Below are 72,089 nucleotides of genomic sequence, written 5' to 3' on the forward strand. Positions count from 1 at the left end.
GCTTCGCTCCAACCTGCATGTGGTGAACAACAATGAGAGGCCTTCTGAAAACACTGATGTGTTCTACAAGGTCAGACCACTCTATGATTCCATAAGGAAACGCTGTCTAGAGCTGCAAATGGAAGAAGAACTCGCAATTGATGAGCAGATTGTGCCTTTCAGGGGGAAACTTTCTGTGCTTCAGTATATCAAAGGGAAGCCAGAACCATGGGGAGTCAAGATATATTTCCTCTGCGGCAAAAGTGGCCTTGCTTATGACTTCCTCATCTATCAAGGTGCCACAACAGAGCTCTCTGAGCAGAGCAAGAAGGTTTTAGGACATGGAGCAGGTGTGGTTGCCCACCTGTGCCAGAGAATCCAGAATCCTAACCACAAGCTCTTTTTTGACAACTTCTTCACTACCTACAATGTCCTTGAAGTGCTGGCTGAAAAGAAAATCCATGCGGCTGGCACAGCTAGGGTTGTCCGCTTTGCAAAGCCTCCACTGAAGAGTGACAAGGAAATGTCAAAAAAGAGCGAGGGAACCATGATGTAGTGAGGAGTAGGGATGGAAAGGTGGTTCTAGTGAAGTGGTTTGATAACCGCTCTGTTGTGCTGGCCTCCAACTTTGTTGGTGTAGGAGATGAAGATGAAGTTGCTAGGTGGCAGAAGAAAGATGGGCAGTTTGTTACGGTCAAGCGTCCAGAGGTGGTGAAGAAATACAATAAGGCCATGGGAGGGGTGGACAAGCTTGATCAACTCATCAGCCTTTACAGGATTACCATCCGGTCCCGCAAATGGTCACTGCGCATGATTACTCATGCCTTTGATGTTGCTGTAGTGAATAGCTGGCTTGAGTATCGCAGAGACAAAGAACGTCAGGGCACTCAGCCACCGCTAGTCATGGATCTCCTTGACTTCAAATTGAATGTGGCAGAAGCTCTTGTGCGTTTGGGGAAGCCCCACGCATTGAGAAAACGAGGGAGGCCGAGTAGTTCCAACACACCCAGTCCATGTATGAGTCCACCTCACCATGATGAGCCCCCAAAAAAGAGGGGAGCCATGGAAAAACGGCCCCTTCAAGAGGTGCAGACCGACATGCTGGACCACATGCCAAATTATGATGCAAAAAAAGAAGCAACAAGGTGCAAATTGCCAGGCTGTTCAGGAAAAACGCATGTCTACTGTGACAAGTGTCAGGTACACTTCTGTTTTGTGTCACAGAGAAATTGCTTCAAATATGCCCACAGAAAATGAGACTAAAATGACAGAAATGTGAGACCCTCAAGTTATTTTTGTTGGTAAATTGTAACCAAAAAAGAAAAAAAAAAGCTATGATGTTATATTTTAAAACTGTTTGGACCTTACAAAAAAACATCATTTGAAATGTTCAAGTTCATGTTCCATGTAATGTCAATGTTATATAAGACAAAAAATAGGTATGATGTTGTCATATGATGTTGATATTTTAACAACTGTTTGGACCCGATGTCCATTGAAATGGACCAAAAAAATAACAATTAAAGAGTTATGATAAAAAAAAGAAAAAAAATTGATTCTCATTTCTGGTTGCATTAAGGATGGGAAAAAGTCATTATTATATTTTTCACAACCTTGGAACATAATTGGGGTCTGAGAGGACACAGAAACTCCCGCTCTGTAAAACCCAACCTTCTGATTACTGTGGAGAAACTGTGTTTGTTTCCACTGTTCTTCAAAATAGTCACTTACCGGCTACTTCCCCTGAACGTTCCTCTGATCCAACTGTCGCTCTGAGTGAGTGAGTGGTGGCAGGGCCACGGGGACGGTGTGTGCGCGTGTATGTTACATTACATTACAGTCATTTAGCAGACGCTTTTATCCAAAGCGACTTACAGTCAGTAGTATATTACATATCATTCACCCATTCACACACTGATGACAGGCTACCATGCAAGGTGCCACCATCAGACTCTAACTAACATTCATGCAACATCCAGTCCACACCGATGGCAAGCCTTCGGGAGCAACTTGGGGTTAAGTGTCTTGCCCAAGGACACATCGACTGCCGAAGCCGGGTATGTGGTATGTGGATGTATGTGGAGGGGACGCGCATTTTCGCCCGCTCCTGGTTCACGTGATGGCTAAAAAAACCCTCGCTTGTGTGTGCGCGCCGCTTACGTTAACGTTCATCATTTGCAAACGGATTCTTTCAGTTTAGCGTTCACAAAAATAGGAACGCTTTTAGTGCACAGCACTGCTCATATCACACAACCCAGTGAGACCTGACCGAAATGAACATGGGCTCTGCAAAACACACATGCCTCAACACACATCTCTACTCAGTTAGTAGATTTACTGATATAATCTGAGATGACGATTCTAAAACACTTTGCTGCTTTTATATTGACTATATGTGTGTTTTGAGAGCTTTAGCAGCACAATTTATAACTAAAAACAACAAAATTGTAGAGAGCACAATACTTACATTAAGTAGACTTCATGGCCACGTTCCTTCTGCGGCAAGTGAGAAAATGGATGAGCACCACGTGGAGGTACGGCATCAAAAAGTGACAATCTTCATTAAACAAACTATCTAATGCGTTTTATTCAAGAATGTTGTGTTGGCCCAATGAAAAGCTGTTGAGTAAACCTGCCAAAACACATTATTTCGTTCAAAAACCACAACTAACTCAATTAAATTTAGAAACACACACTAGTTAAGTAAATCTGATGAAAGAGGATTATTTTAACTCAACAATAGCAAGATTTCATTTTTTTGAGTGAAGGAAGAGACAAGCTTCCAAGTGACATGCTGAGGGCAGTCAGAGCATTCCAAAACAAAATAACTGCTCTGTGGATACCTGACAGAGAACTCATCCACTTCCCTAAACTCAGAGCAACAACCACAAGTGACCCATCTCTGCAGCAGCATTTCAGCTACAGCAGATTTGTTGAAGTTTTGGAGGAGCTGAAGGGTGAGTTTGAATCCAGATTCAGTGATGTGACTGAATATAAGGAGATTTTCAATTTTATTGAAAACCCTTCCATGTGGATGTGTCCTCCCTCACGTCAAACATCACACAGCTCTGCCCTGGTGATCGTGCTGCTCTGGAGAGTGAAATAATTGAGCTGCAAACAAACAACATTCTCCAAGTTGAACTCAGAGCAGGTGTTGGCCACTTCTGGAGTTTGGTTTCTGAAGCAGACTTTCCCACTTTGAAACCACTTGCACAGAAAGTGATGTCTTTCTTCATGAGCACATACACCTGTGAGTCAACATTTTCGACCATGAACACTATCAAGAGAAAACAGAGAAACCGACTGACCCATGGTCATCTTGAATGCCTCACTGTGATTGCAACAACCAAATACAAATACAACATGAAGAAAGTCAAGGACATGCATGCCAGCTTCCGCTCATCACAGTATTAAGTTAAATCTGGTCTTAAATGAAAATCCATTGTTATTACTTTTTTGTTGTTTTGTTGTTACGGCCTGTGGGCCGATGCCTGCAGTTCGGTTGGTTCAGTGTGTCACTTCCTTGCAGTGGTAAGGGTGAGCTGTGTGTTTTAAGCCTTGATGTCTCCCTTTCAGTGGAAAGGTGACTGTGGCCAGGGAATCTTTTAACATTGTTCTGTTGGTTTCCTGGTTCTTTTTTGGAGACCGGTATTTTGTGTTAACCGATTGCATGACTGACTATCCTGGTACCTTTTTGCAGGCCAGCGTTTTGAGTTCAACCTGACGGTGTTGTTGTTTATTTTTGTTAAATAAAATAAACTCCTGTTTTTTAACAAGGCACATGTCTCTTTGTCCTCTCTTTCGCTGACCAGTCCTGGGAATAACATAATTGTATTACTCCCCTCATCCCCTTAAGTCTGGGACGTAACACCAATTTATATGAAGAAATGCACATTTGCAAAGGTGACTTAGCATGTTGTCATAAAAGTGGCTCTCCTTTTGATTTTGCAATGCCAATGTGGCTCTTGTCAAAAAAATAGTGAGGATCACTGATGTAGATGATGCTCTTGGTAGCCTTCGTGCAACAATCTGGTCATTAATGGCTGTGTGTTTGGGTGACCGGGTAAAAAAAACAGGTAATGCCACCCAAATTGGAAAAGAAAACTCTCACTGCTGGGAAGTGAGAAGTGGCCTGCTGCATAATGAAATTCAGCTGGTGTACGTAAAAATGCAGATCACGGGCATTTACACACCTTTTGCTGCATGCCAGCCCTCTCACCATTCATCACACATGCCTTGTGGTATACTTGCACGAGGAGTTTACCTTCTTCAACTTCAGTTAAAAGACTGATCAGTCCAGACAAAAACTGGCAATTGTTTGATTAATCCAAGATAGGGACAAACCCAAAAAAACATTCTTGCACATGGTTCCAGTCAATGTGTCTGTGTAGAAACAACCATGGACCCATCTGCTTGGATAGCTATAAATCTAGCTGACTTAACCTTCTCCATGATACGTCCCTTGACGCAATCCAGCAGCTCATTTTGCACATTCTTTGACGGCCCTTTAAGACTGTGGCTGTTTTCATGTGCTCCTCAAACATCTCCTTCGGCAAAGCCACTAGATTTTCAACATTTACGGCTTATAAACCTCCATGTATCCATTCAATGCCTCTTAGCAACCTTTATAATTTCACCCTTTTATATAAACACAAGATAATCAACAATATTTACACTGATCCCTTAGATTTGTATTATGGCCGGGATAAATGCTTTTTTTTTTTTAAGCCTTTATTAGTCCGACAATGGGGAAATTACAATTCTCTGCATTTAACCCATCCCGGAGGAGCAGTGGGCTGCTAAGAAGCGCCCGGGGAGCAACTGGGGGTTAGGTGTCTCGCTTAAGGACACCTCGGCATGTTGACTGTAGAGGGGTTCGAACCACCAACCTTGAGGTTACGGGACGAGCGCTCTACCTTGTGTGCCACAGCCGCCCCTGAGCATACTTGTATACATGCAGTCAGTTTTAACTGGTGAACAAACTCTCACTGTTTTTAAACTACCCCAAACTTAGTATGGCATTTCTGTACTGCGACTTGTTGGTTTGTACTTATAGGCATACAGGAACACGGATGTCAATATATCTGCAATAACATTATCAGCAGATATATCAATCTTTACCGTTCATCATTAGTTGCATATCTTTTATGTTCCCTTTGTAGATTGTTTCAACTGAATATTCCTTATAAGGTAAAGGCTTCCAGTATATCACAAGAAAAGAGCAAAGATTTGAGGGAAGTCAGAAACATAACATCATTTTAGTAGTAGAAATGTTTTCCCCTTCTTTTATTATTTCTTCTTTTCCATCACCTCACAACTTCTGAGGTCTCTCCTTAATTCTTGAGCTCTAGTTTGGGAACCATTGCCTAATCTTTTAGGTGGCAGATCAGAAAATGCTCAATATGCTTTGTGTTCTAAGTGGTCACATGGCCCATTTTTTAAGGTAAGACCAACTGAAACCTATTTTAATGTCTATTTATGTTGACTTGCTTTTTCTGCATGTCGTAACTGTCTTGCAATGGATATGGGCAATACCTTAGCAGGCATTTTTTAAATTCAATTCATTTTTATTTGTATAGCCCAATATCAAACATCACAAATTTACATCCCCCTTCTTTGGACTCACATAAAACCCTTTAATGTGGAAAAAAGGAAGAAACCTTAGGGAGTAGTGGATAATGAGGGTAGTAGTAGCAGTAATAGCACTACTAATAGAAACAATAATAGAAAAATGATTGCTACTAATAGTAGAAGTGGATATAATAATGATAATAAAAGCAGTAATAGTAGCAGCAGTCTTTATATGTAGTCTTTCCTTACCTGAATCAAGCGTCTTTGAATAGAGGGATTGCTGTACAGATTGTAGATTCCCTTGAGGCATATTTGTGTGCAGTGTATATGCTTAATGAAATGCATGGTTTGTGTATAAAATGTAAAAGCAGCTTGTTTTGCATGAGTCATAATGTACACTAAACTTGCCTTTAAGTTATTTAGCTCAAGGCCAGACAAATAAATGAACTTAAGGGAGAGGTTTGAATAATGACAAAAATGCAAAGACCTGTACAGCAATGATTAATGTCAGGGACAGCTACACCAAAGTGGCATTGATTTATAATTTTCTTTTTGCCACAGCCTAGGAACACATCTGACTGTGATCAGTTTATAGTTGTTGGTACCTTGTAACAGCGACCATGTTGGCAAACTGTGTCGAAGTGTTCATCATCACACATTAACACACCATCAAAGCTTACATTCATAGGGGGTGATGTTACTGTCCACCTATTGAATGTAAGTCCTGTATTCACTTGCCTAACTCAAACAAACAAACAAATAATAAGTTTAAAAAGCCACATAGATGACTTATGGAAAGTAGGAGAGGTGTATGGGTCAAACCAACACAGGACTTTCAGCCAGTCTGATGTTTTAGACTGGTGTTAGTTTCCTAAAGTGTTGAGTTATTAAGTGATGTTTGTGACATTTTACTTAGTTTATGTACTTATTTTAAGCCCGAACCACAATGTTTTTCCTTGACTTTTTTTTGCGGCCATTTCATCATAACAACGTTGCATAAAATGTCATGCAAAAAGTCTAAAATGCATTATCATGACATAGTGAATGTCCATAAAATGTAATGCTAGTTATATGACTTCCCATTAGGTCAGGTTGGCTAGTCAGTCACAACAGCCCATCAAGCTTCCTTTTCTCTGTACTATCCCATTTACTTCCCCAAGCTTATTGGCTCACAGAAACTGTAAGTTAACACAGCAAATTCTCATTGCATTAAATCTACAGTTGGTAACTTGAAAGTTTGATCTAAATGCACAAGCTTCATGCGATTGACAGCTGCATTCTAGGATTCTAGGATTGGCTCTGAGGCGGTGGAATCTTTCCAAATTAAATTACCTTTATTTTTTGCCACAGAAGTTGTATATATTCCTGTATGTCCAAATAAATAAGATAATAAAATAAATAGCCGAGACCAGAAGTGTATAAATCCTTGGTGATACCTCTCTCTTTTTCCCCATTACATTCATTACCTCTATTAGTCTCCTTACAGGTTTGGTCGTGATGTTTTCATGTCAGCTCAACAGGCCTCACCAATCTGTAGATGGGTGAAGCTTCTTGCGGGAAGCTCTCCCACCAACCAAACTGCCTGAAGCAGGTCCAAAATGAATGACATATGTGTTCAATCAAACGGCAGGAGCGTCATTTGGCCAGTAACTTGTTGTTTATATCTCAGTGACACTAAGCAAAGTGACTAGGTCTGTGTGTTACTGCTGATTAGCATGCCTCCTTTCCTGGCCTTCCTCATTAAAGAAATGCATGAAGACACAAACAAATGCAAACTCAACAACATCCCTGTAGTAATGCGCCATCCGAGTCTTTCCCCCGCGGCTCAGAACGTCTCGGATTTCTTTGAAGTCAAATATTTACCCTAAGTGCTCTTTTTGCTTTATAGTCCCTCTGCTTGCTCTCAGTGACAAACCCATCTTAAAACATTGCCTCTTGTCACAAAATGTTAGCGTGCAACGCCCAACACTCGCAAGCAGCGTCGTCCAGCTCCACTGTTTGTTTCTGGAAGTGACAGAGAGCGTCTTGTTGTTTTATTAGTGTGGTGCAGAGGGAATCTGTGTCAGACCCCTGGCTCAGGTGACAATGAGATACATAAAGCATGCACCTGCCTGCCTGGGGCCCCTCTGAGCACAGGCTAAATGAGAGAGGCAGGAAAGCAACAAATAGTGTTTTATCCCAGCCGCCGCAGTGTCCCACCGTTGGCACTTATATTTATGTGTTTTGCCATTTACCCGTTGCATTTTATTTAGCAGAAAGGCTTGCGGGACTGGAAAAGGTGACAGTAATCGAGCTTGTCTGATGGAGTCTGACAGCTGCCAACAGAGTGGCGATTTGTGGATCAATGGCTCACAAAGGGTTTAACTTCAGAGCTCTGATTTGTGAGGTCTGTGAAACGTCAGTCGTTAAAAGGGGTAAAAAGGATCATAAAGAAACAAACCATTTCTAAAGCTGTGGGACAGCATGTCAAGGACTTTCCCTTACTCAACTGAAGCTCTCTATTTACCAGTCAACAAACATTCTAACTCTATGAAAAGCTATTGTTGTGAGCACTGGGTAGTGACTGAAAGGATGAGTTCATGGTTAAACGGCAAACAACTTGAGTTTACTCACCTATGGGAACAGGTTGAGAGCTAGGACATCCAGAACAGGGTCAGGGGGGAACACTGTTCCTACGCAATGTCAGGAACCAGTTAGATTGTTTTGATAATCTGACCAAAATGCCTCCTGGAAGCCTACCTCTAGAGGGCGAACTGCAAGGAGAACTCGCAGTAGGCTTTTAGGCCCGTCTGTCCACTTGTACGTCCATCCATCCATCACTTAGCATATCAACACATATAAATAAATATATTTATAAATACAAGATGTAAAAAGAGTGCACTATTTGCAAACAATTTGCAAATAATTTCAATTATTAATGAAAATTCAAAGTCATTAAGATCCCGAAAACATGATATCAAATCCTCAGATTTTGATTTACAACCAACCAACAGATTCTGTTTCAAATATCGTCTGATTTGGTTCAATGATGTGTTTCTGATAGCAAATTATAATATCCAAAAGAGACAAAGAAATCACAAAACCATCAAATATCCCCCAAAAAAGTTTGGCAGAAAAAAGTGTGTTCAAGGAAGATCCCATCACCCATATGTGCACGTCAACCATTCCTCAGATAGTTGAGCATTATATGAAAGAGTATTTTACTTTTGTTATAGTCCAGCTCGAAGACCACAGCAAAAAAGAAAAGCAGGATGGGGCACAAGCTCCATCGAACCAGGAACACTGGGGCCGTCACCCTTTTATGTCTGCCTGATATGGTCGCTGGGTAGAGCATGGAAGTAAATATCTAAAACTTCAGTATCTTGACAGGCAGTTGGATCCACAGACAAAAGTGAAATGACTGTCAATCAAAGCTCAGCTTTGGAAAGGGAAGAGATATGTGAAAAAATTCGGCAACTGAAATTTTTTCATTTTGAGAAAGTGGTGGCGATTAGAGAAGAAGAGCTGGGACTGCACACTGATACCAGGATAGTATAAGCATTATGCTGTTCAACAAAAACAAAAACTTTCAAACTCAAAAAATTCAAACTGTTTTAGCACTGAATTATACAGTGGAACCTATAGGCTGAATTTAACAACACAAAAACTAACATAATTATAATGTAATAACAGTAAGTATAATTGTATAAATATGTTTATAAGAATATGCATTTTGCTTCAATTCATGTGCTGTTTGAGATATATTTCTATAATTCAAATCCAAAATTATACAAACTCACAAACAAAGATGAAATGAAGAAGGTGTATCATTCATTCATTCATTTTCCGTAACCTGCTTATCCAGTTAAGGGTCGCAGGGGTGCTGGAGCCGATCTCAGCTGTCAATGGGCGAAGGCAGGGTACACCCTGGACAGGTCGCCAGTCTGTCGCAGGGCTGACATAATGACAGACAACCATTCACATTCACACCTACAGGCAATTTAGAGTCTTCAATGAACCTTAGTTGCATGTCTTTGGACTGTGGGAGGAAGCCGGAGAACCCAGAGAGAACCCACGCTGACACGGAGAGAACATGCAAACACACAGAAGGTTGTCTGTCTGAATTGAACCCAGGCCCGTCTTGCTGTGAGGCGACAGTGCTAACCACTACACCACCGTGCAGCCCAGGTGTATCATTTTTTGGTTTTATTTTTTATTTTTAGTACACAGGGACTGGCAGTGAATACAGAGGGTGAGAGAGAACATTTGTGTGAGTTTGCTTTTACTAGATCACTGTAATAAACATTGTCAACTTTCATTTTCAGTTGTTTTGTGATTGTTTTAGCCTCTTCTGTATTTTCCGTTTGTGGTGTGGATTATTCAGCATTCTGTGAACTGTATTTTAACCAAAAACTTCCATTTCTGGAACATTACAAAACAGCTTTTTATTTAATGTCACAATTTAGCATAGTTAACGTTTTCAGATTTTGTTGACCAAATTTGGGATGGACATGCTGAATCCTCTAGGAGGATTTTAAAAAAGTTCTCACCTGTGAAGCGCCTTAAATGGCATTTCACTAACAAAGACCATGCTAAAAATGATATGAGATTCAAATGGTATATGCATGTTAGAGTGAGAGGTTAGGACTTCAGAAGAGAAAGGTGGTTGAGGTAGGAAGGGATGAGGGTTGTGGGATGAAGGGATGTGGGGTAGGGGATGAAGGGATGAGGGTCATGGGATAAAGGGATTTAGGGTTGGGGGTGAGCGTCGTGGGATGAAGGCATCTAAGTAGGGGATGAGGGTTGTGGGATGAAGAGATGAGGGTCGTGGGATGAAGGGATGAAGGGTAAGGCATCAAGGGATGATGGTAGGGGATGAAAGGATGGGGTCGTGGGATGAAGGGATGAAGGGGTAAGGGTAGGGGATGAAAGGATGTGGTCGTGAGATGAAGGGATGAGGGTTGATGGAAAGAGGGATGTAGGGTAAGGGAGAAAGGGTGTAGGGTAAAGAAGGTCCTGGAATGAATCGATGGAGGAGAGCGATGGACCGCTGATGTCCGATGGCTGGCGGTAACCGGGGAGTGGAGAGTCTTGAGTGGGTGCTGTCTCTTCTGAAGCTCTGGTTATGCAGAGTCCCCCGTGGTTCCTGTAATCAAGAGAGAGAGAGAGAGAAAGATAGAGGGAGAGAGAGAGAGAGAAAAAAGGTAGAAAGAAAAGGGGGTGGGGGGAGGGATGTTGAAGCTGAGACAAAGAGTAAGTTGATGGGTTAGTCGTGCTGTCTCTTCCGAAGCTCTGGTTATGCCCAAAAGTCCCCAAAAGATAGCGTCGTGAAGACGGGTGCGAGTGAACGTTACCGATATTGTTCAGGTTGGAACAGGTTTATGTGAGGTGGGCTGGGGAAAACCAGCGGCTGAGAACCTTATTGATATGCTCGGGGTCGGTTGAAGATCCATCCATCCATCCATCTTCCGTAACCGCTTATCCAGTTAAGGGTCGCGGGGGTGCTGGAGCCAATCCCAGCTGTCAATGGGCGAAGGCAGGGTACACCCTGGACAGGTCGCCAGCCTATCACAGGGCAGACATATATAGACAAACAACCATTCACGCTCACATTCACACCTACGGGCAATTTCAGAGTCATCAATTAACCTAACCTGTCTTTGGACTGTGGGAGGAAGCCGGAGAACCCGGAGAGAACCCACGCTGACACGGAGAGAACATGCAAACACACAGAAGGTTGTCTGTCTGAATTGAACCCGGGCCCCTCTTGCTGTGAGGCGACGGTGCTAACCACTACACCACCGTGCAGCCCTCGGTTGAAGATGGTGGCTGAAAATGGTGGGACAGGAGTCCACAGAGGGTCGGAGGATGGTGTTTTGTTACCTGGGATGTGGGAGGCTTGGATGTTGAATTGGTGCTGAGACAGCCTTGTCATGAACTGTATTATATCGAGACGATGAGACAGTGTTTGTTCAGTCTTTTTGGACCATATACCCCAAAGAATGGCTGCTATGACAACGGGATACATTTCGTTGATCGTGGAAGAAGGGGTGAGGGATGAGAATTCGGGCGGCCTTAGGCTGAGAACCACCTGACGCCGCTGAAGCTGATGGAGGGGGCTGCGTCTGTTAATAGCTGTCTGTCTTCTTGCTTTTAGAAGACAGACAGTTATTAACAGACGCAGTTTTAGCTCCATTTGCATGCCCTGTCGAATGTGACGTTGTCATGGATATGTGGAATGGAGGCTTGAACTGTAAGGAGGTGTGACGAAAAGGATCGACCTTCCCGGATAATGCGGATGGCGTAATTTAGGTGGGCTAGCAGCGAAACGGTTTGATGTTTGCTGCATTTGAGTGCCAGTAGGAAATTTGAGATGATTAATGAGATCCGATCGATTTTCTCGGTAGGTAGAGATGCTTTGAGCGAGACGAAGTCGGGGGTGATGCAAAGGAATTTCCAAGGAAGTGCTAGGACCTGGGTTTTTATTATTTATTTATTTATTTTAATGGAGGAACGAGAACCGAGTTCCTGTAATGCAGAAGTCTGAGTGTGTAGGCCGTGTGCCGGGGTTGAGGAAGGTAGCATGACGGTGAGTAAGTCGTCCGAGACGGGATGAGGATGTGCAGGAGTTTATGACATTTGTCAGGATCCTGCATAGTGTTTTGGATAAGCACTCTGACCTTGTTTGGGCTCCTCTTGCACCCGAACGACATATGGCAGAGTGATGTACACCTTTCCGGGGGACACCGAAAAGGTACCGGTGGTCAGGATGCATGGGAAGGAGTTTGAAGGCGCAATGATGTCCACCTTAGGTGACCCGGCTTCGTTCTGAACAGCAATAGCAGCTCCTAAGGAGGTTAGTGTAAATGCTTTGGCGTTAGTTTTACCAGAACAATATTTATTCATTGAAAGACGAGCAAAAAAACGCACTGAAAGCTTTTAGAGGAAAAATAAGTTTTCAGGACTTCCGGTTTCCGCTCGATGGAGTAAGTACGAGAGAGGAGAAGCTTCTAGAAATAAACTTCTAACAGACATTTGAACCTTCAGTAACCGATAGAAAAGGGAACAAACGTTTTACGTTCATCATGAGGAAAAGCTCACGCAAGGAAGGAGCAAAACAAACTCAGAAAACTATAACTCCCTATACGGTCGGCAGCCCAAAGATGGTGGACAACGCAACGGAGACCACACCGGAGACCATACTTTCTCTGCAGGTGTTAAGAGAGGAATTACAGACATCCAGAGAAACGGTGCTGGGGCAGATAAAAGCTGAGATTGCAACATCATTTAAAGAAATCAAAACAGACATATCTTCTTTACGTGAAGAAACAAAAGCCGATATACGTGCTATACGCAAGAGTTAGCCCAGGCAGAAGCAACCAGCAACTACAAAGAGTTGGGAAACACATTCAGCGAAACGATGGACAAAGTAACAGCGATTGAACTTACATTCCATCACCAAGGAATGTAAGAAACTTCAAGACAAATGCATGGATCTAGAGAACAGAAGTAAGAGGCAAAACCTCCGGCTGGTGGGCATTAAAGAAGGAGCTGAAGGAGGTAACATGGTCAAGTTCCTAGCTGATTTTTTCCCCTCTGTGCTTGGAGCTGATAGCTTCGATTCCCCTGTAATGATAGATAGAGCGCATCGCACACTAGCCCAGACACCGGCCAGAGAGCAGAGGCCCCATGCCATACTCGTCCGCCTGCATTACTTTGTGGACAAACAGAAGATACTTGACCTAGGCAAAGCGAAAGGCCGACTCACATACAAGGGAACCCAGGTACACATCTTTCCAGACATGAGCCCGGAGGTCAGCAGACTGCGCGCCGCCCTCAACCTGGTGAAAAGAAGACTCTGAGATTACAACATTACTTACAGCCTGTTCTATCCAGCCAGACCTACCATCACAACGGACAGGTTAAGACACATTTATTTAAATCCTAGACAATTTGGGCTATACAACTTCTCTCTGGGTGCTGCAGATGACCCCAAAATCCTAGTTTGTATAATGACACGCATTGTATGATTTATATTTTCTTGATTGATTTCAAATATTTATTGATCCATATCTTTTATTTTTGTCTTTTCTTATTTTTTTTATTTATTTGACTCTCCCCCTCCCACTTAATTTAATTTATCAATTTATTACATATTTAGGTTTTAAATTATTATGGTTGTTATTCCTTGTTTTATTGCTGTACAAAGATGTGTGTATGTATGTGCGCAGGGGTTTTAAAGTTTTTTAAAATGACAATAAACACAGTTAAAAAAAACATTTAAAGAAGTTTTCGTTCTTCTCCCGACTGTCATCTGCAAGAGTTTGATTGACAGATGATCCATCCAATCATCTACCAAGTATTTCTTTGAATGTGCCCAACCTTTTCCGAACAGTTTCCAATGATGGCTTCTTGTATGGTTCTGTGTAACAAACCATCTGGCAGGTCAGGTTTCTAAAAACCTTTCAAGACCTGTGAACACCCTTGGATGTGTAAAATCGCCGGAGTTCCCCTTTAATTAAACCAGGAGTAATATGAATGCTGAATTTGAGAAGTCTAAGCACTTATAAAAGCAGCAGGAGTCACCTCTGTCCTGAAGTCTGCAGCACTGTACTGCAGAGTTCTCAAATCAACACAACAGACTTAACTATGTGGCTTTACATGTTTTCCCCTGATAGTTTCTACATTATTCAATTTTAATTCAGAACAGCATTTAAACTAGCAGACACATTAAGAACCCTCTTGCTTAGAAGAAAACCAGGACAAGCCTGCATGACCATGAAAAGGACATTTTCATTGTCAGCACTTCTCAGTAGAACACTCTAAGGATTGGTCCACAACAAGCAAGACAGGAGACTGATATTAAAATGTTTAATAGGATTAACTTCTAAAAGCTTGCATAGACACAAAGCTGACGGTGTGATGTGGACTCAAGATATAACAATGAATCACACATGATTACCTTCAGACTGCGATGCTTTAAGCACACTTAACATACGGCTTGTGTCCCGGAGCCGCCAAGTCCAGGCAGCTTAACGGAGTGCTGAGCTGTGACTTAATTAATGGGATACTCAATAAACCGTCCGCTACAAGATATGCATGCACAGCTGTGTGGCTGAATTCGAAACTGCTTACTATACTAGCAGTACATACTGTTTTGCCCAAAATGTTGCATGTTATGAGCAGCATGCAAACAAAAGCAAAATTTACAGTTTACCAAAAATACCCACCTGGCATACTGATTTGGAAAATTTTACTATAGAGAAGCAGGCAGCTCAGGGGAAGAGGCAAGGGAAGGAGCCTCTGACAGTGGAGAAATACTTGTTGACACAATATGAGCCTTTTTAACATTAGTTTTCAAACTGATGGAAACTAATACACACATTTAATCTTTGTAGAGATATTATTCCATTGTTTTGTTGCTGTAACTAAAAAATACATGTGGTACATCAAGATGAACTGTAAGAATAAATAGTTTAAGAGGTAAAGAGCTGAATGATAATAAAATAAAATAAACAAACATTGGTCATAAACAATAAAAAAAAGTTTTATTTCTCCATAATATAATATTGCATTTACAGTGTTACGAGTTCTTTTTTTGTCCAGTACTTTCGAAGCTAAATATAAGGCAGTATGCAGTATTTACTGTATACTGAACACTTCCTTCGCCAGTAGTATGGATGTTTAATATTCAGCCTGTGCGTCTCACACACACAAATGCATACTGGGCTGAAACACATGCCGGCAATTTCTCTGTCTTAATGCCCCTCTCAAACTTAATAAACTATTTCTGTCTCTCTCTGTCTTTCTTTTTCTCTCTCTGGCTCTATCTATCTCCCTCTGTCCCTCTCTCTTCACATTGTCTTTATTGGTGAAGTATTTATCAATCAAGCAAAAGTAATGTGAACATCATCGTGTTTACATGACAACAGTGGGCTTTTCCTTGCAGGACTCTACAATTAAAAGTCCTTTATTCAAACCCCCATTAGAGTACACAAACGGAAATATCAGATAAAAGTAAATCAAATAAGTCAAGGGGAAAATAAATTGTCCCCTGTGACTGATTTATTATATATTATTGAATTGTTAATAATGATGTATCAATTTGTAAATAACATTTTACTGTTGTAGCTGCTCGAGGTTGAGCTATATTTACCACTTTATATCAACTCAGATACATTAGTCCAGTGGTTCCCACTACCAATGGTTTAGCCTGCAAAAATGTGTTCATCTGTAAAGTAACTATAACAAATAAATGTTATGTCATGATGTATTTGAGGCGTGGTCTTTTTCCCTAAACGTAATCTTAGTTATACATTGATGAATAGTGATTAATATGTCTGCCATTAGACTTACTAAATGCAAAACTGTAGTCATGTCACATAAATCACTTGCTGTAAACATTGCTGTTGCTGTTCTAGAAACAATGTTTATTAATATTTTAAATATAAACATTCTAATCCTGCCATGAATGTATCTGTTTCCAAAATAAGAGGAGGGGTATGTTGTTGGTTGAAATCTGCAACACACTAATATATGCAACCAAATCTTACACTGTTACTTACAAAAATATAACTTCAATCTTAAGTTAAAAAAAATATTATAAACTAAAATCCTATGACCCTAACTAGATATATAAACTCCAAACACTCTACATACCACTCTAGTGTCAGTGCCCATATCAGTAACAGCGTGTCAATATAAGTGTGTAAGATGCAAAATGTATTTTCAAAGTAGATTTCCGTCTTTTTAGGAAGTTTAGGTTTAGGCAAAAAAAAACAACCTCAAGGAAATGTGAAACATGACAAGCGGCTGCAACTGTTTTTTGTGTGATGTCACAAGCCTGGCAGATTGGGAACCACTTGTTTATTCTTTAAAAGGTGTGTCTTTACCATGTGTTTATTTTATGTAAGATCATCCCCCGAAATGTAAGTGCAATAATTCCCACTGAAGTATATGGTATACTTGTATAGCCCTTTTTTAGTCTTCCGACCACTCAAAGCTCTTTAACACACCATATACCCATTCATACACTGATGACTATGGCTACCAATGCGAGGTACCTCCTGCCCATCAGGATTCGAACTAATCATTCATACCCAATCACACACCAATGGCACAGCCTACTGGAGCAGCTTGGGGTTAAGTGTTTTGCCCAAGGACACTTCGATATGGGCTACCGGAGCCGGGGATGGAACCGCAGAGGCTCGATCCTTTGATTGGACGCCGACCCTGCTCTACCACTGAGCCACAGTCGCCCATTGCAGTACATAGTAGTATAAAGTAGCATAAAATGGAAATATTGCCAAACTCTACATTAATGCAATAATGGAGGTAATGTACATGTCACCACCGCATGCCACACAAAGGCATTCACACACAAAACGAATTCTGATATCAGAAGACAAGAAAGCAGATTAAACCGGAAAAACAACTGACTAGTCTGATGTTAAAATGCTGTGAAATGACATTTTCCGCAGAATGATTGGACCTTCTGTAAAAATGTCCTGTCTATTAAGTCAAACCTGAATCCTGCTGTATGATTAGATTTCTTTTGATCTCAAGAAACATTTGGCCTCAGTTTCCCTCTGACACTTGGTGATCTGACTGAAAGCCAACTCTTACAAGTTAGAAAACATAATCAAGTATATTTTATATTTACATATTGAAAATGATTGACCAACGTTTGTACTGAAAAATGAAGACATAAATCTTTTTACACAGATGGACAGTTAATGGTAGGGTTCATATAGGTTCACTGATTTTCATATATTTCTGATCAAATATATACAGAATACATATATACATAAGCTGTAAAGTTATATATATAATTATGAGACAAACTTTCAAGCAAAAGTTGTAGCTTCACACAGCAATGTCCTCTGTACAGACGTGATCAGCAAGTCCTTTTGAGTTCAAGTTCAGTACACCCCTCTGTATGGCAAATAACAACCTAAACCCGTCAAAATGCAAAAGAAAAAAACACCGGCACTGCAAATAATCTTTATCCATCTTATAAAGTCTGTATATCTATAATAACTGAGGTTTGTATATGTATTCATATGTATCATAATTTATCATTGCCTAATAATTGTACTTATTTCCAAAGCAGAATAACCCGTAACAGAAATGTCCTTGAACGTGCCTAGTGTAGCATCTTTTTTTTTTATTGAATTATATAGAGTTTTTAGTCTCGCATGAGAAAAGTTTTAATACTGAATATGATATTGTGGCTGGCTGCACGGTGGCATCCTCCTGTTGGTCTGACAAACAGTGTTGATTAGATTAAGCTGAGGTTTAGGGGCAGCTGTTAGTGGAGATTCTCCAATCAGAGGGTCGGTGGTTCGATACCCGGCTTTGGCAGTCGATGTGTCCTTGGGCAAGACACTTAACCCCAAGTTGCTCCTGAAGGCTTGCCATCGGTGTGGACTGGATGTGAATGAATGTTAGTCAGAGTCTGATGGTGGCACCTTGCATGGTAGCCTGTCATCAGTGTGTGAATGGGTGAATGATATGTAATGTACTACTGATTGTAAGTCGCTTTGGATAAAAGCGTCTGCTAAATGACTGTAATGTTTACATTAGTCCTGGCAGTTCTAGGAGGGAGTAGTGCCAGTATCTCATTTTAGTCCGGGTACAAAAGGAAGCCGGAAAACGTGCTGTATTTGTTGTTGTTACCGCCGTGCGCCTTGCCGCCATCCAGTTTGACATAAATCTCATCCCCGGAGTCCAGATGCAGGACGACGCTGTTGGTGGCGTAGTCGTAGTTCTGGTCGGCGTCCTGCGCTATGGCGCTGGCTCGGACCTGCAAATGAAGAGAGAAAGCCCCCGAACGTTACCAAACGGGACTAAAATTACAATACAACATCCACCTGTCAATGATATCAGGGTTGTACGTTACATTAAGTGCACCTCTCCATGGCTCTATTGCATTACATTACATTACATTACAGTCATTTAGCAGACGCTTTTATCCAAAGCGACTTACAATCAGTAGTATATTACATATCATTCACCCATTCACACACTGATGACAGGCTACCATGCAAGGTGCCACCATCAGACTCTAACTAACATTCATGCAACATCCAGTCCACACCGATGGCAAGCCTTCGGGAGCAACTTGGGGTTAAGTGTCTTGCCCAAAGACACATCGACTGCCGAAGCCGGGTATCGAACCACCGACCCTCTGATTGGAGAACTACCTTGCTCTCCACTACGCCACAGCCGCCACGCTATTGCGCAATAGAGAGCTGCTTTGCACACGAGGCAAGTAGCCTAGTACTTTGTTTAATCAGCACGTGCATACCACAGGTTTTCGGGGTAGCCTACACAAAGGATATATTTATGTCATGTAAATATTACATTCATATGTATAAATGCACACATACAAATATCGAGCACAGTATATTTTGTTCATGCTCTCACATCACACTATCACTGTGCACATTGCGGTAAATGTTATGAGTTCTCTTTGAAGGTCAAATACTCCGGTCAGGGCGTTCTAGTGCCTGGCCGTACGATGGAAAAGGAACAGAGACACATAAAGAAGGATGAGCTCATGCTGCAGAGAAACCAGATCAAAGAAACCCAGTTTCACTAACTGATAAGGCCCTCAGAAAGTCTAAACCAAGAGCCGCCTTCCTTTATTAGGGACCTATCATATTCAACTCATAAAAGTCTATATAACATGATGCGCACTCTGTTTAAGCGCCTTTTAGTTGCTGAACTTCTCAGTACTGCTAGGCCCGTGCACGTATAACTGCTGGGCGATATACCCTGTTATCCTTCAATAAATGTCACATTTGTTTTAAGATGAATCTGGTGTAGAAGTCTCTCTTGTTTTCCACTCAACATTTACCTGTCCGTTTTTGCACAAGTCTGCCCACATGCTCGTCCCGTCTCCTCCGCGCATCAGCACATGGTAGGTGAAGTAGTACATCCCAGACACTTGGCATGTGAACTTGCCAGTTGTTGGGTCGTAGTGATTCCCCAGGTTCGTGACAACGTCGTCGAACCGTAACACTTCGTATCCCTCGTGAGGGTTTTTCAGACCCACATAAAACGCCATCTTTACCCCGCCGGTAGCAGAGCCTAACTCTCCGCCGGTTTCGGTCCGCGCTGTGCCCGCTACACTAGGATACCCCGTCTTTCCAGAATCTCCTTTATTACCCGGTCGCCCTCTTGGACCTGGTGGCCCCGGTTTGCCTGGCGGCCCTCTCGGACCGGGTTTCCCTGGCCGACCCGGCAAGCCCTTAGTCCCGTGATCAAGGGTCGGAGACGGCACCGCGCTCAGATCTTGCATGACTCCCAGAGCCGTGGCGCTCGGCTTGGATTGGTATGGGTCGCAGATCATCCGACAGGTGCCCATCATCTCGTAGTGAGCATCGGTCTTGGAAGTTTGGACCAGCAGGGGAATCGTGATCATGAGTGCCAAAACCATGGCGATGCCGACCACAGCGGCAACGACTCTCTTCCTCTGGAGGGTCCGAGAAGCAAGACCTAAAAACTCCGTTTTGCTTTGGGACGTAATGGTGGAAGGTGTTGAGAGTTAGAAGCCAAAGAGAGTCGACCTAAACACTCTCTCAGTACAAGGATTGAATAGAGAGAGAGAGAGGAGAGCGAGGAAAAACACGCACGTTGTGACACCCCTCAGCCCGGTTCACCCTGCAGCGTTTGGCACGGTGCCAGTGTCACTTCGAGTCACACAGCTGACAGTGGAAATATTCGTTTTGGCATGACTAGATTTGGTGAATATCTGAGTTGAAGGAGGCTTCCAGCGGTTTCTGTTCGCTTGCAACCAGCAAAGGGGAGTCGAGAGCTGCTGACGTAACAAGGTCGGGGCTAAGCCTGTTGCAATTTAGAGACTGCAACACAAATCATTCCATCTTTATTTATAGATTAAAAGATCCTTCTGCATAGCCTCAAGGGAAGAGGATCAGGAGGCGTTACTGACACTTTGGATTTCTACTAGACTGTGAGTCTTCCCTCATATGTAGAAAAATCATTGTAATGCAGGATGTGTCTTTGAGAAGAGGGGCTGAAGTCATTAAATCCGATCAAGCTATTCAAAAGTACAATCTGCATTAAACGGTGTGTTCACGGATCACATTTTTTTTTACATTAAACCTTATTTTTACTCAGGCAGAAGAATGAGGGAAGCTTGACCTGTGCAACTGTGGACCTTTCCTCATCCTGCACTAATAAAGAATCGTTCACTAACAATGACCACGCCAAAAACGGTAAGAATAGTCTATTACATACTGAAGATGGAGTGGAGCCTATGGAGGACGAAAGATGACATAAATATCAATACATACATGCATTATGTATTAATAAATGCAGGAATAAATAAATTAATGCTTTAATAAATGTTGGAATACAGAAATAAATGAATAAAATAATAATTAAACGCCTAAATAAATACGGAAATAAATAAATGCTTAAATAAATCGTGTAACTAAAGACATGCTGAAATAAATATGGAAATAAATAAATGAATGCATATACAAATAAATACAATTAGATAATTAAATAGGACATAAATACATATACATCATACATTTATTTATTTTGTTCACCTACATGTATTCATTCATTTATTTATGTGTCTGTATGCTAATGAGGTGGGAGGTCCTAACCTCTGTCTAAAGCAGGATTGGTCACAGGAGAGTAATCGACCCGGGTGTACTACTTCTGCCTTGCTAATGATGCAGATTTGTAAACAGTGATGTTGAAGTTGGCTAGCCCACTCAGCTAACCGTTAGCAGAACTCGAAGTCGTAGAGTGGACTCGTTTCCTTAAAAGAGACTCCAACGTTGAATCCGGTATGTTTTAACCATAGTCTGTTTATGAGAAGGTTTTGACACTATAATGAAAAATGAAACAATGCGCCATTCACAAGGACATCTACGTGTTCTCTTCCTATTTCCAACAGCTGTTGTAACTACGACAACAACAGATGCAGTTAAGAGGGTCGCTTGTTCAATTGTCACAGCGACCACCAGCTTTACATCCTCTAGAAGAGAGAGGAGGAGACCCTTGGACGTCCGTCCTACATATTACCCACAAATGTAATCGATGCACACCTGTTTCGGGGCTCACCGCTGGGGACATAGCACAGGTGCTCGGTACATAACGGAATAAGGTTGTTTTACTCCACATTATGTCAAGTGTGTTTGTCTTGTTAAAATGATTTATGTTATATCTTTTAAAAGTGGAAGTATATCTGTGTGCAAATGTAAATTATGTTTATTGATGGTGACGTTGGATAACTTTGTCTCCATCACAATCACTTTTCATCTATTTTTGTGAAATAATAACGTTATATACTGTACCATAAGCATTCATATGTGAAACCACATCAGACAAACAAGTGTCCTGGGCTAAATTACAAACAGGCTATGTTTCAAAATGTTATCCTGGTTAGCTAGCTAGGCCGTTAATACACTTCGACATGATAGCGCTTGTAACCTGCTCACATTAGAGACAAAGGTTATAGTATACATACTGCTTGCAAGAAGTGGATTTGTTTTGCATAAATTGATACTGTACATAGTTGCTATTTTTTAAACTCTTCAGTTTGTCAGATAATCTGTAACCCTATTTCTGGATGAAAGGTGCACAGAGTCAGATGGACCTTTTAAGCACAAATGCACAAGTTTGTCCCATATGATAGTGCTGCCTACATAAACTCACACCATGTGAAACGTTTCAAATTAAATTGTAATGAATTAAGGTATAGGAGCTCTGTCCTTAGGCAGCAGGTAAAGTTAAACCTCAGATATGATGACCTCTAGTCACATTTACAGTATACTGTATATCCAGAACAGTTACAGAAGATGGGCCCATCTGCAATTCTAATTAACCCATCAGCTTCACTGCAATCCAGCCTTTAATTTATCCATGATAGATGGAGCAAATCCATCAAAGTTCTTGCACATAAAAATCAGTTTAACTTAGCTTGTGCCAGCATCAAAATTAAGAGGTTCTTTGAACTTTTTAGGTGGGGTAGCTTTTTAAGTCAGGTCAGTTGGAAAATCTTTTGACAGTGACACACTTTCTCTATTGGATTTGTTTATAATTAAGCAGTGACTTGTATTTACTTTTCAGTAATGACTCATTGATTACTGATAAACATTGTAGAAATTGTTATCCTATGTATGCATGATGCTGCCACCAACAACTCCGCAACAACAGTCCTATGTAGCTCTCTGGAAGCTTTCAGTGTCTACGGTGTACCATCAGGAGTGAGGTCCATAATCAAAGGTAACATAATCGTCCATTCAAACATTTATGAAAATAACACTTTGTGAAGATGGCATTATAAACTGACTTAACATGTCACTTCAATTCTATGTTAATACGCTGCCGTTGAAAAGTTAGTAATCAGCTGTGTTATAGATGGTTCTCTGCTTTCCTTCTACAAGAACTATTTTAACGTATAATAATTAAGACACCAAATGTTTTATTTACATTTGAAATATTTTTATCTCCAAAAAAAGATGAATGAAAAGATATATTCTTCCCCACAGTGTCACATAACAGGGAGAATCCTGTTGAACTTGATGTTGAATTAGTTTGATTATTGAACTGTAAATATTGATGGAAAAGGTTTAAACTGTGATTAGTTCAAGTGATATTGCACCAGTTCTAACACTAGGCTAACCCTTTATTTATTTTGTGAAGTCTGAAGAAATACTTTGCAAAAGTTAATGTGAACGTTCTAAGCTGCTTATTGTAAAACTCTTGACACTAAAATAGGAAGCTATTTCTATTTAAATCTAAGCTTCCAGTTCTTTTTGCTGCTTTTTTCTCTTCTTATTCAACTGTTACTCAGAGGATCTTTGTCTCTTTCAGTTGTCAATATGATATATATTAGTAAAGACACTTTTTTATGATTAAGATAAAAGCTTCAGAGACCATCCAGACATAGAGGGTAGTCCTCTCACACGTCTGACTGACTGTTAAACTTAGTGGCACCACATTACTAACTGTTCAACGGCAGCGTAGATATTGAAAGAATCAGAATCAGAAGCTTTTTATTGCCAAGTACGTTACATATACAAGGAATATGGCTAGGTGGTTAATTTGCGTATAAAGTAAATAACAAACACAGTGCAATACTAAACACCTAATTTAAAAATAGAAACTATGGTAAAATGTAAACAAGTAAACAAATAAGACTTATGTTATAAGAGTCATATAATTATCTCTCTGTATATTACTCTATACTGACCATGAAAAGATTACCATCCTTAAAATTATTCCAATGTAAGTGAAGACAAATCTAGAGTCATCATTCTATACAAAGATGCATTCTGAACTTCAGCTGCACTTAGTTTTTAAGCTAATATGAGGCTTCAGCAGTCACAGAACAAGGTCTATGGATTTAGTCACCCATAATTTACTGTACAATAGAATTGCTAGGATTAGATTTCTCACAGCCAGTATAGATAGACAGAGGATCTCCAGCGACCAATATCTCTTTTATTGTACATGTGGCATTTGAGCCCTAAGCAGGCTGAAACAGTTCTGCATGTAGATTTTGGAGGGTGCGTTTGTTTCCTAGGTCAGAGTTCAAGGAACAAGCCGTCTCCCAGTGCCTTACCACCATTGGGAGGGGGTATTGGTTACGAAGCTAGTCTGCACACCTTTTCAGTAGGAAGACTCAAATTTTGTTTTCCTTTTTTCCCATAAGGATAGATGGCCTCTGGAGAGACGTTTATATTTGCGTACTTGATCTCTTCTACACTTTCTTTACAAACCTTGAGAGAGAAAGCATTCTCCATTCTGACAATGAAATATGCTCTGCACTGGTGTTTTGTACCCCACATACAGAAACATCTTCAGTTTTCCAGCATGACTGGAACTGCCACTGTGGATCTGTCATGAACATGAGGCACAGCGGGACCCAATACAGGTTAACTTTTCCTACATGGAACAATGTCAACACTTACCCCACTGTATCTAACATTACACAAAGTTTTTATTATAAATAATGCAGGGAAGGTCCATTCCAAAGTGCATGTATCAGAAGCATCCATCCATCTTCCGTAACCGCTTATCCAGTTAAGGGTCGCGGGGGGTGCTGGAGCCGATCCCAGCCTGTCACAGGGCAGACATATAGACAGACACTCACGCTCACATCCACACCTACGGGCAATTTCAGAGTCATCAATTAACCTAAGCTGCATGTCTTTGGACTGTGGGAGGAAGCCGGAGAACCCGGAGAGAACCCATGCAAACTCCACACAGAAGGTTGTCTAGCCCGGGAATTGAACCCGGGCCCCTCTTGCTGTGAGGCGACAGTGCTAACCACTACACCACCGTGCAGCCCTATCAGAAGCATAATGTAACTAATAGAAAGGCCTGTACATGTGATGGATTGTTTTTGTTCTGCCTGTCATGGGCACTTTCAAAACTGATATTTCAAACAAGGTTCTGAAAAATGAATAATTTACTGAATATGACTCACAAGTCTTTAGACATATTTACCATGATAACTTAAACACTTATGGTTGGTTGACATGGAGTTTGGCGTTGACATGAATGGGCCGTGTGGTCATCGTTGGCCTGATGTTGTCCATGAAGTTCAGCTGCAACGCTCACTAACTGACCAGGAAGTTTGTTGTAGTGAAATGAAACCGATGGCTGCCAGAGGGCAGACAATTCTGATTACGAGTTCAGAGGGGTGTTTTTGACTCAGCAGCATGGGTAACTTACTTGTGGTGTGCACTGGGAATTGTGTGTTAGAAAGTTAGAAAAGGCCAGATCAGTGTCTCTTCAAACCCCCTTCTTAACTGTTTTACTTGTCTGGGGGTTCTTCCAAGGAACTTCAAAATAATTGCATCGTAGCAGAAAAGTAAAGCCGCCTTCTAATCTTTTACCAATAGCCTAATTAGCATGTATTATTAAAGTCATCCACATCCATCCGTGTATGTCACATGAAGACAAAATGTGAAAGACAAATACCTTGATGAAAACCAAAGTCAGTCACAGAGCTACACAAGGGTCTGTGCTTGGACAAATTTAACTCACCTCATATATGCTTCCTTTAGGGAATATTATCAGAAAACACTCCATAAACTTTCATTGCTATGCAGATGATAACCAATTATATTACATTACATTACATTACAGTCATTTAGCAGACGCTTTTATCCAAAGCGATTTACAGGAAGTGTATTCAACATAGGTATTCAAGAGAACTACTAGTCACCAGAAGTCATAAGTGCATCTCCTTTCTTAAACAAGCATCTAAGAGCATAAACCAGAGCAAAAGTACAGTGCAGAAACAATATCAACAATTATATCTATCGATCAAGCCAGACGAAACTGTAATGCAGTTTGCTAAACTTCAAGCATGTCTTAAGGACGATAAAAACCTGGATGACCTGTAACTTCCTGATGTTAAACTCAGACAAAACTGAAGTTATTCTACTACGCACAGATCACCTCCAAAATCTATTATCTAACAATGGCATCTCTAGATCTCTAGCAAATCCCGTATCAAGCAATGCAGAAAAACTAGTTCATGCATTGGTTATTTGTAGACTAACTTACTGCAATTCCTTATCAGGCTGCTCTAATAAGTCTCTTAAATATCTCCAGTTGATCCAGAATGCTGCAGCAGGTGTACTTACAAAGTAAGAAACAAGATCACATAACTCCTTTATCATCAAACTAGAGCAAAAATGGCCCTATACACAGCTTTTGGCCCACCATGATACATATTTTAGTGAGGCTGCTACATACACTGTTTTACATACAATTCAAATCCAGGAGGGCGATACAGGATTCTGAGCTGGGCTGATACGAGAAAAATGGATGAAGATACCAGGATCCGTATCGCCCTGTTCCATTAACCAATCCTGAGACTGCTTGCAAAGTAACAGCCAATGCCATCTTTGAAGTTGTCTCTAGCAACACTACTCACTTCCTCTTAGCAACCCTTCCTGGATTTTTTCATTGGATTCCTCTGATCCCTTTATGGATGTGACCCAACACCCAGTATGTGTTCGTCAACCTTCCATCCCACCGAACTTCCTCCAAAGCTGTACCTTCAATGGGGCTGTTACAATCAATTTTGGCAAACAGTGAGTGAACCGACTGAATAATTCATTGTTGTTGTTATATTGGTTAAATTTATCCATGTGTGCGATATTTATTCATCATGCAGTTATTTAGGTGTTACAGAATTAAAAATAGTTTGTCCATGAATCTTGGTTACATCTGGACCGGGGTCGTGCCTCCTGCCGTTGCCCGGCTGACACCTGCTACTACCATTGTTGTTATTAGTCACATTACTATTACTATTCTCTTTACTGTTACTGCTCTTATCATTACTATTATTCTGCTAAATCAACTGCTGCTGTTATTATTAGTAGTCTTAATTTTTTCCACCATTATTCTGCTTACTACTCTTGTTATATAAATCAGTTATGTCATAGGCATTGAATGTGTTGCAACTGTTATGTTGTTCATTCTGTACACATGACATCTATTGCATTTCTGTCCATCCTGGGAGAAGGATCCCTCCTCTGTCGATCTCCCATAGGTTTCTTCCTTTTTTCTTCCCGTTAAAGTTTTTTTTAGGTGAGTTTTTCCTGTGCTGATGTGAGGGTCCCAGGACAGAGGATGTTGTATGTGTACAGATTGTAAAGCCCTCTGGGGCAAATAGGTGATTTTGGGAGTCAGCATAGATCAACACAACAATTTCGCTCCCAGTTTTCAATTGTGAGGAATTCTTTTTTGTAAGGATTTACAAGTCATTCACAACACTAGTCATCAGAGGAATACCAGGGTGTTAGAAACAGATGAGTGTATAATATATTGCAGGGCTCCAGACTAACTTTTCCACTCACTTGGTCCAGCACAGCACAGCACAGCACATGATTTGATTGCACCTTTTTTTTGTACAGCTAGTGGTGGACTGTAAGTAAGTTAATTTACCAAAGTTATGTATTCAATACAATGTTGACATACTTGTTCTTGCTTCTTTATACTTTTATTCCATTACATCTCAGAAGAAAATACTGAACATCTTAATGCACTACATTTATTTGTTCAGTTACCCTACACCCTACATTCTACAGTACTTGCAAGGCAAGAAAGTAGGGTGTTCATGTAGAAGGAGCTAACGGTCTGTGGTTTGTGAATGCTTCCTAAACAAACATCGCCTAATGACCCACCCCAGATCCAACTTCTGTGCCAAGGTTTTCTAAGCCATTTAACTGTTTACGGACTTTATCAACTCTGATAATGTCCCAACCTAAGAGAATAACAATATAGGCTTTTGGACCAATGGCTATGATTAGGTGCGCCAATGAATTTAGGTGTGCATGATGTGTGCCACACTGGGGGTTGGAATCTCATTCCTGTTACTAGGAATGTCATTACATTCTAAGAGGCTGGGTAAGGGGATGCAGACAGTTCCATCCATGGATTCCACTTTATAGCCAGTGGCCCTTCTTCCTGCTAATTCTTTTACTCATGCGCATGTTCTGAATATGAAAGAAGCACTCAGACTTTTATAACCAAACTCTTAGAAGGACTGTGAACAGACTAGTCACCTGTTGCTGTGCTTGTTGAGAAACACATACAGTTTCATTGCTTTGTTTCCTTGCCCAGCTTGGATATACTTTTACAAGACATATTTTAGAGAAGGATCTTTCTGTCAGATCTCAGCCACAGGCCTCATTTGTTGGTGACATGAGATTGAGGTGACATATCCACCTGCTCCCTGCGGTGCTCTGGAGTAGAATCCGCATCCTCCGTCCAGGGTGCGAGTCTGGGCTGAAGCGCTGTGTTGTGTCTTTCACTGTAACATTCAGAGCTTTGTAATTTTTACAGTTTCTAGCGATATGTGATGACAAACAACAGCATTTGAAGCACACATTATTCTTTTTCAAAAATGTATTTTTTGAACAAGGTTTTTTTTATTAACAATACAAAACTAGAAAATAATACAGCAACCACATAGAGGTAACCCCACCCACCCCTCAACATACAAAACGTACAAAACAAACAAAAATAATAACAAAAGAGCCAGACTGGTTTATAAAGGATGAAGACGAATTACATTAATAGACATGTATGATATATGTAAGTATAGGGGTGCATAGTGTATTTCACAGCAGTTTTTAAGCTTCCACATTTGCCACAAAAAAAAAATGGTTGCCAGGTGGAAAAAGAAGCGTGTAGTTGAAGCTTTTGTAAAGCATGGGATCTTCTCCAACTGTAAATAGCACATAACATATTTAATCCAGTGTCCATATGTTGGAGGTGAAGAGTCCACTTACATAAGATGAGTCTTCTTGCCAGAAGTGAGCAAAAGGCAACAATGTCAGTTTGACCTCTGCATTAACATCCTGGGAGTTACTTCGAATATTGCCATGGATACAGATGGAGCAATCAATCGAGCAAAAAGTTAAATAATAAAATATTAAACCCCAGAAATTTCATAACTTCAGACATGGCCAGAACATATGGCACAAAGTGACTGAGGCCTGTTAACATCGATCACATGTAGAAACAAAATCAGTGGAAACCTTAGCTTATCCGTCTTTAGACCAGTCGAGTCTTTCTGTAATCTTGAATTGAACAACAGTGTGTCTGACACAAATAAAGGATGAATACATTCTTTGAATAGCTTTGGGCCATATATCATCTTGTATATGTTCCTCTTCCCAGTTTCATGAGTTCAAAGCTGCAAGATTGTGGACATTAAGTAGTTAATAGATTTTATTTTTGGGCTGTTTTTCACCAACGACTGCACCTCAGGTGACCCATCTGTTAAACTCCTGAAGTTCACAGACGACACAACTGTCATCGGCCTCATCAGGGACGGTGATGAGTCTGCGTACAGATGGGAGGTTGATCAGCTGGCTCACTGGTGTGGTCAGAACAACCTGGAGCTGAACAAGCTGAAAACTGTGGAGATGACAGTGGACTTTAGGAGAAGTCCTCCAACACTGCCTCCCCTCACCTTACTCAACAGCACTGTGTCGGCTGTGGAGACGTTTCTGTGATCCACAATATCTCAGGACCAAAAGTGGGCCTCTAACATCAACACCATCAGGAAAAAGGCCCAGCAGAGGTTGTACTTCCCATGTCAGCTCAGGAAGTTCAACCTGTCTCAGGAGCTGCTGACTCAGTTTTACTCCACTATCATCCAGTCTGTTCTCTGTTGTTCCATCACTGTCTGGTTTGGATCTGCCACCAAACAGGACAGGAACCGACTACAACGGACTGTCAGGTCTGCAGAGAGACTCATTGGTGCCAGCCTGCCCTCCATACAGGACTTGTATGTTTCCAGAGTCAGGAAACGGGCAGGAAACATCTCTGCAGACCCATCACACCCTGGACACAACCAATTCCAACTCCTCCCTTCTGGTAGGCGCTACAGAGCACTGTACACCAAAACTACCAGATACCAGAACAGCTTTTTTCTTATGGCCGTCACTCTGATGAACAATTAATCATTCATCCTCTGTATGGTACAAATCCATGTGCAATAGCTCTGGTAACTTTAAATTCAAATTGTTTACATATTTATTCAAGCAGCCTTGCACTCTGCATATTTGCATTTTTATCTACACTTCATTGTCGTTGTTTTTTATGTTCATATATATACTATATATATTTCTGTGTAAAAAATAGTTAACATTTATCCTTTTTTATTCTTTGTTTATTTGTCTGTTTCTGTATACCAGTGAGCGTGTGAAACCGGAGTCAAAATTCCATGCGTACGCATACATGGTCAATAAAGCTGATTCTGATTAAATGCCTCCTTAACATCAAGACTCTGAATATGATTGTCCCTTGTCCACAGGTTTAATGGCTAAAACAAAAACCTACAAAAAGCATATTCAACAATGTGCTTGTTTTTAACCTGTACACCTGTGTTAAACACAATGTATATATATATATAAACTCAACCTTTAATATGAATTAAATCCTATTGTTTTTACTGTGACATGTTTTATATATTTATTGAATATGTATCTTCAAATGTAATATATGATATAATATTTTAACATGAAATCAATCATCTGTGCTTTTATTTATTGTAAATTTTCTTATAAGAACTTCCAAAGGCCTCAGAACAGTGTAATCCTAAGCAATAGTTACTCGGTAGATTCCTAGCCCCATAGTTAAAATACAATTTTGATCTGCGATTGTAGATGGCAATAAAATCATCAATACATACCCATGATTCTACCAAAAGGCATAAGATGTATGCAGATGATGCTGGATTAACTCAGATAAAAATAAAACAGCAGCTCTCAGTCATGCTCACGTACTTTCTGATTACAGGTCAAATTACATAACTTCCTTAGACTGACTGAGATTCTTAAAGTGACCACAACAAAATCAAGAAACGTTAAAATTACGTAGGAAAAAAATGGAAATAAACCTTTTAACATAGTAACTTGGTTGTAAAAAAAAAACAATCCCAATAGTATATGACTGTATGAAAATAATGCAAAAAAGGCATAACGTTTGTTTTCATAAATGGCCAAATCGTGCATTGTTTTAAATGTTAGTACCAGAAGGAATTGTGGGATTGATTATTTCCTTACCTTTCGTAAATGATGGTCCAGTGTATTCTATGTTAAAAGAGATCAGAAAGGATATTAGGTGTTTTAGGATATTTTACAAAAATGTCCTCACAACAGGAAAACTCTTCCTAAACGAGGGTCAGATACATCTTCAAGACTGGTGCTCTGGATGGATCTGTAACAGCTGTCTATGACCTAATTTCAAACTTAGAAGCTGTAAGTTTTGCCATTTTATGTTATTTTGGTTACTGTTAATTTAGCAAACATTTTGCCTGTTAACGTTAGCATGCTGCTTTGCTAATGCGGCTAGCTTAATTGTAGGTCAACAAGCTGGAGTAATACAGTAACCTTAGGAAATACAGAGAGAGAGAATGTGTGGACATAAAGCCTCATATGAAGCCAGTTAAATAACGACGGTGGTAGGTTGGACGTCGGCAACAATTTTATTCCATGTTGCCTTTTTGTGAAACTGCACTGCAATGCAGCTAAGCTGCTTTGTTAGCATGAAGGCCCGTCTGCTCCATGATTCACACTGCTGTGTCCTCATGGCTGCTCTGTTGAGTGTGTAGATTTACTTGACTGCCCTGAAGGCACAGATGTGAAAAACAGTATAAAATTGAGAATAAGAAGTAAGTAATGTTAGCTTTGATTAGTTGGCACCACACTGTAAAACCAAATAAGTTCACAGCACTCAAATGTTTGTGAAAACAGATTAGCTACGAATATTTAAGTAATAGTATTATATTTTTTTAAGAGTATGTATAAGTTTAAAATTATATATTCAGATCACTTAATTTGTAATTTTTATTAAATTATAAATTAAATTCTCTGAAAATATTTCTATTTTACAATATTTTGTATTGCTGCCTACTCAGATAGGTTTAATCAATGATTATTTATTAATATTAACTTCCACTGACTAATCCTTAACTTAAAACCAAACAAATAAATTCATAAATTAAGTTATGTGTAATAAAATGGAATGACACAGGGAAAAAGTATTGAACGCATGAAGAAAGGGAGGTGCAAAAAGGCATGGAAAGCCAAGACACCAGCTGAAATCTATCAGTAATTAGAAAGCAATCCTGCCCCTTGTCAGTGCAAATTAATATCAGCTGGTTCAGTCCCAACTGATGGTCTATAAAAAGGTGTCTCATTACCAAGGTGTCACACAAGAAACATCTCATGATGGGTAAAAGCAAAGGTGTCACAAGACCTTCGCAACCTTATTGTTGCAAAACATACTGATGGCATTGGTTAAAAGGAATTCAAATGTTCCAGTGAGCACTGTTGGGGCCATAATCCGGAAGTGGAAAGAACATCATTTCACCATAAACCGCCACGACCAGGTGCTCCTCGCAAGATTTCTGACAGAGGAGTAAAAGAATTATCAGAAGAGTTGTCCAAGAGCCAAGGACCACTTGTGCAGAGCTTCAGAAAGACCTGGAATTAGCAGGTACAATTGTTTCAAAGAAAACAATAAGTAATGCACTCAACCGCCGTGGCCTGTATGCACGCTCACCACGCAAGACTCCATTGCTGAAGAAAAAGCATGTTGAAGCTCGTTTAAAGTTTGCTGCACAACATTTAGACAAGCCTGTGAAATACTGGGAGAATATAGTCTGGTCAGATGAGACCAAAATTGAACTCTTTGGATGCCATAATACACACCATGTTTGGAGGTCAAATGGCACTGCACATCACCCCAAAAAAGAAGTTTGGAGGTGGGAACATCATGGTGTGGGGCTGTTTTTCAGCATACGGCACTGGCAAACTTCATATAATTGAAGGAAGGATGAATGGAAAAATGTACCGAGACATTCTTGATAAAAATCTGCAGCCATCTACCAGGATGATGAAGATGAAACGAGGGTGGACATTTCAGCAAGACTGATCCCAAACACACAGCCAAGGAAACTCTCAATTGGTTTCAGAGAAAGAAAATAAAGCTGCTAGAATGGCCCAGCCAATCACCTGACTTGAATCCAATAGAAAATCTATGGAAAGAACTAAAGATCAGAGTTCATAGAAGAGGCCCACGGAACCTTTAAGATTTGAAGACCGTATGTGTGGAAGAATGGGCCAAAATCACACCTGAGCAATGCATGCGACTAGTTTCTCCATACAGGAGGCGTCTTGAAGCTATCATTGCCAACAAAGGCTTTTGTATGAAGTACTAAATAAATTTCAGTAAGCGTGTTCAATACTTTTTCCCTGTGTCATTCCATTTTATTACACATAACTTAATTTCTGAACTTATTTGTTTGGTTTTCTTTGTATGTATGGATTACTTAGGTTGTTACCGACATCTGGTGAAAATTTACCTTTAGAAATATATTTACTGAGAAAAATGGTGACGTGTTCAATACTTATTTTACCCGCTGTAACTGAATACACTGTTGTTACTTTAACTGGCAGGCAAACAATATTACTGAGCTTCATAGAGGCATATATGTGGTGGACTGTGTATGCTATGTGCATATAAACTTCCTTCTTTGTTAACTCTTTGAACAAGTCATTTTTCAGATTCAGTAGGAACGGTTTGTGTGGTTTGCTATCATAAAGACACACTGGCATTTTCTGAATAAAGGTGCATATGTAAATGGGTTTCTTTGAAAAGTCCATAGATCAAGACAAAAAACTGTATAAAGCATCAGCCAGCGGGGAAAATTACTGACAACAATTTCATCCTCAATAACAACAGAATTGCTCTCAGGGCTGAAGTAGGCCACACCAGTAGCGTTGTCAGTGAACACAGAGAGTGCCACATGAGGATCAGCAATATCTGGCTCATCTTCCTGCTGCAAAATAAAAATATATCAATTATGAGAATAATTCCATATGAAGGTTGCAAGTCATATACTTTATGCTCATTTGTGCTCTCCACACTCTTAGGGATAGTGGAGAACGATAGATGTATTGATACAACCCTCACATGTCAATATGTATGTTGAGAGTTTCTGTCAGCCTTTTTTTTCTCCCTGTTAAAGGAGTTTTTTGGGGGGAGTTTTTCCTGTATGGATGTGAAGCAAATTTGTGATTTTGGGCTATACAAGATCAATTGAATTGAATTGAATAAATGTTTCCCTCTCTCCATACTGGCTGTGTAATCCCTTCCTAATGTGACTTCACTGACAGAGATGGAGAACAACATTTCCAGTCATTCTGTGTAAAAATTCACTTTGAAGTTCACTAAAATATATTATGTGGCTTCTGCAATCTGATTTAGACAAATTTTGTAGGTATTTTTTGAAGTTCGTCTTTCTTTCTCTTTGTGTACCTACACACAGTGTTATCTTACCAAGCTCCAGCAGACAGATACCTCACAGTAATTGCATGTAGATTTTTTGCTCAGACAAAACAGTAATAGTGAACCGACACGACATGGTTTTACAGACAACAATGCTTTCATTGTATATATCACAGTGAGTACCTTATTGACCTGTAATTTTTATCATGTCTTAATCTATTTGAATCTGTAAAATGTTGGAGGACATATGGTTGGTTTCCCATACAATATCTTATGGTAACAATGTGGTGATTTATATTGACATTTCTGTAAGTGCATTGAGAAGTTACATTGCAGGTTTTGAGGAATGCAAAGTCATCCTTGTGCAGATACATTGGGAGGCCACGAAAGGCCAAAGTGCATTTTATGTCGAGATCATCGTTCCTAGAATAAAGAATAATAATCATTATACATCAGGTGCCAAAGAGTCTAAAAGTTCTAAAAACAATCATCCATCCAGCTGTAATGGTCTCAAAGCCAAGTCAAAGTTACACAAATGCAGTGACCCAAAATTATTATTTTTTGGGCAGAAAAGTGGGTACAAAAAAAGTGCAGACAAGTACAAGAATACATATACGACCTAGGACATTATACAAAGTAAGGACAAGAACCAAGGGGACATAAGCAACAAAGATGAGTTAAATAGGTTTAGGCTGAGGAGTACGAGAGTGACAAACGGAGGACCAGCGAATTGTATGTAGATGGATGTGTATGTGTGTGTGTATGTACGTTTGTATCCATCTTATGTGTGATATGGGATATATTTAAATCTACATGTATGTACACAAATATCCCTATAAATATATATATATACACATAAACTAAAATACATCGATAAAAAGGAGGCAAAAGAGTAGGAGGGAAGAGGAAAAAATTTAATAAATCAATAAAACAAGACAGAAGAAAGAGAAAAGATAAAAAAATATATATATATACACATACATACAGTATATACCTACATATACACATACACACATATGTACATGCACATAGACATACATGTATATATATATACATGTCGTTTTGTTAAAATAAATTTATAAATTTATAAATTTATAAATTTATAGATTAATAGAAAATAAAAATAATAATCACAATTATTCAGTTACATGCATACATATACAGTCATTATAAAAATAATTATAATTATAAGAATGAATTAATCATTATTGTACACAAACACACACACACACACACACACACACACACACACACACACACACACACACACACACACACAACACAATGTATTCAACACAATGTATTCTTTTGTTGGGGGGTCCCAGGCGACTGGGGAGCCAGAATCCCCAACCCGTAGTGCAGGCCCAACTAAGTGATTTAAAACATTTTGTAATTGTTTTTTCTTGTTATTGTTCCTTTTTGTTAGTGTTGGCTGACGGGTTAGGGGGCAGCCCCCAGACCCTCAAGAGTGGTTTTGCGCATCATAGTCAGCAGTGTTTAAGTGTTATTTTTATGTTTTTGTTGTTGTGGGTTGTGGGTTGAAGAATTTCGGCACCTACTGCCGCGCCGCAATAACCACAGACCAGGGGGACTCAGTGGAGTGGCCAGGCCGAGTGTCAGCACCACAACAAGTCACCACAGGGGAAAATCATAATAACACTCATGATTGAGAGCAGACAAATAAATAAATATATATATAAAGAACATTAACAAATAAATAAAAATAACAACTTAATAACCATCATAGTCAAGGTTCACATGCAGCGTCTATCAAAAAGATAGATATATCAATAATAATAATATCAATAATAATTGTAATAATAATACAAGTAGTAGTAATAATTCTAATTATACTTTCAATAACAACAAAAGAATACTAGCAATAATGATAAAAATTATTACAATACCAAATAGAAAATAGAAATAGAATTAATAAAGAGCCAGGAAATAGGGATTGAAGGCGGGGTTGATTGTTTGTTGGATGCATGTTTGTGAGTGTCAGATAAGGAGTATGTAGGGATTATGGTATGTGTGAGATAACAGATATGCATGTGTGAATGATGGTATGTATCTTTATTGTGGGTGGTTGACTACCAAAAAGAGTTAATTGAAATTTGTGTGGAAATAAAGAGTTATGGATATTGATGAATTATTCCAAATTAAGTCACAGTCTGCGGTTAGATTTTTTTATTGAGGCAGATCATTTTTCCATTGATATGTATTCAATTAGTAGATTTTTCCATAGTGTAATATTGATTTTGTGTCTTGATTTCCACTTCATGAGGATAGTTTTCTTGGCGATGATTAGTGCTACGGACAAATATTCTACTGGATGCGGTTTAGATTAATGTTGGATATGTTTCCAAGTAAGCAGAGAGGAGGGGAGAGTGGAATGTGGTAGCCCAAAAGGAGAGAGAGATTGTTGGTGATATCCTGCCAGAACTAGTTAATTGGTCAGTCCCATGTGTCTGTGAATCCCATTTTAAACATTCTTTCCCCTGTGTAGTGTATTCTATGAATGAGCTTTGTAGCCATCTCTCTGCTACCCGTGGGTCCTCCTCAACACAAACACAGGCTTCGGCAGGTAAGGTTGAACAAAGGATTATTTATTTCAAACAAACAAAGCGTGGACTGTCGTGCGCTCCGCTACGCTGCCCGGCTTCTCGGGCACACTTGGTCCAGAGTCCACCGATCGCAACCTCTCTGACGGCTTGCGTTCCCGTTCCTGTCCTCTTCTGGTGTGCGTGTGTTCCAACCACCAGAACTCCAGTCTGCTACTGCTTAACATGATTAGGGATAAATAGACACACGTTACAGCTGTGCCGATTGAACTCACAATGGCACTGTTCCCCTGCAGCTGAGCTTAGACCACGCCCACTGCCACACACCTCCACTGCCCGACTTAGGCCGGGGAGCCATCCGGCCTAGCCTACTTCCCCCCCACCTGTGAGCGGGAAAGGAAGTCTGCCACAGCCATCTGCGCCCCGGCCAATGGACCACTTTGAACTTAAAAGGCTGTAACGCCAGATACCACTGAGTGATCCGGGCGTTGGCATCCTTCATGCGGTGGAGCCACTGTAGAGGGGCATGGTCCAAACAGAGGGTGAATGGGCGTCCCAGGAGGTAGTAACGCAGGGCATCGGCCGCCCACCGGATCGCCAGGCTTTCCTTCTCCACTGTGCTCTAGCGAGACTCCCTCTCGGACAGCTTCCGGCTTATGTAAAGCACTGGGCGGTCGATACCCTGTACCTCCTGGGACAAAACGGCCCCCAGCCCCCTGTTCGAAGCATCAGTCTGCAGGACAAAAGGGAGAGAGAGGTTAGGTGTGTGGAGAAGAGGTTCCCCACAGAGGGCCTGTTTTACCCTCTCAAGCGCCAGCTGGCAGTGCTCTGTCCACTGGACCGGATCTGAGGCACCCTTTCGAGTCAGGTCAGTCAGGGGGCTGGTTAGGTCGGCGAAGTTGGGGATGAACCGCCGGTAATACCCTGCCAGCCCCAAGAACCGCCTCACCTCTTTTTTGGTCTTGGGCAGGCTGCAATCGCTGCTGTCTTGTCGACCTGGGGACAAACCTGCCCTCCACCCAAGTGTTACCCCAGATACCGTACCTCCCTCCGTCCAACCGCACACTACAATCCATACAGAGTGGAGAAAGCCGTTTTTTCCCTGGACTCTGGAGACAAGGGAATCTGCCAGTAGCCCTTGGTCAGATCAAGTGTCGTGAAAAATCGAGCAGTGCCGAGCCGGTCCAGGAGCTCGTCGACCCGGGGCATTGGATAAGCATCAAACCGTGACATGTCATTCACCTTGCGATAGTCCACACAGAACCGTATAGACCCATCCTTCTTGACAACAAGAACAATGGGGCTACACCAGGCACTATTGGACTCTTCTATTACCCCCATCTCCAGCATAGCTTTCAATTCTTTCTGAACTACCTTTCTTTTGTGTTCAGGCAACCGATAAGGCCGTGAACGTACCGTCACGCCTGGGCGAGTTTCGACATGGTGTTGTATGAGGTTAGTGCGTCCTGGCAGAGGGGAGAACACATCAGCAAAGCGCTGCTGCAACGCAGCCACATCTGCTCTCTGGGACTGAGTGAGATGGTCTTCACAACGGAGCAAGGCTGAATTGGTGGAATTTCGACAATTTCGACAGTCACCAAAGAAACAGGCTCTGCCTCTCTCCATGCTTTGAGGAGGTTGAGGTGGTAAATTTGTGTTGCCCCTCCCCTGTCAGAACGCACAACCTCATAGTCTACATCGCCCACCCGCTGTGTGACCACAAAGGGCCCTTGCCACTTAGCGAGCAGTTTGGAGGTGTAAGAGGGAAGTAATACAAGTACTTTATCTCCCGGTGCAAATTGTCTCAGCCTAGCCCCTCTGTTGTACAGGCGTTGTTGACGCTCCTGGGCCCTGAGCAAATTCTCCCATGAACATTGCCCAAGTGTGTGGAGTTTTGCTCTCAGGTCCACCAGAACATATTGAATTTCATTTTTGCTTGGGCTCAGACCCTCCTCCCAGTTTTCCTTAATTAAGTCCAGACCCCCACATGGTTTTCTGCCAAACAGCAGCACAAAGGGAGAAAATCCCGTGGAGGCCTGGGGCACCTCCCGCACTGCAAACAACAGAGGGTCAAGCCACTTATCCCAATTTCCGACATCATCGAGTATGAACTTACGGATCATGGACTTCAAGGTTTTATTCAGGCGCTCAACAAGGCCATCGGTCTGTGGGTGGTAAACGCTAGTCCGAATTGCCTTGACGCCCAATAAACCATACAGTTCACTCTTATGGAGAGTGTTGCCCGCGAGCGGGGAAGGAGGGGGTGGCGCTGCCGCCCCCGACCGGGACAGAAGTCGGCACTGGGGATGATTTGAAGTTGTTCCCATTTTTGTGAAGGAAGAGATATTGTTCGGTCGGTTGCGGAGATTATCTTATAGATTTTAGATAGTATTTATTTTCTTGTAGTGATGTTAAACAGGTCTGATGTTAGTGGGGGAAGATCTGAGTTAAAGATTTAATGTTGATTTTGGTCTGAATAGCGGATTTTATCTGTGATACTCCCCAATGCTGTGCTTCTGAACCAAATAAGAAAATGAGACCATGGTATTATTATGGAAGATGTGTTTGAGATGTGTAATACCTTTACTAGACCATGATGAACAATTTAGAGGTTTTCTGTTTAATATAAGTCTGGATTGTTCCAGATGGGAGTGGGTTTATTAGGTGAGATTGTTGTGTTATATATTTGGTGGAATTTCCACCAGGCTGTCAGAGTTGTATCATGGGTAGTATGATCGTTTTAATTGAAGCAATTCTTCCGATGAACGATATTGGTAGATTCATCCAACGTTGAAGGTTGTCCTCTACTGTTTTGAGAAGTGGATTAGGTTTAGATGGACTAACTCTGAGAGCCTGGGGGAAATGTTTATTCTTAAAAAATTGATATAACCATTGCGCAGAGAAATGGATGGTGTTTTTTTTTAGTGTAGAAAATAAAAATTCCCAGTTTACCTTTACCTTTATGCCTTTCTGCATCCAATGATACTATGGCTGTTGGTGAGTTGGTATGAGATGTGATATGGATTAAGTTAAAAAGTCTGCATTGGTTTTTTGATGAGTGTCTTCCTTAAATAAAGTCAGTTTGGTCTGAGTGGATGATAGATTGAGTTACTGTTTCAATTTGTGATGCTAGGGCTTTGCTAATAATTTTTCTGTCAGTGTTGATGAGAGATAGGAGGCGATAGCTTGAAGGTGATGTTGGGTCTTTATCAGGTTTTAATTAAAGAGAGATCGTAGCAGTGTTCATGTCGATTAGAAGTTTCGATTTTTGTATTATTTCAGCTGTTAATCTGTTGAAATATGGGGCTAAAATATTCCAAAAGTGTTAGAACTCAGCAGGGAAGCCATCAGGTCCTGGTGATATATTGTTGGCATGAGTGTGAGGGCATTGTGGAATTCTGTTATTGTAAATGGATTCTCGGGTGAATTTGTTGGTCTTCATTTAGTTACGGTAAATCAATATTGCTTAGGAATGTGTCAATGTCTTCTTGCGTTGGTTTATGTTTAGATGAGTATACATTTTTATAAAAATCTTGGAAGGTCTCATTCATTTCTTCAGGTGTTGGCATGTTTTTTCATGCTCAGTTCACAATCGTTGATATTGTTGTTTTTTCCTTGTTTCGCTTGATTTGGTTGGCCAGGTATTTTCCAGATTTGTTACTGTAGTCAAAATGTTTGTGTCTGAGAATGTGTAGGAGGAATTGAGTAGTCTTGTTTGTGTGTTCATTGAGTTTTATTTGGTATTTCCGTAAATCCTTTTCGAAGCTAACTCTAACCCTAAACATAAAAATCTAAAAGATTTGGAACACAGTTCAGGGGTTCAACTCCACACTAATTCATTATCAGAGCAAAGTTTTAATAATTTAACTTCACAAATGTATTAAGATGCTTCTCTTTTTTTAAACACATAGTTCAATCAGTAGAGACGAGTCAGATAAAGAAAAGATAATTGTTTATTATTAACAGATGATAGGTGATGATAAAGTCTTGACAGTCATTGGCGCTTGGACTATACATGGAGATTTTTAATAAAAGGGGCGTCTGCCCTGAGCAGCAGCAAGATAAATCCTCCCGTAGAGTCCAGACACTGGTGGTGGTGGTGGCTGATGAGGCTGATAAAATGATGAGTTAATGAAGTTGATAGATCTGCAAAGATTGGGCGGAGATGGGGTGGTGGAGGGGCGCGTAACAGCCGCATGAACATACTGAAGGTAGAGAGACATATTAAAAGAGACAGCAGCAAGATGGTAGGCTAACAATTTCATTGTTTGGTTGTGCTATTGGATAGAGGAGACCAGCTGATCTAAACTGCTGTTATCCTGATTGACAGCCCAGAGCAATGAAATTATGAGTAAGCATGTGTGAGAAGTGAATGGCAGATGTATGAGAAAAAGAACTACGGGCTTAGGCGTGCAAAAGTATAGTCTTCCTGACTGAAGTTACGCTTCATTTGTCAAAGACTGGGTTTGAGATTACCCTTTATGGGCCTAAATTGACTCCCCACCGCGCCTAAGCATCAGGGACCTAAGTTTTTTAAAGATAGATAAAGATATTTTTAAACACAATTGTGTTAGACAAGTCGCAAACTCTTTTAAGGAATATGTTATTGCATTGGTTATATGCTTAATGTTATATCGGGTGAGAGAGGTAGCCTCACTCAAAGCTGCTCCTCCGAGTAGAACAGTAAATTATTCTTGTATTGTCCTTTAAATGCCTATGCTCAAGTTTTTCAAATATACGCAGTGTAAAAAGCATTAAGTCCACCTACTCTTGAAAAATTAAAAATAAATATTTTACTCCAGGTGCAGAGCTAATTGAAAACATACCTCGGATTGCTGTGGAAACGATGGTGTCACTCAATACTAGCATAACATATCAATCTTTCGGTCGACGTTCACTACACTACCATGCTGCTACAGCTAGCTATACATGGTTGAAAGGGGTGGGGGTGGATGTAACAGTTTTTGAATCCATCCAACTAACCCTAAAATGAAAACTACACCACACACATTTTTTTTGTTAACCACATAGCTAATGTTGTCTCATAATTTTAAAAGTATCAGCAACAGCTCATTATTGTGGATTACAGTAACTCTTAAAGTGACTTTAAAGTAAGAGGTGAGTACTTTTTGTTCTTGGAAAACCACAGGAAGATGTTGAAGTGTTAAAGGCTACATTTTGTCAACATTTTAGAGCTCTAAAACAAAAATTCAGCGAGTTATAGGTGCATTGACAAATACTGTTACAATCGTCCCTTGTCTTCCCTACATCTATGTTAATACTGTAATCAATAGGTTTTTAGGATGCTGTATTTTGGATGCAAAATTGAATCAGTGGTTTGTCAATGAAGTTGTCATCAAAATAACCATCTGCTTATAGCTTGTTGAAATGTTCCATCCAAAACATGGCACATTCACTTCTGAAGGTGCACCACCAACCTTCAATGCTTTGATTGCCGTAACCTGGACCTAAAGTGAGAAACTCAGTACCATTTTCACCCTTACTGGTGTGCAGAAACCTTTGCATTACTGCAAGGTGGGTATTCTCAGTACCATGATCTAACCTGACTTCTTGTGGACATCCATTGTTTTCCCTCACAGCATGAAGTAACCTGCAATAATACGATACATATAATTTTTCTCCAGAAGCCACAAGGTATTTATTTGTCATACCAAGCTATAACGTTACGCAAACAGCTGACATACACACGCCGTCTAAAATGGCTGCGGGCACGCAGATCAACGCCATTCCCGTCCAAGTGTTGGACGATTGATGCACAGTTTCTCTGTCTGTAATTATCCCGGCAATCCAACAAATCATTTTCAAATCATTTTGTGTTATTTGCCAGATGTTTGTAGCTGTTGGTGAATGAAGAATGCTACATCAGCTTCATCTGTCTTATTTAGTACCCAGCAAAGCTGGCTCTTTTGTAGCTTTCTCTCAAGGGTCCGGAAGCTAAATTTGATATCATGTAATTCCTCCAAAACCACTAACATTTCACAATTTGTTAAGCTTATTTATATCCACGTCCTTTCCTTATATTGCTTTGGCGAATATAAGGAAACAACACATAGGCCTATGCCATGTTTCTCATTATTTTGAGATATTAAGTCATAATTACTAGCTTCTAAGTCATAATAAATAGTGTTATACAAGTTATCTTAAACATAACCTGCTCCAGAGAATTGATGATTTAAAACCCAGGGTTAGCCCTGAAGTTACCTTGCTAACCCCAAATCTTGCTTTGTAGTACAGGCTGCTGGTGTCCCTAATGTATGTACACAGAAAGTTATTGCTACTGGATAGTCTTTTTAGAAAGAATGTTCCCTTTAAGTTGAAACACTGTCTGTGGAAACGCAAACTGAGAATTCTGTGCTAAAATCACGTTAACTGATTGATTTGACTAATTGGTACTGCTGGAGCATAAACTTACTTCAGATTAAAAAGACTCAACTTCTGTAATGTTGACTATAGAAGTCTAAGGGTCCATTCACAAACGCGTGGAAAACGGCAGCCGTGTCGCTTTCATCATTTTATCCAAGGTCTATTAGGGAGTTTTGCTACTGTCGTGCCCTCTGTAACTAAACAACTAAAAACATTACGTAATGAAGTTGCAGTAATTTAGCAGAACATTTTAGACTTATATTGGATGACTGGATTTCCACCACCGTAAATACCTAACAGTAGCTTTACTCCTTGATTTGTCATCTTTAATTTGACTGAGCCTTCACCCGGATGTTTTGACATCCTTAGATAGCAAAGGGGCAAGTAAAATTGTTAGTGGGACAGATATTTATTCCGTGGATAACCCTGCACTAAAATGATTACCTTCTCCTACATATATTTACCATAGACTGATATTTATGGAAAATATAAAAGATATCTGCCAGCTGTAATTGTTGTTCCTCGTCACATGACATGCCTTGTGAATATAGGTGCTTGGGAATACTTGCACACCGAGACCGTATTAATGTGAATGGTCCCTAAACGTTGGTACACCGTCTATATTTTGCCAATGAATGTTTCAACCTACACTTACAACATATGCACAGCAGTGAATCCCTGTGTACGATTGATGATGTTTTCTCAAATGTTAATGCAAATATGGATCTGATTCTGTGCCAATATTACACTTGTTGCTGTCAAGTAAGCTTCATACATGTTTTTATTTTCTAGTTGACACCAATTTATTCTCATCTTTTCTTTCACTTGATTCTGTCTGTATTAAAGAGTTAACTCGTGCTATATAAATCTGATGTATTAATATAACTACTTCGTAACTCAGATCCTTTACTTAAGTCAGAGGATGATATTTCAGACTTTATTGTTTTACAGTTAATCGTTCCCTTTGAATAAAGAAACAATTCTTTTAAATAAAATTAACAATTTTGATTAGGTCATCATAAGACGAACAACTACAGATAAATAGTGGACTGACATTAGGTGTGTATTAGGAGGGACACTGGAACTGGGCCGTGCTAAGCAACTTTGTAAAAAAGTCTGAAGAACTCTTAGCTACAAACTTTGAGCATCATTTAGACCTGCATCGTAAGATTGTTCCTTAAAATACCCTGGATGAAAAAGATATTCACCTAGCCACCATCCAATCCACTGTAAATAATTTCTGATCAGAACATACACACAGTGTTAATAATACTCGTATATGTAAACTGGAACACAAACAAAATCAGAGTCCACCAAAATCAACACTTAAAGAGTAGAAAGATTTTATATTGAAATGACAAGATTCTGTGCAGATACGCATGGTTAAAACAATTAATTAAAATATGATGGTACACTGGTGGAGACCAGTTAATGATCATACATCCGTGGTTATTCACACCAACGTAATCTCATCTGGCCCACTAGCGCTCTACCAGACACTCACATATGTTGTCTAAGGACAAAGTTGGTGTTAAGGCATTTCACAGCATGAGGATTAGGGACTACTGGTGGTGGTCTCAGCCAGTGCTCTCCATTCATCCAGCAGTTGGTCCTTTGAGGTTACATTCCATACTTCTCCTTCAACTGTTTCACCAGGCTGATGTACTCGTTCATGGCGTCCTCTTTGCTCTTGCCTGTTAGTAAGTCAAAATGAAATTAGCACTATTCCTACTTTAAACAGTCACTTCATCCTTGTTGCATGCAGTGTGTAGGCCTTAGGACTCAGAGCCCTGCTGGTGTGTCTCACATGAAGCTGAATTACTGGGTTTGACTGAAATTTGACCTTCTTTCTGGCCTGGTCCTCTGGCTATTAGGGACTGCAAATATTAGATTTAGTGAAAGCAAATTACTTTGAAGATAATTGTGGATTGTTTCTCACCACATCGTATTTGCTTAGGTTTTGCTGTTGTTTCTATGGGTACTGACACTCTGTTCGACATAGTAAATACTAAATGTTGCATTTATACAAGAGTAAGTGCAGATATCTGGAAACAAAGTCTCAATTTTAAGGGCTACAGCAGCTGCAGAGATGCCATATCGAGACCATAAGAACCACACTATAAGCGCAACCAGTTTACAGGACTTGTTGTAACTACTGGTGGCTTAGGAAGTCACCGGAGTGCCATAATGTAGAAAATATATGTAAAGGAACAAGAAAATAAATGTGGAAATATAAAGACGAATAAATAAAAGAATGAATACGTTAATAAAAAATGTGGAACTATAAAGAGAAAATAATAAAAATGTGGAAATATGAAGACAATTAACATAATATAAAATAATATCTATGAGCATTTTAATTTATTTGTTGATTAAGTGCTGTATATATTTATGTAATTGTTATATATATTATTAGGATTTACATATACAATAATTTCTTCTGTTTATTTTCTTTAAATCATTTTCTTTATTCATTTTTATACTACTCATTATTGATTTTGCTTTTTACATGTTGCTATTCCTTGAAGGGCCAAGCTGCCAATCAACTGGCTTTGAGCAGGCCTCCCTGTTCAGGTTGAGTAGTCAATTCCTGCACACATGGGCTGTATGCTCTCTCAAAAGATGCTTGTAGACAAGATGATTTATTTAATATAACAACAAAAATGCCCTTTATAAAATAAACAAGGCCTTTTTGAAGCACAAAAGCTCCACAAGCGCCTTCAGGTCTGCTCAAATACCAGCTACAGAGCAGCAGGCAGTGGCAAGGGAAAAGCAACCTCTGACACATTCTATGTCAGAAAAAAAAAAAGTAATTCCCAATATATAGTACGGTCTCATTTTGCACTATGCAAGCCTGCATACTTTTCTGGCTATGCTGACCAACAAACCTTTGCGCAGAACATATATGAGCAAGGGGTTGTATAATTTATTTTCCATTGTTCATGTTGTTTGAAGAGATTGTCAGTTAAGGGGTATTGCCTACCATTGCCTGTGTTATTGTCCCATTGAATGAACACATGCAATCCAATTCCAGGCAACAAATCTTAAAAGAATGAAAATTGAGTCAAGAGAGTCAAAAGCTGGAAACAGAGAGCTCGCTTTCAGAGTAAAAGTTGCACGTTTGCAAAGTAATTTATATTTATTCATTTATTGAATTTTATGTAGAATAGCTAAACGTGCAAACAGTAAATTAACTTGAAGTATTTTATAGGAGAATATATATTCTGTGATAGATGCATGGCCACAGTAGGCATACTACAGGACAAAACCTACAACGACACACCCTCACAGTTCAGTTTCACAGTTCGAATTATTCTTTAATTATTATTTTAATTATCTTAATATATAACCACATTTGTATATATCTCAATATTTCATATCTTCTAAATTGACTTAATTTTTCTTTTATTTATTCATCTTTACATTTCCACATTTATTATTGGACTCTGCCGATCCCAAACATTAAAATGACTTGGATCAGGGATATTCCCACCCTAAACCAATGCTCACTCCTACATCTCTGATGAAAAAAGATTGTGCAGAACTTTTAACTTATGTAAGATAAGATAAGATAAGATAATCCTTTATTAGTCCTGCAGCAGGGAAATTTGGAGGATTACAGCAGCAGAGAGTATAGTGTAAACAAGAGACATAGTAAAAAACAAGATCAAAACAAGTATTATAAATAAGTAAATAAGTAATCACACAGTAAAGAATATTAAATAAGTAAAAAAGCTAAAAATCCACAATAACTTAAAAATATTATATATACAGACAGAATAATTATTGTATAATGTGACAAGATGCACTGAAGTCAGAGTTTTGCTGGGGCTACATCAACAAAGCTTTAGCTGTGCCTGATATAACCCTGAAATATTTTCATTCAGACTGGGAATCTGAAAATGAATGCAGTGTAATTGAGAAGAGGCACAACAAACTCATTTGATATACTGAAGTACTGGATACTGTTTCAGAGAAGGTTTTCCTGGGTTGAGAAATGAAAAATACACATTTTTCAGAGCTTTACCATCTACGGAACTGATTGTGTACCTTTCTGGTTCTCCCAGGCATCCCATTTAGCTTTACCAGTGAAATCAAACATCCCTGGGCGACCTTCAAAGACATGAAAGACAGACAGATGTAAGTGAAGAGCAAAAAAAAATAAAAATCAAGCAAGTTATCGGATACCGTACGTACTGAAAGTTTAATGTATTTGAGGTCAAAAGACCAATAGTTAAGTGTGGGAACTGGAGTCATGTGGCTGGCCTGCTACTCTCCACAGTTCCAAGTTAAATAAGGCTCTCGATGGCTTTACATTTACGAACATGACCGATATCTTTGAACCAGTGGTCCCCGAAGTGGGTCGCTTAAGGACAGGCAAACGGCACTGCAATATTTTTTTTACTTATTTTTTTTAATTACAGAAATGGTGCCCCTGATGCTGGAGCAAAAATTGGCTAGGACTGCTCCTGGTTGTCATAGCAACACATTAAACTTTCTGCCACACGTTATTCAAGAGCACAGAGTCAGCATTAGGTCAATAGTCTGTCAGAGCACATGATGGAAAATTTGTCTAACCTTAAAACAGATATCAAGGATATGCTCTTACTATACTATGAATTAATCAATTACCATGGAGGGCTGCTGTGGTTTCAAAAAGTTAAATAGTGACTATTGCTTTGGGGAGTTTTTCATACCTACATTGTTGGTCCCCCACGTTTGATCCAAACCAAAGTTCCTGGTGTGAAACCTCCCCAAACCAAAGACCAGACTGCGGAACCGTGGCCAGACAAAAAGAGGCAGTCTCGGTCCAGATGTAATTAAGCTCCCGTTTGGTTTGTTTCTAGTGTGAAAACATGTTTTTTTGGGATCGTTCAGAATTTTTGACCCATTAGAGGAAGTTCGTCACAACCGGGAAGGGGAGAAACATCTCAGAGGAGACCACATGTTTAACTGACAGTTGGTCGAACAACTTTATAAAGAGTCAGAGAAAACGTCCTTTCAATTACTTTAGCAGAGTATGAGTTAGAGATAATACAAGACAGGAGAGCAATGCCACCTAAGATCAAGAATCCACTGCAGCATTATAAAAAGGTGCTGTTGGTAGTAATGGCATAATGCTATTATTATATCGACAAACTAAATGAGTCAGTTCATACATTTTCTCCATTTATTCAAACTGCGATAGAAGGCTACCAGGCAAATTGGAAACACAATGACGTCAGACGCACGTAGGGCTGTCCTAGAACAAAGACATTTTTAGTCAAATAGCACTTGTCGACTAATCAATAAGTTGATTTTCTTCGCAAAGATTTTCACAAAAACACTTTAAACCTTGTTTTTACCTGGGATGTGTTCTTAGGTTTCTTGGACTTGAGTCATTCAGCATTAAAAAAACATAATGAATGGCTAATCAACAAAAGAGGTCTTAGTCGATTAAGATGGGGCAGGCAGGCCTATTATCGACAAAGAATCACACCAAAACGGCAGATTAGTCGACTAATTGTTTAAGGGAGAACAGCACTAGCGTTGACAAGTGCTGCTGTGCATCTATGCCATGAGGCAGTGAGTGGTTTCTCACCTGTGTTGACTTCCCCCACAGTGGCCTGCTTGAACAGGGCGTAGACCTGCAGCATTTCGTCATCTGCTGGCTTTGCCTTCAGCTGCTTCACCTCAGATGCTGCTGTATCAAATTGAGCCTACAGAGGAGAAGACAAAAACTTCAAACCAATACTGATGTGATTAGCCAGTTGTTGTTGCAGCAGCACCACTACTTTATAATAACAATGATATAGTCCTTGTGAAGTTTCTAAAACCTGTAGCTGAAGAGCTGCATTTCGTGCTTGCTGGGTCTTGTCTGGCCCTTGGGAAAAATCCAAAAATATTTGACACTCTATTTTTGCTTTTAATTTCATCAAAGTATTCTGAGAGACTAAAGCAAAAAATATGTGTGTTCCAGTGAATTATCTGCATTTGCTATCACATATGTGACGCGTTCTATTAAATTCCATTGGATGTTGCAACGGCTCACTAACTCTACCAGCTTTTGTCAGCGCAACTTTCCTTCACAGTGATTAGAGAGAAAAAAACAAGTGTCACACCTAAAGACATGGTCACAAGACCAGTGGCAAGTAATTTTAGTCTTTATTTAACACTAGGACCATCATATCTCATGCCATTTAATGTTGTGGTTCCAACATCTAAATTATTCTATCTTTGTGTAGGTTTCCCTCCTGCTCCAACTTTTCCTAAATACCACCTCTTCACACGCCAGTATTGTTTCATAATGATGTAATAACACTTAGAAGACCAAATGGTTTATGGTGGGTTTTTTCATGACAAAAGCTTCCTTCTTTCTCCAGGATTATCGCTGATTCACGCTGGTACTCTACTCTGACTCTTCTCATGCAGCTGAAGTGATGGGTTTGCATAATGGCCATGAGCGTATTGAGATGATGAATGGGACATATAAAATTATTTACACTGCAATATTCACTCACTTCCACGGTATTCATCATAGCATTGTGTGAAATATCGAGGAATAAAAGCAAAAATAATCACACTTTTTGTCAAAGAAGTTGTGTCTCGTACAAAATTCACATCATGTTTTATCTAAGTAAATATTCTGCATCAATCCATATTTGTTGGTATTCAAAATAACATTTTGTTATATTTGCTAGGGTACTTTTGCTTTGCCATGGACTATTACTGCATTGGGTGACATCGCAAATAGTAGGCCGGTTTTATGTAGGTTTGTACTAACAAAAATTAAAAATAATGCTCAAATAGATAAATAGATAGCGACAGCATGATCAGTTACAGACTAACAAAGATTTCACACTGGCTATGAAATGTTCAATGGTGGTTCAAAGGGAGGGCAAGGGGAGCTGTGCTCCCATAATATTGAGCCTGGAGCCCCCTCTGAAAATAACTGTTGCATCATAGCTATTTGGATATTGTATATTTATCTGTTCTGTTGCTTGTTTCATGTAGCTTCCAAAATGCACAAGTTAACCTGATGAGCGTGTACTTGAGTATTGGGGTGTATGCCCACGTGCACTTGAGTGCCTTTGTTCCATGAATTGATGTGTGATGATGACAAAGAGAGAACAGTACAGTGTCTGTGTGTGTGTATGTAATGTAATGTAATGTAATGTAATGTATGTGAATGTTTCGGGCTAAATGTGTCTTACATGCTTCATTTGAATTAATACCATAAAATGTACTACAAACTTTGAGGGTCTTTTTTTGAAAAGGATGGCTCGTTGACACTCAATTATGTATAATGACGTATGCTGCTTGATATCTAAAGTACAGAAACAATACTGATCATCATTAGAAAGCTAAGACCCTCCTCTTTACAACAGTGTGTCAAACTTAAGATGTGTTTGAGGGTCAATGTGACTGATAATGATAGGTAGATAACTGATACAGTTCACATATGATTCACATATGTGAACTGTAGCCTAAAGTATGTAAACCAATTATGCATGTGATGACTTTGACAATACTGAAGGGCTGCCTGGGATGAACTTTGGAGGAAACAATTTCACGGCGTTCCATATCGCATACTTTATCCTTGTACTTTTAGTACATAATGTAGCTGCCCTTACAAAAGGTTGTACTGTTGCATGCAGTATGCATTCAATTGGGATACGCTACGTCCTCATAACATTTCACTTTGAACTTTGTATCGGTTCGAAATTTGACCCTCTTGTTATATATACGCAGCACAGAGGATTGTGGGTCGGACTGGCTTGTATATCATGTTGGCTTGCATACTGCAAAATGTGACTTTATGCGGGAGGATATTCTGGTATTTTTGTAATACTGCATTTGACATACGATGTATTGGGACATACTAAACCTTTTTCTGGCATACTAAAAAGTGGGATATTATGGGTATTGGACCACAGTGTGTTTCAGTCCGACAGTTTGATTGTAACACTGGGTACACCTAAGGTGAAGACAAACCAAGCATGTGATCACCGGTGTAAACCTGTGTATGGAAACAACTGTTTTCTAACAATGAGATTATGCAATTTATATTTTGTATGACATTGTTTTATGTGTGATTTACTGTTTATAAATTCTGCAAACAGCTATGCTTTTAATTTTTTTGTATTGCATTGTACTGTTTTTTCTTTCACGGGACTGCAGATTTGAATTAGCAATATTAGCTAACTCTGGCTCAACAGTAATGAACTAAACTAAACTAAGCCTGAAAACTAGGCTGACCAGGACCGGACTAGCCATGTAAGAAATGCCAGACTTTTCTAAATCCTCTTAGTCCTGAATACATGCACATGCATATTACATTTTAGCATTAACAATAGACAAATGTAGTAATTTTTGGGGTGAAATCTGAAACTTTGTTTCTCTGTGGAAATAGTACAAGATGAACTATGATCCATACGATATTGTATTTAAACCTCAGCTCCTGCTGACTCTGTCAAAACTGCCAAACTGAAAAGAAAAGAATGATAAATATACAGGCGTGTAACAATCCAGGCTGATTATAATTGTTACTGTTGTTGAAGCCCCTACAGCACCTTCCCTTGCCACGCTAATGCATTCAGACTGTGAATCTGCGGATAAATGCAGTGTTACTGAAAAGAGGTAGAGTACAATGAGCCCACTAATTCACTTGGCCCCCTCCACACACAACTAAAACCCCACCCGAGAAAAGCTAGAACAAAATTACGCAATGGCGCAAAGGTCGGGGTGTTCAAACACTGTTAGAAGGTGTCACGCTGTCTCTGGCAGGCTGTGGGTCAAAGTCCAGGGAATGCGGTCTGAATACATGCACCTTTTCAACACTTTCCCAAACTCTTCTACCGGTCAGCTGACACAAATGATGCGTGTGTGACTGCGAGGCAGGACATGGAAGCTTATGGACTTTCCTATATGTAACGCTACATACATTACGCATTCCTCCAACATTTGAATACCATGCAGAAATAGTTATGTATTCTATTCAAATGTTGGGAGGAATGCGTATCAGCAGCCAATGCTGATTATTTTTCCATTTTAAGTAAAGCTCCTCAGTACGGCCTGTTCAAAATACCATCCAAGATATTACCAACTAAAACTGTTGGCAACATTTGGCAGAAAGATGGATGGCCTGGCGGAGACAACTATAACGGTGAATTGCAAATCCCATTATACCCCACGGTCATGTCTTTATCAACGGCTAAAGGAGAAAGTAAATTCACAAGCCAACAGCTCACTCTGTTGCAATAATAGCCGTTATGTTGCATCATGGTATCGGTTAGCGACAATACTCATGAAACAGGCCCCGAGGCTCGCTATCATTTTAGTTAGCTAACTGTAATACCAGCCAACTGCTGCCTCTGTCGCTCATTTACATTGAGTTTGAACTAGCTCTTAAATGTTGCGGACTAATTCCATACACACCTGGAGATCAGCCATTTTTAGTTGAGGATCCGACTTCAGACAACCGACTCGACGAACGGTCAAAGCAAAGCCCGCTGAACTGACCCCAGCATGCAATACCGCTATACCAAGCGATACAGCTTCTTCTTCTACCAAAAATGTTTTGGCAGACGACAAATCAACCTTTAAAGTGCATGCCGCCACCTACTGTACTGGAGTGTGTAGCATCATGATTCTATGACAGTTTTGCCATTTCAAGACAACAGTATTGTTATTATTTTTAATAATAGAAATACAACAAAGTATGTCTTTATAAATAGGTTATATATTATGGATATTAAACCTGGATTGTTAACCAGCTGTGCATAAATTAGACCCCAGGACAGTTAAAAAAAACCACATTATTTCCTGGCAGGTTCCAGACACAGTGGACAAACAGTGGTGGGGCAAAAAGGCAGTCAGAGAAAAGGAAGAGTCAAATATAAGATAAGATAAGATAAAATAAGATAATCTTTTATTAGTTCCACAGCGGGGAAATTTGCAGGATTACAGCAGCATAGTGGATAGTGCAAACAAACCAATAAGAAACATAAGTAGAAAACAAGATAAAAAACAAGTACAATAATAGGTAACAATCTTTCTGTCTGTTCATTTTATATTAACAGACAGAAAGATTGTTGATATTGCCCAGTGGATTTCACAGATTATTTATATTGCATGGTGGATATATTAGATATTAGACACAGCTGGCCTTCTTAACAAGTCTGTTAAGTCTCTTCCTCTCAGCAGGCAAGATGCTGCTGCTCCAGCAGACCACTCCAGAGCGGGCTAGCTGACCAATTCAATTCAATTCAATTCAGTTTATTTTGTATAGCCCAGAATCACAAATTACAAATTTGCCTCAGAGGGCTTTACAATCTGTGCACATGCGACATCCTCTGTCCTTCCCTCACATCGGCACAGGAAAAACTCCCCTAAAAAAAACCTTTAACAGGGAGAAAAAAAGGAAGAAACCTATGGGAGAACGACAGAGGAGGGATCCTTCTCCCAGGATGGACAGAATGCAATAGATGTCATGTTTACAGAATGAGCAGCATAACAGTTCTTAGATACAACACATTCAATGTATATGACATAAATGATTCATATAATAAGACTACTTATTATTAATCAGGGCAGACTTTGCTTTCTGGAGGGAGGAGCAAGCTACAACGGAGCATTTCAGAGAGAGGGTGAGAAAAGGTGCTGCAGGACAGCCAGGAGGAGAAGAACAAGGCAGATTATGAGCATTAACGCATGTAAACATGTTGTAACTGTAACTTGAGCTAAAAATGTGCACCCGGAAAATAGCATAATAGGGCCCGTTTAAGAAACTTATAGTTCCATATTTCCCAACTAGAGTGCTGCTGTTATTATTAGTAGTCTTCATTTTTTCCTTCATTAATCTGCTTACTACTCTTATTATATGAATCATTTATGTCATATGCATTGAATGTGTTGTAACTCTGTTATGTTGTTCATTCTGTACACATGACATCTATTGCATTTCTGTCAATTCCGGGAGAAGGATCCCTCCTCTGTCGCTCTCCCATAGGTTTCTTCCTTTGTTTCTCCCCGGTAAAGTTTTTTTTGCCTGTGCCGATGTGAGGGTCCCGGGACAGAAGATGTTGCATGTGTACAGATTGTACAGAGGCAAATTTGTAAATTGTGATTTTGGGCTATATAAAATAAATTGAATTGAACTGAATACACTGGACAATGTCTACACAAATATTCCTGGCAGCTACAAAGCCCTCCCCACACCATATTTCCATTATTCTGCTGCCCACATACTTCCAGCTAATTAAATTGACTTAACCATCAGAAAAAAACCATTTTCTAGTGCGAACAGATGAATCTACAGCTGCTCTACAGGACTGTTTTGAATGTACAGACTGGCACATGTTCAGGGATGCCACCATCCAGGAGAATGACATCATTCTGAAGGAATAGACATCAGCATTAACACTATATATCAGAAAATGTGTCGATGATGTGGTGATCACAAAGACAATAGAATCATTCCCTAACCAGAAAGACTGGAGGAATGGAGGGTTAAGGGCTCCATCCAAAGGCAAAAAAGCTACCTTTCAGTCAGGTGACAAGGAAGCATACAACATGGCCAGAGCAAGACTGAAAGCTGGCATCAAGTCGTCAATGCGGAGGAGTCAACAGAGAGTGGGGAGGAACCTCAACACCAACTACACTTAAGATATGTAGCATGCGATCTAGATGTCGCAGGCTTAAAAAGCAGGAGCGCTCCCACCAGATAGCTCCCTTTCCAATTTTAATGTCCCTGATTACCTCGCTTCAGAGATTTAGTCCATCTGTCGTAAAAGAAAAGTATTTTAAACAAGGTAAGAATTAGAAATGTTGTTGTTTTAAGAGCATCTTATGTTTTCCATGAACATAAATGCTTAGAGGCAGGATGGCGCACCTATTAACTAACACTTGTTAAATCAGGTTATTTGCATTCATTGCTCATGCAAAGGGTAATGCTTTCACTCTGTCCAGCATACAAGTGCAACGTTAGTAACGTTGCTAATGTAATTAAGCTCTCACGTGTGAACAATAATGGGAGTTTGATATGGCGTTTTTTCTGTAGTGCGTAAAGAGCAGGCAGCAGAGCGCCTGAAATATGTCATAAAGTCGTAGTATCGAATCCTACTCGTTCCTGTTCTAATTCGTAATGATCACCTAGAAATATGTATTGCAGCAACAAAAATGACATAGAAATGTGAAGTCCTGTGTTCAATAGAATTAGCTTCAAAATGTTCTTAAAGTACAAAAAGTAAAATCACTGATTCTGCACAACTGCCCATTTCAGTTTAATATTTATTGATGCATTGATGTATAAGTATCAATTTAATGTTGCAGCTGGCAAAGGTGGAGCTCTTCTTTTTTTTACTACATCAATACTACCAGTTGGCTGGTGAATTTCCCTAAGGGATCAATAAAGTTTTATCTTAACCATATAACAATACATGATAACATAATTGTTTAATATATTTTGTATCATTAATCTGACTCTTAAAAGTAACTTAAGATAGCAATGTAGTGTAGATGCAGTCGACTAGAATTATAAAGTAGCATAAAATGGAAATACCCGAGTAACGTATAAGTACCTCAAAATTATACCTAAGTACAGTACTTGAGTAAATGTTACTCTCCACCACTGTGTAAATACAAGTATTTATAATAATATAAATTAAAGCTGCAAGCAGCGATGATCGGGCCCTCGCACTGCGTGCGCGTCGGGGTACCGGCGGGACGCGGGGTCAAGAGGCGGCGAACGCCTGCGACAATCGGACACCGCGTCCAATAGTTAGATGCCTAAAAATACAGAAAATGACCCAATTTAGAACGCGTGGTTTGTAGAGCAGATGGAACTGGATATGCGTGTAAAATTTCAAGTCAATCGGACATACGGGCGGAGGGCCTTAGCCTTTCAAAATCGAAATTTTGTAGGGGGCGCTATCGAGTCGACTTTTCACTCTGATGCATTAAAATCATATCGGATAACTACATTTAGGACTTTTAATGTGTGTGCCAAGTGTGGTTGTGTTTCAAGCATTTTTAGACCTTTAAAAACACCTTCGTTTTCATGGCGAACAATGCATGGCCACGGTAACGGCGTTCCGCGAAACAACAAGCTTTTGAAAACTTTTAATCACTAAGGTCTTTAGATTGTACTGACCAAATTTGAAGTGGATCTGATGAATTCCCTGGGAGGAGTTAGTTAAAGTGTAGCGCCTGTAAATGGCCGAAAAAGTGATGAAAATGCACACAAAAATCTAATTGGCTGACTTCTGGTTTGGTTTGGAGCATGGTCCCAAAAGGCTTTTTTTTAAGTCCACATGAGCTACATATGCCTAGCAAATTTCATGCATCTAGGTCAAACGTAGCACTGGGGCAGCTTATTTGAAAATTTGTAGGGGGCGCTGTTGAGGCAATTTCAAACGGCAAAGCACGAATCTGATACGAAATATTTATTTTCATCACCTATTACACGTGTGAGAAGATTCATGAGTTCATGACCATCCCAAGCCACAGAAAAATCAACTTCCTTTTTCATGGCGAACAAAGCGTTGCCACGGCAACGGGATTCAACGAAATCCAACAATATTCAGGATGATGCATCAACAAGGTCTTAAGGCTTTCCTTACCAAATTTGAAGTTGATCTGGTTCACTGGCTAGGAGCAGTACATCAAAGTATAAAGCTTGTAATTTCCTTTTGCCAGTAGGTGGCGCTATGCTTCTGTGAATTTTTTTGCATTGGAATCTGTTCAGCCCTGAGCCAGCATCATGCACAAGAGATTTTGGCCAGATTGGACTATGTACCTTGGATTACAACAACTTCCTTTTTCATGGCGACAGGCACGAAGTTGCCACAAAATGGTCGTCACGCCACGTCAAGGTCCTTGGATCAAACCTCACCATTTTGATAACTTTTGATCATAAAGGTCTCAAGATCATCCTGACCAAATTTGAAGTCGATTGCATGAATTCTGTAGGAGGAATTCGTCAAAGTACAACGCCTGAAAATGCGAAAAATGCCTTAAAATGCAGCAAATACAAAAAGTGACTGTATCGCCCCCTAGTGGTAGAATGGAATGAAAAGTTAAGGGTATGTAACTGGATACCTTGTGGACATACGCTGCAAATCCCGTGGTTATAGGTCAAATGGTATTTATGTTATGTGTATTGATGTTGGGAGCCACGCCCCCTATCAAGTTCATTAGTCCATATATTCTAAATGAAATGAGATATCAACAAGCTTTTGATAAACTTTGATGATATTGATCCAATAATGAGCCACAGGAAATTGGTGGAAATCGGACTGAGCGACTGGCGGAAAATTTCGGTAGGCGGAGCTTAGGGTCCTGAGAGGCTTATTTGTAGATCTCATGGTGTTGCACATGTGTGTGAAATTTCAAGTCAATTCCACTTACCGTGTCCAAATGGATTACTTTTTAAAAGTCGTCATTGTAGGGGACGCTAGCGAGCCATTTTGTCATATCCAAATGGGAGACCTTGAAAATATCAAAATTTTCACCAGTCCTGATATGAATTTCCAATTTGGTGAGTTTTTGAATATGACAAGAATCTCAAAAAGGCAATTCATTTACAGAATAAGAATAAGAACAATAAGAACAATAAGAAACACTACAGTTTCAATAGGGCCTTCGCGGCCCAACGTTGTCGGTGCTCGGGCCCTAATAAACACTACACTACAGTTTCAATAGGGCCTTCACACACACACACACACTTACAAAGACAAGCTAAACTCAGCAATAAAGTTGTTTATCTTGAAGTACTGGACTTTTTGTAATTGACCATTCATTTCAGTGGTGGGTGGTGATTTTCCGGAACCTAAGTTGCAAGAGAAGCCACTGTCAGCCAACCCCTTTATATGTATATATAGATAGATATATATATCTATCTATATATATATATAGATAGATATATACTTTAACTACAAGTGCTTATTTGTACATTGTGTAGTGTTTGCATCTTCAGTTTAGTTGCAAATGATTGCATTATGTGTGTCTTTGCACTCTCACCATAAGCCTCAAGATGAATCTGAAAATAGTCTGCTAAAGGGCCACTTTAAAGCAGCAGCAGTTATATATACAAATATTGCATTGTAGAAAGTGTTAGTATTTGGACAGATTCTGAAATAAATTAAAGTTATGATGAACCTAACTGAAGTATATACAGTACCAGTCAAAAGACACACCTTCTCATTCAATGGTTTTTCTTTATTTTTATTTTTTTCTACATTGTAGATTAATATTGAAGACATCCAAGCTATGAAGGAACACATATGGATTATGTGGTAAACAAACAAATGCTCAACAAACCAGAATATGTTTTATATTTTACATTCTTCAAAGTAGTTGAATGAGAAGGTGTGTCCAAACTTTTGACTGGTACTGTACTTCTCTATTGTACTATGTTTTGAAAGGATAGTATTATTAGTACTTGCACTTGTGCTTTACTTGCGATAAGTAGTATTTCAAAAGTATTTTGAGGACCCCATTAGCTATCTGTCATTCCATTTTTTAATGACTAGAATTTTAAAATTCAATGTAAAAGTACTCTAAACGAAATTCAGCGCATTAATATAGCATCAAACTATTATTTGTTTTGGTATCAGAATTTCTCGGTGGTTTGTTTACGTAGCAGAGCCAGCCGCGTGCCTTTTAAGTTCATGTGAGTAAGGTTGGAGGATATAGAGAAAATAAATTGCTCCCTAATTTTATACAAATACCTCAATAATGAATCATGACGATACTGTAGGGTTGACCATTGGCTGTTACAGCCCTATGGTCAATTTAGCCCCCACTTACCTCACAGACCTCCTCCAGACCTACACCCCTTCCCGCGCCCTGCGGTCTTTATCTGCAGCTCTACTGGTTCTACCAACCGTCAACCTCAGCACAGTGGGCACAGCCTTCTCCTATGCTGCACCCAAACTCTGGAACTCACTTCCCCCTCAAATCTGTATACTGAACTCCACTACAGAATTCAAATCTGCTCTTAAAACCCATCTTTTCAAACTAGCTTATTAACTTTAACTACTCCAACTGCATCTTTTAAAATTGTATCTTCTTTCGAATATGTGTCTATGTATATATGTATATATTTTTTTAACTTATTTCCAAGCTATGCTCTGGTGCTGAATGTACCGATGTACTACTGTTGTTTTATTAATCTGTTGTTTATTGTGCTTTACCACTGATTTTATATGCTGTAAAGTGACCTTGAGTGTCATGAAAGGCGCCACCAAATAAAATGTATTATTATTCTCCACTGAAAACCTAAATCCTCCTATATCCATTTCTCAACCATCCTAACTCCTTCTTGTATCTTTTCCTTGAATTATTATTAGTCTTCCCCTTTTTCCGTAAAGCACCATCAGCAACAAATAATCATCTTCCAATATCTCAGTTTATATCAGAGAACGTTGTCCTCCATTGTCTACCTTGAACCTAGTCAATAACACAGTTCCCATGTTAATCTGAATATATATCTATAATTTTTTCTTTCGATTCAATCAAAAGTTCTTCCTGTTATTCCAATTTTAGCTAATTTAATAATTAATTCCACTTTCCATACCATATCATATGCTTTCTCTAAATGTAAAGAACACAACCATTATGGATTCTTCTCTAATTAGGGTTTTTGTTATTTCTGTCTCCAAACAAATTACTGGATACATTTTTCATTTGAAGTGATTGCAATTGGTCAGAAGCTTGTAGGATTTTCTGGTTCCTTTCCTGGTTTTATAATATGTATATTAACTGCATATTTCGAACTGATAGTTTTCTTCTATGCTATCATTTCTGCCTTATCTTGATGTGATACTGCTGTTTTCTCTCAAACTTTTAATACTGGTTACTGCCACTCTCCAAATTCCCCAAACTTTTCTAATCATTCACCAGGCATTACTTATAGTTCTTGTTCTCCAATTTTCTTTGCTTCTCTCAGAGCTTTCCTTAATTGTGCCTGTGCCCTTTTATATTCAATTAGCTTTTAAAAAGTATGTGTTCTCTTTTACCTACATTAGACGCTCTAATCTTTTCTTTAATGGCTTTACTGCACTCATCTGTCCGCCACGGGACTGCTTTCCTTTTAATTTGCCCTTTGGGGCAAACACACTCACCACTTTAGAGTAGGCTTAAGACCTTTCTTTTTGATAACGCTTATAGTTAAATTGAATTTAATGTTAAAGGAACAGTGTGTAAGGGGTATAATTGGCAGAAATGGAATATTATATGCCTAACTATGTTTTCATTAGTGTATAATGACCTGAAACTAAGAATGGTTATGTTATTTTTGGCCTAGATAAAGCCAGTTATATCTACATAAGGAGTGGGTCCACCACACTGGCTCTGGCAGGTGCCGTTTGTTTTTTCCATTACCTTTAGATAGGGTTGGGTACTGGCACTTGATATTAAACATGACCCGGTGGTAAATTATTAGAATCTAGGTGAAGTGAAGATTACTCGAGTTGACGGCAACTATGATCGCTACTGTTACTGCAATAAAACATTTGCGAGTAAAAAGCCAATACTTTATCAATACATCTCTTAAACAAGCAGGAACATGTAAAAATAAAGAAGACCTAATTCAATATGCTTATTTAGCATATTCATTTCCCCTCGCCTCTTCCCTGCCTTCTCTGCTCTTGCATCTCATGCAGGACGGATGTTGGGAAGGAGGAAAGAAGACTGAATATACTGAAATGGGATATACCTTAAGGTTTGCTGCATGTAAGCATATAATGTCAGGGACTGCTTTTTTTTCCAAATAACATGGTATAGACTTTATTGTGAAACAGCATTTGTAAGTCCTTCAAACATTTGCCTGCTAGGTACATTATCAGCGTGAAAACAATGCAGTTAATAAAAACTTGAGTACAGATCTGACATAGTGATGGTTTAAGGTTTTGTATTTACACCACTTTCACCTCCAAGTCTTGGTGAAGTTTAGAAAATGTACCGTGTATTCAGTGCATAAAGTATTTCTGTCCAACTTATTGTCTGGGAAAAATTGATGCTCCTCAAAGTGAGTACTGAAGAGACATGACTAGTTACATGGAATCCAGTTTATTCTCCTCATGGTCTTCAACCATTGCTTCAGCCTGTTATCCTCACTTGAGGGAAATCGGTTTGAAATACTATACTCATTGAGCCAAAGTGGGCACAATTAAGAGGTTTTTAAGTATAGTGCAGTACATTTTATTCTGTTGATTATAAGCCTTTAAGATCCAATATTTTCTAAAAACTTAGTAAACATTATTCAGCATTTGTTTTAAACAATACTGAAGATGAATGTCCATGTTCGCAACCTGTCGGTAAAATTCTTGTATTCCTATTGTTTCTGGCATGCTTGATCTTTGATTCCTATCCTTTAAGAACCCACACTGCTATAGTAAGTAAAAGTAAAGTAAAGCAGGTAAAATACTGTGGTCACCAAGCAGTTTTGGGATTTGCTTTATAGAGACCGTAATCTTCTTTCCTGAAGAAGGCCACTTCTGTTTCATTTGCTGAAAAAAACAAAACACAAATGTTAATAAAATAAACAGTGACATTGTGATAAAACTATCCTTCCAACAGCAGATCATCAGTATTGACCAATTAATCTTAGTGTTATCATAGACTTATTGCTTGGAAATTATTTTACTGAATTTATATTACTGGCCTCAGCAAATTAGTAAGGTGCAACACAACCGACACAACTCAACCTGAAAGAACAAGTGACTGGGGTGCATCGGCAGGGCAGTTAGTTCACATACTCTGAGTTGAGGTCGCTTAAATGACAACACCGTCAGAGAGGAGCACTTCAGACGCTCAAAGGGACTGTTCACCAAACCTCGAGCAGCAATGGCAGTTGCCACTGCAGGGTGGTTTCTTGCCTTTTTATCCCCTGCAAGAACCGTTTCACAAGAGTGTGGCCAAAAACTGGTCTGTTGTTTGTTATGGTCATAGGCTTAGCCGCCGAGCAGCGAATTGGGGAAACCAGAATGACTGACAACTGCTTCACCTTCTGCAGTAGGAGAGGGATGAGGGGGCGCTGCTGAAAGGCAAAGCACGTTTCTTGGCCATTGCAAGTGTGCAAAAGCGTCCACTCCCAGGGGTTAATCGTCCAACCTCATAGACAAGATGTGCTCTTCGGCTTACACCAACATGTGTAGCATTGAACTCCAAGGAACATATGATTTCTCTCCTTAAAACTCCCACTTTCTTTTTTTCATTAAATTAGGTTTCAGCAGCAAGGGCAACACAGATTTACGTGGATTTTAAACAAGGAAATGAAAAGTCACATCAAACTCTCTGGATTTTCTTCTGGGCGGTCTCACTACTTCCTCGTAGCACTGCACCCAATGGGCTTTAGTGTAGTCTATTTAAAACGAAGGTGATTTAATGGATTAGTTTACGAGTGGAGGTGTTTGTGATGAGCCAAAATATCCTCCCGCGGTAGTGATAGCAGTTTGATGTTTGATTATAGCAGCTAGTCTATGAGGCTCCACACTTTTTTTTCCAAAGTAGGGGTGGAAATCTCTAGGCACCCCAAAATTTGATTCAATTCCGATTCAGAGGGCTACAGTTCGATTATAAAACGATTATCGCCATGCATCAAAGAATCCTTTTTTCCCCCCGACCTCTTATTTGTAGAGTCTCATAAAAACACACAATTTATACGATAAGAAAAAAGATTGTATTGTTATTTATTAAAAAAAAAATCTTGTCATTAGTAGTTTTGAGGATATATTTTAATCTGCTTAAAAGGTATTTTAAGGTCATAATTCATCTCATATCTATTTATGTTGTTGTGAAAACATCTTCAGACAGCTGTATTTATAAAATTTTCTCACCATCACACATTTTACGCAATTACATGTGAAAACATCATGATAATGTCAACATTTACATTGGCTCAAAGCCTGAACGCATCATAATGTAACTGAACAGAACCTTCATACGTTAGCTGTTAGTGGTGCTGCTAACATTACTAACTCTCCTCCTGTCAATTTTAACACGGATTGGTTGTTTAAAATGTAACATCACAAATCAGCAAACAGAAAAGCATAAAATGCTAGCATACTGTCAATTTAAGGCTCTTTTTGGCATATATAAGGCTGAAGTGTTCAAATCGTTTAAAGCAGCGCTTCAGGTGAATGTTAAGATTCTCTCAAACACACAAAGCACACTGCGTCCATGTACGTGTTACATGACTCGCGCAAGAGATTTCGCCACACACACACACGCACACGCACACAAAATGCAGGAATCAGGACACCATAGATATCCGTAGCCTCTTCAATTCTTATTGTAATGAAACCATGAGTTATATAACCGTAAAGGCCAAATCGGTAAATCCCGACATCTCTAATTGCAATATTTATCGTTAAATATAATAAAGGATCGATACGTGCCGTTTGTGTACACTGAAAAAAGTGAAACGACCCCGTCATTTACTTAAAGTGCATTTTTAAATTGGTCTAATGGGAAAATTGTGGTTGACCACACCTGTTTTTTTTCGTTCGTCTGAAATCAAATGACAAAAAAGCAATACTTTACTAAAATTGTATTTTCATACCATGTGACCACACGATGTCACATCAAATTGCGCCCTTTCGAAATTTGATGTCCCTCATTATCTAATTTCAGAGATGAAGACCTGAAAAGTCCTAAAACAAGGTAAGAATTGGACAATTTGTTGTTTCAAAAGGGTCTTGTGTTTCCCATGAACATTCATGGTTATTTTCAGGATTGACAACTACTTTACAGACTGTCTTTGCATTTTGCGTGCCTATTAGCTAACGCTAGCTAAATCAGGTTATTTGCATTCATTGCTCATGCAAATGGAGTGCTTTCGTCCGTCTGTTTGACAAGAGTTACCTTAATGACATTGCAAATGTTATAAAGCTATCATGTTAGAACAATAATCGTTGTTGGGTAAGGCTCCTTTTTCTAAAGTGAGAAAGGACGTTGGTGAAAGTCTGTGGACACCTTATATCGAATCGAATTACAGGAACTGTTATAACTTCTTCAGAAATTACAAAGGTGACGTCCGTTCCAATGTGCACGCCTTGTCGTTCGTCGACTGCGGACACACAGAGACGGAGACACACAGAGACACACAGGATCAAGTGTTCCCTGAACAAATAAACAGCAATGACAAACTCTTACCAACGCCAGCAGCTCTAAGGGTTTGGTTGTCTTGCAGAATGAGATTTTCATCATCTTCTAAACTCATCACCAACTCGTTAGTCTGCCAAGAAAAAGGTTATCATTTGAATGACATGGGTTTTCAAAAGACTGAAGAATTTCTATGTCAGTGCCCTTCTTGTTTGGACATTATTTAGCAGCTCCACCAACTGTGCCCATGCAAACTAAAGAAATAGTGTACTGCAATTTTTTTTAACATACATCCTAATTCAATGGTCAAGGGTGTGTTTTGGTTCACTCACCAATTTGTGCTTTTATTGTAAGCACACTTTCTTTAGTTTGTGTTAAATCAGACCATTATGGCAGCATCCATCATTACAGGCAAAATTGTGAGTGACCATGAGATCAACCTGTGGTTAGTGGTAAGACACTTCTTTAAGTATGCAGATTCAACGAGCAAATGGAATTTATAAATGTATGTCACTTGTGTTCTACGGACAAATCCACTATTCAGCGGTGTGGGTAAAAGATGTGCTCGGACACACACACACACACACACACACACACACACACACACACACACACACACACACACACACACACACACACACACACACACACACACACACACACACACACACACACACACACACACACACACACACACACACACACACACACACACACACACACACACTTCTCATTAGCAGGGTCTCTACACTTTGGACCCCACGTAGGGGGCCAATAAGCAAGTTCTACAGTCTGTTCTTATTCACAGGTCAAACACAGCCTCTTTGTCATGCCCCTCAGTAAACGGAGGCTACAGCAGGATAAAGTGTGCCGTGGGCTGCACTTATTCAAAATCCTTCCCACAAGTATGTGAGGAGGCTTTTGTGTTTATTTGGGCATTAGAAAGTATCCCCCATGAAACGATCAGAAAATAACGTTTTATTATCTCCCTCTAGTTTGCACAACCAACACTGTGCTGTCTCTCTTTCTCTCTGCCCCTTCGATGAGCCGGTGAGAAGGGGTGAATTTTGAAAGCTGCATCTACAAACAGCAACCAACAATGTGACTTGGGATAATGTGATAAATAAATATATTTATTTAATAAAATTAGATATTGGATAAAATGTCCAATATGTAATTTTGGTAACAAACATTGTTACTATTTGACACTCTCAATTAGGCTGCTTTTTATTCCCCAAAAGTCTGCTAGTGGCTGTTTGGGTTGAGATTATTTAGTGACAGCGCGTGGTAGAGATGTGTTGGAGTGTAATTATCAGAGCCGAGCTTTATCAACTCTGTATTAAGAAAGGCCTATTAATTAATGCAGCATTAGAAATTGTATCTGTCAGGGAACCAGTTACATTCCATTTTATATGTTATATGTTGTCATATGCCAATAAAACAAATATTGCATATTATGAGCTACTTTTCAATCTTGGCACTGCAGAAATGAGTGACGCCGAGATTGAAAAGTGGCCGATGGTATGCTGTGGTCAGAAAAATAGTTTTGATATTTAATAAAATAATTTATCTCTCGGTTAAGTGATGGCAGGGAGGAACCTGCTATGCTAGGGGACAAATGCTTTACGCTGCTGGAACAGAGCGGTATGCGGAGTGGCAATTAATTTGTACAAACAACTTGTGTCACTGGACCGGAGGGGTCTTCCTTAAATTGAAAAACATACCATAACTGTATTTATGACGAATAATACATAATATACCACGTATGCCTTGTAAATATTATGCAATGTTGATAAATGTGTGATAGTGTTCAGCGATGAAACATGCCAATAATTGTACTACTTGGTTGGTTGGCTCAAAAGTTATTTTGCCTCTGAGGCCAATTTGTGATTTTGGGCTGTACAAAATAAATGTAATTGAATTGAATGGATTAGACAGATTGGCTACAGTTTAGGCTATTCTTTGCTTTAATATTAGCTTCAAGGTACCCTGGGAAGTAATTTCAAAATAATCTAATGGAAAGTGACACTTTCTCAAGAGAGATACCTTTGCTCCATGTGCTTGGTGGGTAATCTTCATTGTGTCTATAAATACAAGAGAACAGAATTAGGTACATAGCATGTACTGTATCTGAACACCCAATCACAACCTTCTTGGATTTTGAGTTTTATTCCTAATCACTTCTGACACATTACATGTCCTCTAATTTAGCTGCCTAATCTCAGTGAGCACCAAGCGGGATTTCAACGTTGATTTCTAGTTGAAAATCTGGTGATATTCAGTCTGAACGTCTAAGACCTCTTTCGCCCTCTTTTCAACCGGCTAAATAGCGGTTACAACATCAACGTGTCACCAAACCAAATTTGTTTGAAAATATTGATATTTTGTTCAGTGTAGGAACGATATTGTTTACTGTGAATGTGTTTAAACAAAGTAATTTTACATTAGTCGGCCAAACATGGTCTACAATTAATGTTTCATATAAAAAGTCATAAATATGTTACTATATATATACACACACACACTATTTGTGCTGCCAACAAGAAGCTTTTAGATCATCGTAATGGGAGCTGTTCTGTATATTAATGTAAAATGAGATAGTGTGCTTAATGCTGTTACATGCATGTGCAGATATTTAGGTTCAGACTGCTTCTAGTACTTTAAATGCAGCACCGGGACTTTTGGAGCGAGGTGAACAAGCTGACAAAATAAATGTGAGGATTAACGCTAACTGAATACTTTTTAAGTACTTGTAATACTGGATTCCAATAATGCCAACCGTTAATAAAACGACTATGGTCACCGGTGAAAAGATATTTCAAACCTAGTTCAAAAGTTAATATTTCATGTGAAAACTTGTTCTAAATTGCAGATTTCCCCCTTAAATATGGCAGACCATCTGAATCCGGGTTCTGGTTGGCTTTGACAAGAACTTTTCAAAAAGGAAAGGAGATTTTCAACTGTCAACAATCATGTATTTATCTATTTCATTGTAGTTGTATTTAGGGAACATTGTTCATGTTATATTCAAATTGTTGCCGAATAAATACAAATTAATTGTTGCCTGTGTCACATGGTTGTCTATATCCTCGTAGTGAAAACTGTTGATGTGATAATATTACTTTGTATGTAAATTGCTACATATTTTACAGTAGGCATTTTAGGGGGATTAATTTGCAGCAATGGAATACAATATTCATGACTATGTTTTAATTAGTGTATAATCGCCTGAATGAGAATTGTAGTGTTTAGGTTAGCTGAGGAAAAGCCAATTAATAGCGTCCTAGGGAGCTAGTCGTCTCCACGGACTAAGCCATCCTGCAACTCCATGTTTCTACAGAATCCCAAAACACGCACTAGCTCTAGTTAGAGCCTTTCACGTATTCTGAAGGTAGAAATGCATTCCAAAACACAACATTAAACGGGCTCCGGTGCTGAATCACGGTAGTATTGATAAGCCCCATTGTAACTGGTGATTTTATTAGTACTTTTATATGATTTGATGTAATTTATTATCACGCTGCAGCGCGCATCTGCTCTGCTTTCTGTCTGTGTTCTTCATTCTTTATTAACTTCACCCTGAATGAAGTGACTTTGTTTTTGTAAGCATAACTGTTGCTGTTTTATAAACAATATTTAGATATATTTTAAATATAAATTCTAATCCTGTTCTGGATTTTTTTATTTTTTTTTATTCTATATATACGTTTTTAAAAGCAATTATTTAGCCATGTAGAAAAGCAGTATTTATAAGAGTAGCTCCTAGTTATACTAAAATCCTTAAGTGGCTCTCACTACCAACTACTGCAACACACCGTTAGATGCCACTAAATCACACTGGGCCTTTAAAAGTTGTTAAAAATAAGGTTATGGTTAAAAAAAACATTCAAAATGAAACCATACTAAGCCGTATTTCACCAGGATTTGCAATATTGGCTTTCAACTGGGAAATTTAGATGTGGTTTCTTTGTTGGGCTCTAAAATGACGGGATGGTACCATCACAATGTAGAGGATGAAAAAATGCACTACTGCAAATACCCGGTGAAATCTGGTTTACATGTGAACATTCACTTAAGGACTTCAAATAGTCTGTGAAAAAACATTTACATTTGAATTTCTTGTCACCGTTGACCATAGTCTTTTTTTAAAATGTCTTTTCAACGGAAAAATGTTCACTGGGATAATCAGAGGATAAATTGTTGATTATTAAGAAGGTTTTTGTTTATTGGTCTAAGTGAAGCACAAGTACACAATTTAAAAGGCAGTATTTTGAACTCTGGTGACTCTCTGGTAACATGGCAAATGTATACATTAATAAATTGAAAACAAATTTGTGGACAGCCTCAACATGTTTCACTATTGCCAAATCAGCCTTTGTAATAGGTTGCTCCGAAAAAAAAAAAAAATTCAGAGAAAATATGGATTAATATAAAAGGACTAATAAGTGACCTAACACAATTACAAATATCCAGAATACGTACCATACGCGTATGTCTTGAAAGGAGGAGGAAGCCCTCGTCTTGTTGCTATATCTGGAAGGGTTTACCAGGACTTCCGTTAGCTCCATCGGTAATAACATATGATACGTCAGAACATGATACAGTGCGTTGTTCTGTTTACTCACCGTCTCGGACAAGCTGAATGAAGTCCTGCACCGTTTGGTCTAAACTGACTCCGTGAAAAACTAATGGTTTGAAGTTTCTGTGCTCGAAAGACCTCACCAGACGAACAGTGAGCACAGCTTCACACCCGGCCATGTCCTGCTGCCGGACAAACCGCTACCAATCCAACTAGCTAGCTCGGATGAAAGTCTGTTTTAATTGCGCTCTTCGCGAAACGTCGGCTTGTTGCGTGATTAGATAGCTGTTTGGCATGGGTCTTTTCAGCATGTGTTTTCCTCTTCCTCCTCCGTCTCCTCTTCTTCTTCTTCTTCTTCTTCTTTAGTCGGTTTAAATACCCGATCGCAGCTTAAAGGTGTATACCGCCACCTACTGTACAGGAGTGTGTAATGGCCTTAGACTTAATCTTCGTATTTGTATTTTAATTCTTAATATTTTTTCAACCTCTCTTGCTGAATCATGCTTTTGACAAAACAATAAAACATGGTCCACAGTTTTTCCTCCCTCTAAACATTCACTCTTTCCATTATTAAGCGTTTCTGGAGCAGAAAGATGTATTTGGCAGCCCAAAGGCATAAATCACATATTCAGTCAGTATAGTGTTGAACGTTTTATTCTTTCACGTCTTTTCTCACATTATCGACTTTTGAGTGTTTCAGAGTCCGAAACGTGAACTTGTGAGCTCAAAGGAAGAAATGACATTTTTAGGCAGTACAGTGTTGAAAGTCTCAGTTTTTCATGTTTTCTCTCATATTATCCTGTTTTGAGTGTTTCTGAAGCCGAAACATATATTTGGGGTTTTAAAGGCATAAATCACATCTTTAGGAAGTACAGTGTTGAATGTTTCATGCCTTTTCTCACATTATCCAGTTTTGAGTGTTTCTGAGCCCGAAAGGTGTGTTGTGGAGCTTAAAGGCAGAAATTCCATCTTTAGGCAGGATAGTGATCAAAGTTTCAGTTTTTCATGTCTTCTCTCATATAATCAAATTTTGAGTTTTTCTCAGGCAGAAATAGCTATTTGGGAGCTACCTGGTAGAAATTACATCTTTAGACAGTCCAGTGTTTAAAGACCATTCTTTTCAAATCTTATTCACATTATCCACCTTTCTTGGGCTGAAATGTGTATTTGGGAGTTTAAAGGCAGAAAGTAGTTAAGATAGTTAATTGTTGGAGTTATGGAGAAGGGTTTATGTTTGTATCCTTCCTACTTCTTTTCAAACATGTTATATTTTATAATTTATGTTGTTTATGAAGCATTCTATTGACAGTTTGCTATACTGTTTGTTTCATGTGTTATTTTTGTTTTGTTTTGTACTTGTTCGAAATAAATAAATATGAGGACAATGAAAATAAATGACTGTCACTTTCCACTCATTCATCAACATGAACCCCATTAGTATATATGTGTGTGTATGAAAATAATTGTTAAAATAATTATTAACAAAATTCCCTTTTCCTAAATCCTTTTAAATTTTCCTTCACATATTTCCTTGACCTCATAAAGTTCTCCATCGAGGTCAAGGAAAAGTGGTTTGGAATAGACGTTAGGAGTTAACTTTTTGACTTTTCGACTGTAGCCAAAGACTTCTAGACAGCAGTCATAGTGTGTTTGTTCCTGGCAATGGGCAGTTCTTGTTTTTTGTCGCACTGATTAAAACATAGTAAGCGATGCAGAAAAACTAGTTCATGCATTTGTTACCTCTAGACTAGATTACTGTAACTCCTTATTATCAGGCTGCTCTAATAGGTCTCTTAGATCTTTACAGTTGATCCAGAATGCTGCAGCACGTGTTCTAACAAAAACTAAGAAAAGAGATCATATTACTCCAGTATTAGCTTCTCTACACTGGCTCCCTGTTAAATCAAGAATAGAATTTAAAATTCTTCTACTCACCTACAAAGCTCTAACTGGCCAGGCACCGTCTTATCTTAAGGCTGCGCTCCATCAATGCAGGGTTACTTGTGGTTCCTAGAGTATTTAAAAGTAGGATGGGAGCCAGAGCCTTCAGTTATCAGGCTCCTCTTCTGTGGAACCAGGTTCCAGTTTCAGTCCGAGGGGCAGACACACTCACCACTTTTAAGAGCAGGCTTAAGACCTTCCTTTTTGATAACGCTTATAGTTAGGGCTGGTTCTGGTTCGCCTTGGTTTATATTTGGACTGTCATCGTGCCACCTGCTGAGGCCCTGCTGACACCCACTGCTACCACTATCATTATTAGTCACATTACTATTATTATTCCCTGTACTATTACGCTTATTGACTTTGCTTCTACCCTGGAGTCTTTGTGCTTTCTCGCTTCGCAGGCTTCTATAAATTGTGGCTGTACCTGGACTGTGGTCGTGCATCCTGGTATGGCCCTGCTGACACCGACTGCTACTACCATTATTATTATTAGTCACATTACTATTACTATTACCTGTACCATTACAAATATTAGCTTTGCTTCCACCCTGAAGCCCTTTTTGCTTTCTCGCTTTGCAGGTTTCCATGAATCGTTGTGGTACCTGGACCGTAGTCGTGTCTCCTGCTGTGAGCCGGCTGACACCCACTGCTACTTCGATTATTATTATTAGTCACATTACTATTACTATTCCCTATTTCATAATTATAATTCTACTATAATAATTGCTGTTGTTAAGTAGTCTTAATTTTTTCCTTCGTTACTCTGCTTACTACTACTACTATTATATGAATAATTTATGTCATATACATTGAATGTGTTGTATCTCTGTTATGCTGTTCATTCTGTAAGCATGACATCTATTGCATTCTGTCCATCCTGGGAGAAGGATCCCTCCTCTGTGGCCCATAGGTTTTTTCCTTTTTTCTCCCTGTTTTAGGGGAGTTTTTCCTGTGCCGATATGAGAGTCCCGGGACAGAGGATGTTGCATGTGTACAGATTGTAAAACCCTCTGAGGCAAATTTGTAATTTGTGATTCTGGGCTATACAAAATAAACTGAATTGAATTGAATTGAATAGTGAACATGACTTAAACTTTCTCATAAAGCTGAACAGTACACTGAACAATGTTTCTGAAAACATCTGAGGCCAAAATAAGCAATGTGAAATATCAAATCACTTTTTATCCCCA

General features: G+C 39.5%; 3 protein-coding genes across 3 annotated transcripts; all 3 read right to left on the reverse strand.

Moving 5' to 3' along the window:
- Positions 1-17,688: 17,688 nt before the first annotated feature.
- Positions 17,689-19,978, reverse strand: LOC129104752 (complement C1q-like protein 2). Its single transcript, XM_054615581.1, has 3 exons — positions 19,391-19,978; positions 18,104-18,334; positions 17,689-17,824 (listed from the first exon to the last, which is right to left on the reverse strand). The coding sequence occupies exons 1-2, from the start codon at positions 19,970-19,972 to the stop codon at positions 18,155-18,157; spliced, it is 762 nt and encodes a 253-aa protein (XP_054471556.1). The 5' UTR covers positions 19,973-19,978; the 3' UTR covers positions 17,689-17,824; positions 18,104-18,154.
- A 24,637-nt stretch (positions 19,979-44,615) lies between these two features.
- dbi (diazepam binding inhibitor (GABA receptor modulator, acyl-CoA binding protein)) lies at positions 44,616-52,834 on the reverse strand. Its single transcript, XM_054615583.1, has 4 exons — positions 52,707-52,834; positions 48,871-48,988; positions 47,340-47,402; positions 44,616-44,983 (listed from the first exon to the last, which is right to left on the reverse strand). Exons 1-4 carry the CDS (start codon positions 52,719-52,721, stop codon positions 44,910-44,912), a joined length of 270 nt encoding a protein of 89 aa, XP_054471558.1. The 5' UTR covers positions 52,722-52,834; the 3' UTR covers positions 44,616-44,909.
- An 8,166-nt stretch (positions 52,835-61,000) lies between these two features.
- On the reverse strand, positions 61,001-69,309 carry c16h2orf76 (chromosome 16 C2orf76 homolog). Its single transcript, XM_054615415.1, has 5 exons — positions 69,002-69,309; positions 68,859-68,909; positions 66,423-66,460; positions 64,428-64,509; positions 61,001-61,780 (listed from the first exon to the last, which is right to left on the reverse strand). The coding sequence occupies exons 1-5, from the start codon at positions 69,132-69,134 to the stop codon at positions 61,704-61,706; spliced, it is 381 nt and encodes a 126-aa protein (XP_054471390.1). The 5' UTR covers positions 69,135-69,309; the 3' UTR covers positions 61,001-61,703.
- Between the last annotated feature and the right edge of the window lie 2,780 nt (positions 69,310-72,089).

Source organism: Anoplopoma fimbria, chromosome 16 (assembly GCF_027596085.1).
Source record: "Anoplopoma fimbria isolate UVic2021 breed Golden Eagle Sablefish chromosome 16, Afim_UVic_2022, whole genome shotgun sequence".
Classification (NCBI taxonomy): Eukaryota; Metazoa; Chordata; class Actinopteri; order Perciformes; family Anoplopomatidae; genus Anoplopoma; species Anoplopoma fimbria.

What these genes read in the sequence shown, in the direction of transcription:
- LOC129104752 (XM_054615581.1), bottom strand. Translation starts at nt 19,972, where the DNA reads ATGGTTTTGGCACTCATGATCACGATTCCCCTGCTGGTCCAAACTTCC. An exon ending in ACTTGTGCAAAAACGGACAG is followed by an intron (nt 18,335 to 19,390) that starts GTAAATGTTGAG and finishes CTTCATTTGCAG; the next exon opens with GTCCGAGCCAGCGCCATAGC.
- dbi (XM_054615583.1), bottom strand. An exon ending in TGTGGGGGAAGTCAACACAG is followed by an intron (nt 47,403 to 48,870) that starts GTGAGAAACCAC and finishes ATGTCTTTGAAG; the next exon opens with GTCGCCCAGGGATGTTTGAT. An exon ending in TGCCTGGGAGAACCAGAAAG is followed by an intron (nt 44,984 to 47,339) that starts GTACACAATCAG and finishes ACTTACTAACAG; the next exon opens with GCAAGAGCAAAGAGGACGCC.
- c16h2orf76 (XM_054615415.1), bottom strand. Translation starts at nt 69,134, where the DNA reads ATGGCCGGGTGTGAAGCTGTGCTCACTGTTCGTCTGGTGAGGTCTTTC. An exon ending in CATTCAGCTTGTCCGAGACG is followed by an intron (nt 68,910 to 69,001) that starts GTGAGTAAACAG and finishes AAACCCTTCCAG; the next exon opens with ATATAGCAACAAGACGAGGG. An exon ending in ACCAAGCACATGGAGCAAAG is followed by an intron (nt 64,510 to 66,422) that starts GTATCTCTCTTG and finishes TTTTCTTGGCAG; the next exon opens with ACTAACGAGTTGGTGATGAG.